The 60,948-nt window shown below is 52.2% G+C and overlaps 4 protein-coding genes and 1 non-coding gene across 11 annotated transcripts; 3 read left to right on the forward strand and 2 right to left on the reverse strand.

Moving 5' to 3' along the window:
* Window positions 1-6,580: 6,580 nt before the first annotated feature.
* Mllt6 (MLLT6, PHD finger containing) lies at window positions 6,581-27,072 on the forward strand. 4 transcript variants are annotated; one of them, XM_077801365.1, is made up of 20 exons: window positions 6,581-7,006; window positions 8,217-8,296; window positions 8,748-8,802; window positions 9,020-9,129; window positions 10,061-10,164; window positions 10,371-10,464; window positions 12,842-13,087; window positions 13,755-13,853; window positions 16,275-16,485; window positions 17,017-17,631; window positions 18,073-18,254; window positions 18,478-18,586; window positions 20,017-20,083; window positions 20,274-20,419; window positions 20,854-21,051; window positions 21,150-21,238; window positions 22,352-22,701; window positions 23,090-23,180; window positions 24,417-24,773; window positions 25,325-27,072. In XM_077801365.1, the coding sequence occupies exons 1-20, from the start codon at window positions 6,898-6,900 to the stop codon at window positions 25,364-25,366; spliced, it is 3,354 nt and encodes a 1,117-aa protein (XP_077657491.1). In that variant the 5' UTR covers window positions 6,581-6,897; the 3' UTR covers window positions 25,367-27,072. The 4 variants fall into 4 exon arrangements, with proteins under 4 accessions (XP_077657491.1, XP_026242913.2, XP_026242915.2 ...); XM_026387128.2 differs by having other exon boundaries at window positions 6,582-7,006; window positions 12,839-13,087; XM_026387130.2 differs by lacking the exon at window positions 22,352-22,701 and having other exon boundaries at window positions 6,582-7,006; window positions 12,839-13,087.
* A 2,560-nt stretch (window positions 27,073-29,632) lies between these two features.
* On the forward strand, window positions 29,633-32,675 carry Cisd3 (CDGSH iron sulfur domain 3). The gene is made up of 4 exons (XM_026387019.2): window positions 29,633-29,721; window positions 30,103-30,126; window positions 30,572-30,691; window positions 32,278-32,675. The coding sequence occupies exons 1-4, from the start codon at window positions 29,692-29,694 to the stop codon at window positions 32,455-32,457; spliced, it is 354 nt and encodes a 117-aa protein (XP_026242804.1). The 5' UTR covers window positions 29,633-29,691; the 3' UTR covers window positions 32,458-32,675.
* Window positions 32,676-32,877: 202 nt separating this feature from the next.
* Pcgf2 (polycomb group ring finger 2) lies at window positions 32,878-44,395 on the reverse strand. 4 transcript variants are annotated; one of them, XM_077800680.1, is made up of 12 exons: window positions 44,314-44,350; window positions 38,138-38,205; window positions 37,894-38,054; window positions 37,057-37,153; window positions 36,719-36,774; window positions 36,584-36,634; window positions 36,281-36,389; window positions 36,110-36,164; window positions 35,929-36,027; window positions 34,975-35,055; window positions 34,383-34,491; window positions 32,878-34,232 (listed from the first exon to the last, which is right to left on the reverse strand). In XM_077800680.1, exons 3-12 carry the CDS (start codon window positions 38,003-38,005, stop codon window positions 34,114-34,116), a joined length of 888 nt encoding a protein of 295 aa, XP_077656806.1. In that variant the 5' UTR covers window positions 38,006-38,054; window positions 38,138-38,205; window positions 44,314-44,350; the 3' UTR covers window positions 32,878-34,113. The 4 variants fall into 4 exon arrangements, with proteins under 4 accessions (XP_077656806.1, XP_077656805.1, XP_077656804.1 ...); XM_077800679.1 differs by having other exon boundaries at window positions 32,878-34,491; window positions 35,929-36,024; XM_077800678.1 differs by having other exon boundaries at window positions 32,878-34,491.
* A 3,643-nt stretch (window positions 44,396-48,038) lies between these two features.
* Trnan-guu (transfer RNA asparagine (anticodon GUU)) lies at window positions 48,039-48,112 on the reverse strand. Its single transcript has one exon. It is a non-coding gene; the product is annotated as a tRNA-Asn (tRNA).
* Window positions 48,113-48,976: 864 nt separating this feature from the next.
* Window positions 48,977-57,712, forward strand: Psmb3 (proteasome 20S subunit beta 3). Its single transcript, XM_026387090.2, has 6 exons — window positions 48,977-49,068; window positions 49,401-49,585; window positions 51,690-51,797; window positions 54,691-54,868; window positions 56,416-56,510; window positions 57,593-57,712. Exons 1-6 carry the CDS (start codon window positions 49,066-49,068, stop codon window positions 57,639-57,641), a joined length of 618 nt encoding a protein of 205 aa, XP_026242875.1. The 5' UTR covers window positions 48,977-49,065; the 3' UTR covers window positions 57,642-57,712.
* Window positions 57,713-60,948: the final 3,236 nt, after the last annotated feature.

A 60,948-nucleotide genomic window follows, 5' to 3' on the forward strand; every position in this document is an offset into this window, starting at 1 on the left:
GGAAGCCTTACCTAATGTTCCAGGCAGAGTCTAGAGTTCCTTCCTCAGGGCTTCCTCTGGACCTGCCATGCCCATAGAACGGAACACACCTCACAGCATGGTGTGCCTTTCAGCAGGCAAGGACTCTGCTGTCCCCCACACCTGCTCTTATCCCTGGTGTTCATCCTTGCCTCTTGGTTCTCCCATTGCCCTAGGGCTGCTTCCCACCTTTTCTTTCTTTCTCACCTAATTTGTCAGGATCCATTTGCCACTGCCAGAAACTTTCCAGGCTGAGGTCACTAGGCTTCCTCCTTTGTAGAACACTTCCCTCCCCTTGACCTCTTAATGGCATGTGACCCTGCTGTTACTTCCTTTTTTTTAAACCAGAGGTACTTAACCACTGAGCCACAATCCCAGCCCCACCCCCTACCTTTTTTTTTTTGACTTTGAGACTGGGTCTTGCTAAATTGCTGAGGGCCTAGCTGAGTTGCTAAGGCTGCTTTGACCATGTGATCCTCCTGCTTCAGCCTACAGAGCACTGGGATTACAGGAGGGCTTCAAGGCACCTGGCTGCCTCCTTCCTAATGCCCCTCTCTTGATTTCCATGACCACATCCCTGCTTCTCAGGACAACCTGCTGGCCATCACTCTTGGTTTGGAGCCCACACTCCACACTCTGTCTGCTGAGCCAGAAAGTCACTGTCTCCAGGGCATTACCACCTCAGCTGCCACATGTGGCCAATGTCGGCATATCCAAAGTGGCTCCATAACTAGCTCCCCCCACAACCCTAGGTTCTACCACTGAGTGCATAGTTGAGAACCAATCATCAAATCCCCTTGACTGCACCCCTGGGAGTCACTCATTCTCTTGGTGTTGCCTTGCCAAGCAGCCCCAGTCCCATTCCTAACATCCCACCATCTTGGGCTGAGGATGTGGCTCAAGGGTTGAGGGAGTGCTTGCCTGGCATTCATGAGGCCCAGCATTGGAAGGGGGGGGGGCAACATCCCTCTTTTTTCCTCTCTCTTGTTTCTGGGATTGAACCCAGGAACCCTTTACCACTGAGCCACATCCTCAGCCTTTTTTATTTTTTATTTTGAGACAGGGTCTCCTTAAATTGCTTAAGGCCTCGCTAAACCTCTAAGGCTAGCCTTGAATTTGCAATTCTCCTGCCTCAGCCTCCAGAGTCTATGGGATTATAGGTATATGCCAAACTTTGTGGTGGGCACATCCCACCTTCTTCTTCTTCTTTTTTTTTGGTGCTGGGGATTGAACCCAGGGTCTTGTGCATGCAAGGCAAGCACTCTACCAACTGAGCTATATCTGCAGCCCCCTACCTTTTTTTTTGGGGGGGGGTACCATGTTTTAAACTCAGGGGCACTTGACCACTGAGCAACATCCCTAGCCCTATTTGCTGAGGCTGGCTTTGAACTCGTGATTCTCCTGCCTCAGCTCCTGAGCTGCTGGGATTACACAGTATGCCATACACCAGCTATATGCCACCTTCTTAATATCCTCACACCCAAACTTCCTTTCACCTGCTGCCACCAGAGTTGAGCCCTCATCTTGCACATAAACCCTAAGAGGCTAACCCCATGCCCTCTTTGGATCAGCCACACAGCCTCATGTGGGGGCTTTTTAAAAATAATGGTTCTCAGACCCCACCCCAGACCTATAGGGTTGGAATCTGCATTTGAACCAGACCGCCAAGGACTTGAAAGGTTTGAGAATTGCTGTCCTATCATCTCCCAACCCTATCCAACCCCTCATTTGACAACCCATGTGTTAGTAGGACCATGCACCCTTTACTTAAAAGTCCCACAGCTCCCCATTTCCCTAAGGATTAAGCCCAAACTCCTTGGCAAGACATCCAAGGCCCCTCACTGTCACCTTCCTGTCATTCACCCATCTTTCTCCTGCCACACAGACTGCCATGTGGTTGCCACAATACAAAACTCCAGCACACTAACTTTATGGTTCCTGCCCCTGTGCCTTTGACTATGCTGTTTTCCTCCACCGGATGTTCTTCTTCCCCACATCTGCCAGTAAACCCTTGTCACCTACTGGGTCCTAGCTCAAGCCTTTCCTGATCCCACAAACACAGTTACTCCACTCCCTGACCGTGTGGGCACTGTTCATAGCCCTTACCATCTTAGTTATTTCTCTATGTCTGATACCCTCACTAGCCTGGGTGTTATCTGTGTATCTTGCATGGTCAGTCCAGTGAAGTAATTACTAAAAGACAGAGTAATATAACTTTTTCAACTTCTGTCCTGATGGTTAATTATAACAAGAGGAAAGAAGATTAGATGTCAGGAAGAACTGGTAGAAAAAGAGGAACACGGCAAGGCAAATGCACACTAGTCATCTGTCCCCCTTCCTGTCCCCCCACCCTGGAAAGTTCCCCAGGAGCACAGTCATCAACCTACAGAATGTTAACTCCAAGAGGGCTTTCAAGATTTTGTCACCCAATCAAATATCAGAGAAGGTAATTGCTTTTCTCAAGATCATATTGCTGGGAGCTTTGAAGTTTAGGTAGACGGCTATCTCCTCTCTTGCCCTTCTTCCTCTCCTGCCCAACCTAACTCCCTAGAAGTCCCTGATGCTTTAACAAGATCAAGGGAACTACTGGGCTTCACTGGAAACTATTAAAGCACCTGCTGGGACCCTGGCAGGAGTTGCCATAGTCCTACAGATTGGAGGAGGGTATCCAATGGCCCCCATTTTACAGTTTGGCAAACCAAGACTGCTAGCTAATGGCAGAGGCAGGATTTGAAACTAAGTATGGTGTTCTTCCTGTTGAGGAATCTGTGAAAAGCCAGGAACCCCACATGTGCAGAGTCACTACAGTAATCATGACTATGGACCTCCTAATGCCTGGGGAATCCCCTCACTCCCACTAGTTCCTCTTTAGATCAGCCTGTATCTACCATGAACTGGGGGGGTTTAACTTAGGAAAAAACCTCTACGTCACCCATGCAAGCAGACCAGGCCTACTAGATGGACTGGACCGTCACCAGTCATAACCTTTAAGGGGAAATCACCTTTCCCTGGGCCCCGCACTTGACAGTCAAGGTGGCCATGTCATCACTGATTGGTACTAATAGCCTCAGATGGGGAAACTGAGGGTCCTTGATAAGGCATTAGGGTAGGTCATAATCAGTAAGTGACAGGGCTAGGACTGGAACCTAGGTCTGTCTGATAATAGAGCGACCTTCCCGGCTAGCGGTTCCTCCAGGTCACGCCAGGCGTTCCAACCACCCAACCACCTGAAGCCTCTCAATGGCTGGATTACCTCGGGAAAGGAACTTAACCTCTCCCAACGCCCCCAAGGTCAGAAGCTTCACTTTGAGGGCAGAAAACGACGTGCAAAGGAAACGCAAACCCGCGGGCGCCGGCGCAGTCTCTTCTTCGAGCCTGGGGCTGTCTAATGGCCCAGAGGAGAGGTCGCACCCCCGGCCCCCGGGACCGGCGAAACCAAACGCCAGGCTGGCTAGAAGAAGCGAAACCGCAACACACTCGGGCCTTCCCCGCTCGGTTCCGGGAACCAGCGAGCCAGACTTCGCGGAAACGCGACCAGCAGCAGGCGCCTCCGCCCCAGGACCGCCCCGACCTCAGCCTGCAGCCCCGGCAGGGAGGTGCGGGGGCCGGCGCGGTCGGGCCCGAGCAGCAGCGCGACGCGCGCTTCCGCCCCGCTCGGCTCCGGCGGCGGCCGCGGCGGCCCCACAATCCCCTTCTGGCTCCGGGGACGGGCGGGGCGGGGCGGGGCGGGCCGAGCGGGCGGAAATAATTTTCTGTTTGGTCGTCTCTGCCCCAGTCCCTTTGCCGCGGGACGCGCGGGGCGGGAAGCGGGAACGCGAACGCGCTGCTCTGGCCAGCTTAGCTCCGCGGGGCGGGGCGGAGATCTTCAGGAACTGAGCACCTACTGTGTGTCCTAGCGCTTTGAGAGGATTTTCGTTCAGTTTTCCCTACAGCCCTTGCCAGAGGTTATCAATACTCCACTTTCAGAGAGACAGGCTGAGACTAGGAGAGATGAAGTCACTCGCCGAAAACCGCACAGCCAGGATCTGCGTGACACCTCAAATCGTGATCGCTCACACCCCAAATAGCACAGTGAACTAGAAACCACTTTTCCTAGTCTTGCTCTTGCCCCATATTCGTGAGTCGGCGCATAGTGGGTACTCAGGAAAATAAATGTTGGCAACTGAAGAATGAGCTTGACAGCTCAGCCTCGAGTACCTGCGGCGAATGTAGCCCGCCGGGGGCGGGGGGGGGGGCGCCGGCCTACCCCCGACCTCGGAGGGAAACCGTGGTGGATGCGCACATAGAGGAGAATTGGGCACCCCTCCCCCGAGCTCTGCACAGGCACAATACGTGGTGCTGGAGCCCCAGCCCTGGCCGAGGACAGAGTGGGTTCGAATCCTGGCTGCTCGGCTGCTTTCAGGCTGTGTGTTGTTGAGCAAGTCATTTTAAAACGTGGAGACCTTAGTTGCTCCGTCCATAAAGTGGAGCCATTAAAGCCCATCCTAAAGGATTAAACGAAACAATATTCCTAAAACACTAAACGTGTAAGTGTCGTCAGCCGTCCATCCCACAAGCTGCAGGGGCACACCGGGCACCGAGCTGATCCAGGACAAAAAGGCCTCCCCGGCCCCTGTCCCCAGGTCGCCCATCCCTGGGCGCAGGGACCAATGAGTCTTCAAATGACTCCAGTTTGGCGAAACCCGAATGTGACTACCATGGCAGTGGTGAATCCCGAAAGCAAATTATTCAAATATTCTGAAACTGGCGCACGGTTAACACTGGCATTTTCGCGTTTTTCTTGCAATTTTATTCTTGCTAGTAAAGATAATTCGTTAGAAACTCCTAAATAAGGTTTCTCCTCTGCGTCTTGTTTGACTTTTCGTATGAGCGAAGTTCACAAAACTGACCAAGAAACTGGAGTGCAAACATCCTGGCTGGGATCCCGGCCCCTCGGACAGGCGTTGGATAATACCCTGGCTCTCGGTTCCTTCCCTCAGGCACCGAAGCCGCCGAAAAGATAGACGGCTCTTCGTCCCGGCAGCCCTCCGGGATTCCCCTTGTCCACGCTGGAGCGAGCAGGGGTTGGGGGCTGCAGCCTGGAACTCAGCTTCCCGGATCTCCCCAAACTCCCGCCTGGCCAGGATTAAGGGAGTAAATCCCTGACGCCACCGACCAGGTCAAGGACAAGTTCTCCCCCGGCAAGCCCTCCCCTCCTGGGCGGGGATTCGCTCCCCCCTTGGCCCGGATGAAAGGTACTAAAGAGATGCGGAGGGGGGAGCGGCGGCCCCGGCCCCTTGATGTTCCGGTTGAACAGGTGCTGGTGAAAAGGAGGCGGACCCGGCGGAAGAGTCTGCCAGGGGGGCAGTGCGCTGAAGGGGGGCGGCCTACTCCATCCCCAATCCCCTGGCCGGCCTTCCCCTCTTCCCTCTCTCGACCCCTCCCCCTCAGGAAGCATTCCCGGCCGCGAAGTCTTTGAAGTGTCGCTGAAGCCCCCAGGGCTGCCTCCTCCCCTCCACCACCCCACCTCCCGCTGTGGGGGTGGGTGACCTTTAGTCCCCACGGGCGCCGACCCCCCTTTAGGAAATGTGTGGAAGTCAGATCTCGTCCCTTTTCCCCACACTAGTCTTGGGGAAGAAATCTTCGGGCTAATGTCCCCTCACTTCTGACCCGAGACCCAGTGTTGGGGACTTGAGCCCTTTGGAGGGAGCTGTGTGCGTGCCATTGTGTTGGTGTGCGTGCTTAGCGGTCAAGGGTAACTTGTTCGTGACCACCTCCGTGGTTGCGGTCTCTAGCGTGCGTGGGTCTCTCCGGCGCGCCAGAGGAACTGGAGCTGGGCTTGGGTCTCCAGGAGGGTCAGGTGGTGTGCCTGGATGAAGTTGCGCTTGCCTCTGTGCGCCTTGGAGGTCTGGGTCCCAGTGTGTGCGCGCGTGTGTCCGTGACAACGAAAAGCTCCTCGAGGGCAGGGATATCTATTTTGTTCGCTACTCTCCTGGCGTCTGGCACATACTAAGCGTTCAATAAATATTTGTTTAATGAATAAGTGTCTGCACGTGAAAGAATGTCTACCCTCCAGAGTGGCCTCGGAGGAAAGGGCCCGTGCGCTACCGTCCAAAGAGACCCCCAAACACTTAGAAGCGAGCAGCCCGCGTCGCTCCAATTCCTTTCCGCGTCCCTGGTCTTCACCTCCAAATTTCCCTGAGGTTGAAGAAGTGACGCAGAGACTGAGACCCGGGCGTAGCGGGTTGGGAATCGGACACCCCCGCACGAGATGGGAGGCAGGCAGAGGGAGGGCTCCGGAGCGACAACCGAGAGCCAAAAAACGAAAAAGAAAGAAGGAAAAGAAGCGCGGAGCGAAGGAGCGAAAAGCTCCCTACCAAGCCAGGCTTTGTTCCCTGAACCTAAGACTTTACCCGGCGGCGGGCGGCGGGCGGGCCGGGAGCGAGCGAGCAAGTGAGCGGAGGCGCGCGGCCATGGCTGCCGCGGCGGGGCAGGGGGGCCGGGGGGGCGGCGCGTGAGCGGGCGGCGCGGGGCGGGCGGGCACCCGCGATGTGCCACTCGGCGCCTCCCCCGCCGGGCCCTGGCTGCGCGGCGGCCGGGCAGCCGTGGTAGCCGGGCGAGCGGCGCGGAGGGGGCGAGCCCGGCGCGCGAGTCTCATTGTTGGGGGGGGGCCGTCGGGGCATGAGGGCGAGAGCACGGCGGGGGGGGCGGCCAGACAGAGCGAGCGAGGAGGAGGAGGAGGACGCCGAGGAGGAGGAAGGAGGAGGCAAAGAAAAGAAGCGGCGGCGGCGGAGGAGGGGGCGAGGAGGCGCGCGGCCCCCCGCTCCCTCCCTCCCCCCCTGACCCCCGACCCCCGCCGGCCGGCCCCCCGCCCCAGCCCCGGAGGGAGCTCATGGGAGTATGAAGGAGATGGTAGGAGGCTGCTGCGTATGTTCGGACGAGAGGGGCTGGGCCGAGAACCCGCTGGTCTACTGCGATGGGCACGCGTGCAGCGTGGCCGTCCACCAAGGTACGGGGGTAGCCCGCGGGGGGGCGGCGGGACCCCGGGGGCGGCGTGCTCAGGGCGCCCCCGGCCGCGCCCTCCGGAGCCCTCCCGGGGCTTGCGCGCCCCTCCCCCACCCCACCTGAAGGGAAGGGAGGCGTGGGGACTCCCCCCCGCCCGGTCCTCCAGGACCGGGTCAGGCATTGTTTTCTTGCCTATTGTTCCAGTCCCGCGCCCCCCACCCCAAGTTGAGGGAGTTTGGGGAGAGTCCAGGGAGCGACGAGTGAACTCCCTGCGCCCCGCGCCGCCCTTGTCGGGGCTGCCGGGGGAATGTTTACCTGCGAGGTGTCCCCTCCAGCCCTGTTATTTTGGTCCGGGGCTCGGAGAGGAAGAGGTCAAGGGGGGGTCATCCCCCCTCGCTTCCGGATACTGGGAGGAGCGGAATTGGGAAGGGACGAGAAGGGTCCCAGGGGAGAAGGGACTCCTAAAATCCTCCGGGGAAGAGCTGAAGATTGGAGAGCGGTTGTGCAGGGGGCCGGAATGGAGAAGGGAGGTTTGGAGTTTCCCCCAGCAGCACATGGTTCGGAGTTAACTCCTTGAGGAATCTTGCCGAGGGCGCAGGCTGGCATCTCCCGCCTGTCTGGCACAGCCAGCTGGGCCCCCACTTCCTGGGACAACCCTTAGTACTGTGGCTGCCGGCAGTTCCCGCCACTCTCTTCTCCTTTACCTGCACTGCACCTGCCCTTAGCCTTGACTTTTGACCTGTACCTGTGATAGTTAGAAGCTGAAGATGAGGTTCCTGGACCCCCAACTTCCCTGCTTGGTCCCTTACTGGCCCTTTAAGAAGTCCCCCCCCCCCCAATAACACCAAAACGTGTTTGACTATCGCGACTGTTGTTTCTCGTTACTGATGCCAGGGGACTAGTCCGGGACTGGAGCTGGGAAATGAGTCCAGAAAGGGCGTGGGGTGGGGAGGATCTTTCAGAAGTTTAAGGTCAAGGACTCAAGACTTCCCGCCCCTGTTTGTAGTGCTTGGTTGTGTGATCAAAGGCTGGCCTGGTGCGGTTGGGCATTCCTTGTGGCTCTGCTGTTTAGAGAGTGACCCCCAGACAGGGGGAGCAGCCCCCCCTGCTGGAACTAGCTCTGGTTCTTCAGAGTCACACTCCCTTCCCCCTGTTACTCTGGGGAAAAGCCGCTGGCTGACAGCTTTCCTCAATGACTCCTCCCCCACCTCTAGCTTGCTATGGCATCGTCCAGGTGCCAACTGGACCCTGGTTCTGCCGAAAATGTGAATCTCAGGAGCGAGCAGCCAGGGTGGTGAGTTCCAGCCTCCTCCTCCTGGCTCCCCTCCCCCTTTGCACACACCTGAGCATCTCCTCTGGTTGAGTTTAGGGACTCTGAGGCTGAGGCTAGGGTGGGACTTAGTTCTGTCATGCAGGACTTCCTGTTTCCTGCATACCTATCACCAACCCCATCTCTCCCTCAGCTCATCCCTCACTGTGCCCCACCTCAAGCATGGAGACTTTGTTTGTTTGAACTTTTTATTATGAAAAGTTTCCAAGGCTACAAAAGTTGGGAGAATTCAATAATAGACCCCAGGTCCCCATCATCACTCAGTCTTCAACAATTATCAGCTAGTGGCCAAACTTCTTTCCTCTACACCACCCCACAGTGGATCTTATCATTTCATCTTGGGGTCCTTTGAATGTGTTCAGGGAGGGCCTGGCTCAGCAGATCCCCCAACTCCCTGTGCCCCTTGCCTTGGCAGAGGTGTGAGCTGTGCCCACACAAAGACGGGGCATTGAAGAGGACTGACAATGGAGGTGAGGGGGGGCCCTGAACCCCTGAGGTCAGCAAGTCCCCCAGAACAGGTCTGGGAAGGCAAGAGTGGATGGGGTGGAGGCTGGGTTTCCTTTCCCTGGCTGGCACTGGAATCAGATGGGAAAGCTGTGAAAAAGGGGACAGTCTGCAGCCTGGGGATGGGAGGGATGGGGTGTTAGGCTCACCATCCCCCTGAGGCTGGCCCCTACACTCTCCCAGGCTGGGCCCACGTGGTATGTGCCCTCTACATCCCCGAGGTGCAGTTTGCCAATGTGCTCACCATGGAGCCCATCGTGCTGCAGTATGTGCCTCATGATCGCTTCAATAAGGTCAGCAGTCCTACTGTACCCCATACTGTCCCTTCCCTGGCCACCCATACTTCTGTCCCTACAATGCTTTCTTATTCTGGTGTAGCTTGATTCTGTCCAATGAACACTTTCAGGGAACTTGAAGGTGGGTAGGTACCTACCACTGTTAGACACACACTCATGCTCTGGAACTCAGTAGCACTGTCAGAGGGGAGTTTTTAGCTAGTAGTTCATTCATTCATTACTGGGACACATTTTATTGACTGCCTACTATGTGATAGACCTGATCTAAGGTACTGGGCATACAGTATTCTGTGTTGATCAAGACAGATGTGCTGTCTGCCAATGGAGTTCATGCTCTTGTGTGGGAAGACTGTAGAAATCAATAAACAGGCAAATAAAGTAAATGTAATTTGTGATAAGTGCTGTGAAGAAAATAAAAAAGGAATTTAAATAAAGAGTACCTAGTGAGGTGCTTACTTTAGATAATGTGGTCAATGAAGAAGACATTTAGGTGGAAACCAAAGCATGAGACAGTCAGCTTTGAGAATGTTGGGGTCTTAGGTTCCATACAGATTGCATATGCAGAGGCTCAGAGGTGGGAATAGGCTCACCAGGGAGCAAGATAGATAGTCAGCAGCCTTTCACAGCTCACCAAGGACAGGCCTTTTCAATATGACCACTAGCTACATGTGGCTTTGCAAAATTGAAATTATATCGGATTTAGGATTCAAGTCTTCAGTCACACTAGCCATACTTTTAGTATTCCATGTGACTGCAGGCTACTCTCTTGGACAGTCTAGATTATAGAAGATCTGCATCACTGCAGGAAGATGTTAGCATTAATATGGGATGGTGAGGAGAGGATGGAATTAAAGGGAGGCCAAAGGATCCCTCAGCTTGCAGGACAGGGGCTCTGTGGAAGACAGGACGAGTGTGCTGTGTCCTACAGACGTGTTACATCTGCGAGGAGCAGGGCCGGGAGAGCAAGGCAGCCTCAGGAGCCTGTATGACCTGTAATCGTCATGGATGTCGACAAGCTTTCCATGTCACCTGGTAAGATCCCTGTTCCCAACCCCTTCTCTGAGGTTTACATGGGTGGCTGCCGAGTGGGCTCATCCTAGCTTCTGTTTCTTGGGTGATGGTGGCAGTGGCTTCCTCGGATAGTCTTGGCTTCACTTAAGTAGGGGTCTAGGAAGGGAAGAGGAGGTGGCTGCTCTGGTCTGTGGCCACTCCCTTCTCACCTGACCTCCCTCGGTTAGTGCCCAAATGGCAGGCCTGCTGTGTGAGGAAGAAGTGCTGGAGGTCGACAATGTCAAATACTGTGGCTACTGCAAATATCACTTCAGCAAGATGGTGAGTCCCATCTGGTCTGCCAGCACACGAGTTGGTCTGTCAGTGGAGGTTTAGAGGGTGTGGGCTCTGGGCCAGGCCCCTGCCTGGTGCTGGGAGGTAGAAAGAACCCAGTCTCTGCCTTTGAGGAGCTCCTCTTTTGATTGGGGAATAATTTACAGTTGAAGGGGTATGAACCAGAGCTGAACCAAGTAGTCCATCCTAGAAGACAGAGCTCAAACCTTGCCTATCCGCCTGGGTGGCTTCAAAGACAAGGGAGCCTTTAAGCTGAGTGGAGCTAGAAATAAAAATAAGAGCCACCAATTGTGTGGGAGTGAATATCTACTGTGCCTGAGCCTCTGTACCAAGTTCTCCACATGGGATATTTTTTGTGGTCCTCCCAACATCTCTAAGTACTAGGCATGCTGTATTGTCTCTATTTCACAGATGCATAAACCAAGCCTCCCCAAAGTCATGTAACTTACCTCATAGCTGGTGGATAGATTTCAGAACAGGTAGTCTGATCTAAAAGCTCCTCGAGAACCTGTCAAACAAACACAGGAAGAAATGAGGCCCAGGCAGAGGGCCTGGTGTGGACAGAGGTCTGAGATGAGACAGAGCATGCATGAGCAGCAGAACAGAGTGCTGGATGGGACCAGAGCAGGAGATGAGAGCTGAGTCTGCTTCTGCCCAGGCTGGAAGGGTACTATTGCATGTCTGTGGAGAGATTTGCATGTTCCAGAAGCTGTGAGGTGTCTGCAGAGCCAGGCTGCTGCTTGGGCCACTCCTCCCCCCAGGCCACAGGCTTGGAAAGCTTGTAAGTGGAGAGTAACATGATCAGATTTGTTTTTTAGGAAGATTACCCTGGCAGCTACCATGAAGCTGGATTGGAAGGGCCAAAGCTGGAGGCAGGGAGACAGCTGCGAGGAGGGGGGATGGAGGGATGAACCTGGAAGCTAGAGCCATTCTAGGTAGACTCCCCTAAATATGGGGGTGGCTGAGAAGCAGGAAATAAGGTTGAAACAGGATCCAGGCTCTAGACATTCAGTAGCTAGAGGCACCTGGGGGTACCTTGAAGATGGGATTCATCTGGCCTTTGTAGGGTGAGTGTGTGTCCTGGTTTGCTCCAGCCAGTTTTGGTTTATGCCTGTGTTCTAGTATAATGATTAATAGCTACCCTTGTTCATTTCTAGAAATGTCCTTATTTGGGACATAAATTATATGGTCACCTTGTTTTCAGAGTTTAATGATGACGTAGGACAAGGTAGGTTGGTTTGGTTTGCAGAGGTGTTAAGTGGAGACATTCAGGTTTGCTGGCTGTCAGACCCCCAGCAAGATAGTAGAGACAGCCTGGGTTTATAAGGCTGGGGCTAGAATTTCCAAGTTATCCATGGGAAGAGTAGACCAAGGTGTGAAGGGAGCCACAGGGGAGGGTACAGAGTTTGGCAGGATAGGATCCATGCCTAGTGCTGGGGAGCATCGAGCAGGACTGGTGAGGCCTGAAGTTAGCCCTAGGATTTGGCCATTGGGAGGTAATTTGTGACTTTAGAGGGAGCAGCTGCAAGCCTGGGACCAGGCAAATGAGAGTGCATTAGTAGGGAAGGGAGTGAAAGGCACTCCTGGCTGTAAGGAGAGGCAACATGAATGTTGTTTGGGTTTTGTTATTTTGGGGGAATGCATACCTGGGATTGAACTCAGGGACACTCAACCACTGAGCCACATCCCCAGCCCTATTTTGTATTTTATTTAGAGACAGGGTCTCATTGAGTTGCTTAATGCCTTGCCTTTACTGAGACTGGCTTTGAACTCATGATCCTCCTGCGCCACCACTCCAGCTAGTTTGGGTTTTGCTGTTGATATTTTAAAGATTAAAGCAGCATATCCCTTGCACAGGAGCAAACCCTGTGTTTGGTGGAGGGGAAGGGCTAGGAGCAAGGGAGGAGAGGCGATGGCTGGAATGAAGTACGAGAAGGGGAGGATGGGATGTGGAGTGCAGGGGAGCAGAGGTTTCCCACAAGGGTCCCTGCACAGCTTCTACTGGGGGGGGGGGATAGAAGTGGCCTGGGGCTCAGTTTGTCCAAGACAGGATGAGAGGGTGCCAGGAAGGAGCTGGGTAGAAAGCATGAGGTCCTATGTTCTGGGCCCCAGGCCACCTCCACCAGGCCCAGCCAGGGAATCCCTGCCTTTTTGGAATCTCAATTGTTGAATCTATATGTTGGATGAGCCAGCCGGGAAAGTTCTAGGATTTCTAGACTGAACAGAGCAGCACGGAGGACACCAGGTCCTCTTATTGATGACAGAGCAGATGGGACTGGCCCTGGATCATGTGACCTCCAAGAACCTTTTCCTAAGCTAGTAAAAGGAGAGTTTGACAGTTATTCTCAATTTTCTCCCCCAGAAGACATCCAGGCACATCAGTGGTGGAGGAGGAGGAGCAGGAGCAGGAACAGGAGCAGGAGCAGGAGGAGGAGGAGGAGGAGGAGCAGGAGCAGGAGGAGGAGGAGGAGGTGGCAGCGGTGGTGGTGGCAGTGGAGGTGGCACAGGGGGAGGCAGCAGTGGCTTCATCTCTGGCAGGAGAAGCCGGTCAGCCTCACCATCCACCCAGCAGGAGAAGCACCCTGCTCACCACGAGAGGGGCCAGAAGAAGGTGAAGTCTTCCCCTCCACTGTTTCACCACACACATTCACAAACACATGCCTCTTTCCAGAAGCTACCACAGGTGTCCCCAGTTCTTGGATCCTGCTCCCTTCCTTCCTCTGAGGCCACTGAGGGGGCTGAGGAAGTAAAACGTGAGGGCCAGAGAGACCGAGATGGGACCTGGCTTCCTTGTGCTTTTTGTGTTTGTATGATTCTTCCTTGTCCTTCCCATGACATGACTGTGACCCCAAAGCCCCAGGCATGTGGCCCTGCACATTTGCACATTTCCACAGTCTAGCCATGTGCTAGCCCAGTTAGTAAGTACCCATGCCATATATTACAGAGCACCCGTCCCTCTGCACAGCTCTGTGTCCCTGGTAGACACCCTTGCATGAGCATGCTTTTATATGTACATGGTGCTCTGTGTCACTGGCGTGATAATGGGACAAGCTATTTTTAGCAGGCAGGGAGCTTGAGGGGGAGGGGCTCCAAGCACTTAGAGGACCTTGCTCAAGTCACTCCTGTCCATCCAGAATGCCCTATTCCTCCAAAGGGGGAGTTGACTCCCAATAAGTCCCATCCTTGAGAGGAGATCTGTTCCCCACATACACAAGTCATGTTTATCCTCCCCCAGGTGATTCCCCAGCATCAATATCTGGTTACTTTTCCCTCCCCAGAGTCGAAAGGACAAAGAACGCCTTAAACAGAAGCACAAGAAGCGGCCTGAGTCCCCTCCCAGCATCCTTGCCCCGCCTGTGGTCCCCACTGCTGACAAGGTACTGCTGCCCACATTCAGCAGGGATGGCGTGCTGCTCTTGGATGGCAGTGAGTGGGAGGGCAAGTGTGAGGACTCAGGGTGAGCCAGGGACCTGCCTGGGTACCTTCTCCTAATTTCTGGTTAACATCATTCCCCTCCCTAAAATCCCATCCCTCCACTCCCACTTCTAGACTAGAAGGGACCTGAACTCCTGCTCCCCAAGTACTGACCAACCATGAGGGTGAGGTTGGATTCCTGTCTGCTTCAGTCCAGAAAGAGGGCCTCAGCACTGGGCTCTTATATACAGAGAATCAGGGTACAACACTCAGGTCCATTCTACAAATTCTGGGACCCACCCCTCCAGGGATAGGCAGAGGGCCCCTCTACCATTGGAAGGGCAGGGATGGCATTGAAGCAAAACCTTTTGCTTCACCCAGATCCCACTCCATGCAGGTTAGAAGGGCTGAAAGCACCGACTGTGGGGACAAGGAGGGCAGGCCCCAGGAGAGCACCCTGAGATCCTCATTCATCCCACCCTTCCCAGCAGGGGTGTGGTATTCAGGCCTGTCTCCAGAAATGGACAACATCTGGATAAGCAACAGGCAGATCCTACTCTAAGCCAGGGAGTTGCTAATCCAAGCCAGAACAGCCCTCCTGGCTCTCCCTCCAACCTGCCCTTCCCAGGAAAAGAGAACCCTGGGGGTCTGGAGAAACTGCTTCCTCCTGTCCCATTATTGCCAGTCATCTCCACCCTACCTCAGATGGTTGGCAGAGCTCTGGGCATCTTAGCAGGAGGCTTAGGTATCAGGTTTCCAGGGTGATGTTGCTGTAGTAACTGCCCCAGTAACCCTCTCCCCTCCTGCTTCCCAGTGCTCACCTGGAAAAGTTTGTCATTCATACCCTCTGACCTTTCCAGGGGCCCGCAGGCAGGTGGAAAGATCTGGGGAGTTCCTCCAGTAACTGGGTGTCCCTTGGACATGCCAGAGATTTTTGCCCATCCCCCTCTACCCTCCCCAACATTTCATTTCCCCTTCCCCCCAGCCCCTCTCTTCCCTTACTCTCAGAACCACATCTGGCTCCCTTCAGAACTCCAGCTGCTGAAAAGAACAAAGAAGACAGAGACCAGGGCTCCACCCAGGGAGGGGCAGTGCAGGGCGGCTCTCATTTTCCCATCAATTCTCCTTCTAACATTTGTTCATTTAGCACTGTTTACTAAGTGTACCTGGTCTCTGTCTGGGAGGAAAAGTGCCTTCCCCAGCAATAATACAGAACATGAACTCAGACATGCCAGGTACTCTTCTAGAACTGGGAGATGGAAGGGATACATGGAAGTGCTTCATTTAATTTAATCCTCAAATAGTCCAAAGATGTAGGTAACTTGCCTAAAAACACAAAGTGAGTAAGTGTCAGAGTCAGGTTTTGAACCCAGGAAGTCTGGTGTGGAGGCCCATGCTCTTACCCACCACATAGCACTGTCTGTGCTGGATATTAATAGCAGCTGCCAGGGTCATTTATTGACCCCCATCATGTCTCTGGCATGGAGTCCCTCATAACTCTCCAAGTATGCATAATTTACCCTGTGAGGGCACTAGAGCTCAGCGAGGTTGAGAGACCGAATGACATAACGTGGCAGTAAAGGGCAGAGCCTGCCAGGCTCACCCCTCCCCTACTCCGGGGCCCATGCTCCTCCGGTTGCCATCCTGCTGCCCTCTGAGGTTACTGGAGCCTCAGACATTGGATAGCCATCTCAGTGCAAAATGGCAACTGTTGACATGTGAATGTGGGCACACAGTGCCCTGGAAATAAAGGAAGCAGAGTGACTTGTTCCACCTGTGTGTTAGGGAGATTTTATAGAAGTAGGAGCTTCTGAGCTGGAGTTTGAAGGAAGAGCAGTTTCCTGTGAAGAGTGAGGATAGGCTCTCAGGGAGAGGGTTCTGTCTGCAAGCTCAAGTTGTCTTGTAAGAATATGAAATTGTCCAGAGAATGGGGCAAAAACCAGGTGACTGACTTGAGGGGGACAGGGAGGGAATAATAGCAACTGGAGCACCTAAGGCTGGGTCCAGAGAGGTCTAATCTCCTTGACCTCTTCCCTGCCTATGCCACTTCCAAGCCTGGGCAAGTCCTCTCAGGCCCCAAAGTATTTGCATGAGTGAACCTCCAGTTCAGCTGGCCAGTGTAACCACAAATCGGTTCTCTCCTTTGCCCAGTCTTCCTGCCTGAAGTGAAGGACAGAAACCTTCTTGAGGTCACAGTGCTCTCCTCTATCTCCTGGGAATTCCACAGCTGCCTCCCCTCTCCCTGGTTCAGGGGTACCTTGAAGTCCTTCCTGAGGTTGACTCTGGGATCTCTCAGATCCTGTCCCTCCTGCCTCACTCCCAAGTCAGGGTGAGCCCAACTGGGCGGCTGGCATTGAGTCTTCCTCTCTCCTCCCCTCCCTCAGGTTTCTTCCTCAGCTTCCTCTTCCCACCATGAGGCCAACACGCAGGAGACCTCCGAGAGCAGCAGGGACTCAAAGGGGAAAAAGTCTTCCAGCCATAGTCTGAGTCATAAGGGGAAGAAGCTGAGCAGTGGGAAGGGTGTGAGCAGTTTTACCTCCACCTCCTCTTCCTCCTCCTCCTCTTCCTCCTCTGGGGGGCCCTTCCAGCCTGCAGGTGAGTGTGATGTCCTGGAGCAGGCTAGGAGTGGGGACAGCTTCTTGCCCCACACTTTTCTAGCGAAGGCCTTTGTACTGGTATAGTTTTAGAAACTGGTGGTAGTGGACCCCTACCCAGTGACTCCTCACCCAGCCATCCACCCCTCTCACCTTCCCTATAGAAATGGAGCTCTCCTTCCCTTCCTCAGGGGAAGGCTGCCCTCCAACCCCACAATACTCACTATCCCCCACACTTGTGCTGCAAGGGGCCGTTTTTTAAAGCACCAATATTCGTGTTATTTCCTGAAAACTGCGGGTATCCAGTGAGGTCATTGGGGTGGGAGTTCCTCCCCTCCCATTGTGCTGTCAAGGGGAAGGCTGGAGGGTGGGGACGCTCATCTCAGAACACAGAGATGGGCCTAGCTCTGCCAAGTAGCCAGGCTTTCCCCATTCTCCATTTAGAGCTCTCCTCACAGTGTGAGGTGCATGTGGAGGGGGAGGGAGAGGGGAGCTGCAATCCAGCCATAACTCCCTTTCCCTCTGCTCACAGGTTCATCCCTGCAGAGCTCCCCTGACTTCTCCACATTCCCCAAACTGGAGCAGTCAGAGGATGACAAGTACTCCAAACCCACAGCCCCTACCCCGTCAGCCCCTCCCTCACCTTCAGCTCCTGAACCCCCCAAGGCTGACCTCTTTGAGCAGAAAGTGGTCTTCTCTGGCTTTGGGCCCATCATGCGCTTCTCCACCACCACCTCCAGCTCAGGCCGAGCCCGGGCCCCCTCCCCTGGGGACTATAAATCTCCCCACATTTCGGGGTCCGGCACCTCAGCAGGCACCCACAAGCGGATGCCCACATTGAACGCTACCCCTGCACCTGCTGAGGAAACCCCTGAGACAGGCCTGAAGGAGAAGAAGCACAAAGCCAGCAAGAGGAGCCGACACGGGCCAGGCCGTCCCAAGGGCAGCCGGAACAAGGAGGGTGCTGGGGTCCTGGCTACCCCCTCCTTACCTGGTGCCCAGCTGGCTGGCTTTACCGCCACTGCTGCCTCACCCTTCTCCGGAGGCTCCCTGGTCAGCTCTGGCCTGGGGGGTCTGGCCTCCCGCACCTTTGGGCCTTCCGGGAGTTTGCCCAGCCTGAGCCTCGAATCCCCACTGCTGGGGGCAGGTTAGTGTGACCCCTGGCGACAGAGAGTATCTCAGGACTGAGCCAGTCTTGTGAGGGGACAGAGGCATAAAGATGTAATTAGAAGAAATATGATAAAAACTGCTCCAAAGAACAGAGATAAAAGATAGAGATGATAGTCACCTCTAAGACACTCCCCTATACCACTATACCAGTCTTCTCTATGGTTATAGTGGGAGAGATTGGGGTAGATTGCCCCAGTAGGGCTCACATTTTGGGAGGGAATTAGAAGGCTTAGCATTGCCCAGACCTGGGCAGGACAGCCTGGTAAGGTGTCATAGCAAGCACCACACAGGAGGGTTAGACTGGAGTGTGTGGCCAAATCCTGGGAATGTACTGTCTAGAGAGACCTCTTCCAGCCACTTGACTGAAGAGCAATCTGGGGTGGAAGGTAACTGTGGCCTTTCCTTTGTGTCTCTTTAGGCATCTACACCAGTAATAAGGACCCCATCTCCCATGGTGGTGGGATGCTGCGGGCTGTCTGCAGTACACCCCTCTCCTCCAGCTTGCTGGGGCCCCCAGGGACCTCAGCCCTGCCCCGCCTCAGCCGCTCCCCATTCACCAGCACCCTCACCTCCTCCTCTGCTTCCATCTCCACCACTCAGGTGAGGCCTTACTCCTGGCTCCTTCCCTGGGTAGGTTGGGGACAGACTGCCAGGACCCAGCCCTATGTGGGAATTCAAGAAGTTGGGCTTGATTGCCACCAGAACTTCCCCTCTCTCTGATCTTCTTTCCTCCCAGTATGCCTCATCCCCCTCCACCCCAGCACACAATTGTGCCCTAGATCCAAAAATAACCACCCTGCTGGATTTTCCCTCCTTCCCTCAGGTGTTTTCTCTGGCTGGCTCTACCTTCAGCCTCCCTTCTGCCCACATCTTTGGAACCTCTATGGGCGCTGTTAACCCCCTTCTCACCCCAGCTGAGAGCAGCCATACAGGTAAATGAGTCTCAAACTGTTCCTTTTTCTTCCCAAAGGCCTGAGGGAATGTGAACCCAAAAAGGATGTGAAGGCTTGCTGGCTGCCCCCTCCCTCTGCCACTGCTCACTCTGCAGAAAACAAAACAAAAAACTTCACACAAACAAACCGAGGGACACTTTTCCAGTGAAGGGGCAAGGCAAGGCAGAATTACCATTCCATCTCACAAAAGAAAAAGGCAGAGAAATGATGCTCAAGGTGGGGAGGATAGGGAATGACAGAGCCAGAGTGCAAAGACAGAGCTCCTGACTCCAAGCTCAGTGCTCTTACACTGAGGCCTTGTTCTTCCCTGCTTCTTAGTGCTGCTTGGGATTGGCGGTTAGGAGGCCCCAAGAGCTGTGCTCCCTGCTCTCCCAGCTTTGAGGAGTTAAGGGGCCCAGTTGCAAGCTCCCAGGGCTCCCTGGAGAGTCAGCCCAGCCCCAGAAAGATGATTGGTGCAGAGACACCACCTGTCAGCCTAGGGGATGGGGCTTATCTCTAGGTGGCCTGTTAAGTTAATCCTTAAAGGGGCCAAAGTTGATACATTTTTTTAGACCCAACAGAGTAGAGTGATTATTATTTCCAAGATCCAAAGCAGGATTCTGTGATGCAACAAAGTTTTGTTTTTTAACTTCAGAGTTCATAGTAAGTCATCCAAGCCAGGCATGGTGGTGGATGCTTGTACTCCCTGCAACTCTATAGACTGAGGCAGAAGGATTACAAGGCCAGCCTAGGCAACTTGGCAGACATCCTGTCTCAAAAAAATAAAAAGGACAGGATGTAACTTAATGGTAGAGCACCTCTGGGTTCAATTCTCAGTACCAAAAAAAAAAAAAAAAAAAAAAAAAAAACCCAAGGGCTAGGGATTGTGTTCAGTGATAGAACACTTACCTAATGTGCACATGGCCCTGGGTCTGATGATTCCTGTCATGGAGTGGGGTCTATGTGTTTGGGGATATCATACAAGGCTAATTATAATAATGCCAGCTAAACCACTCCAGCCAAACACTTCTTATTTTTTTCACATTTCTTATTTTAATCCTAATTAACAATCACTTCAAAGAGGTTAGTTTGGAGCCCAAGGCCACCCAAAAAGTAGTGTTGGGTTCAAATTCAACCTAGGTTGCAAATGTCTGTAACTCCAAAGCTCACTGGAAAGAAATTGGGAGGTGGATCTGGAAGTAGGCAGCAGGAGCCCTAGAGAAAGGGGAAGAGAACCTCCTACAAGACAGGGTTTCCAAGCCAGGACTCTCAGCGTCTTAGCAACTTGAACTGCCAGTCTGGGATTGGGGATCCTGGGGAAAGGGGTCTTAAATGACGTTCCAAATCCTGCACCCACTTTCCTGGGCGGGGACCCAGAGGCTGACGGCTCCCCTTCTTCACTGATTCCTCCCCTCCCTTCTCCTTCCAAGAGCCAGACCTGGAGGACTGCAGCTTCCGGTGTCGGGGGACCTCCCCGCAGGAGAGTCTGTCTTCCATGTGAGGGAGGGGGCGGCGGCTTGGGAGGAGGCGGATGGGAGCGGGAAGGAGGGGCGCTGGAGGGAGGGCGGAGGGACTGACAGGGGAGAGGGCGGGAACCGAAGGGCCAAGTGGAAGTCCTGAGGGGGGAGGGGGAGCTTGAAGTAAGGGCACGAGGTAAGCCTGAACCCAGTTTCTCTTACGACCCCAGGTCCCCCATCAGCAGCCTCCCTGCACTCTTCGATCAAACAGCGTCCGCACCTTGCGGGGGCGTCCAGCTAGACCCTGCAGCCCCGGGAACGACTAATATGGAGCAGCTGCTGGAGAAGCAGGGCGACGGGGAGGCCGGCGTCAACAGTGAGGAGGGGCGGCGCGGGGCTGAGAGACCTGCCCGAGGGCTCCCGCCTCACCTTTCTCTCCGAGGGCCCCAACTTCTTTAGGGTTCCACCTCTAGGCCCCGCCCCGCCCCGCCAACCCCAGGCCTCACCTGTAACCCTGGTCAGTCCCGGCCCCGCCTCCTTTGCGTGCGGCCTTTGACCCTCGCGGCCTCTTGGCCGAGACCTTCCCAAACTCCAACTTCCTCTAGCTCCTCGTCCTGTCTTGTGGGTATCAGGTCCCGCCCTGGCGCTCACAGCTCTGGTCCCCAGTCTCTCCTCCGAGCTCACCTGTGTTGCTCGCTAGGCTGGCGCAGCCTCCTGGAGGTCTCCGGCCCCGCCCCAGCCCCGCCCCAGGCTCCGCCTCGCCCCCGCCCACCCAGCGCCCGGCCTCAGGCTCCCTCGCCCTCTCCGCAGTCGTGGAGATGCTGAAGGCGCTGCACGCGCTGCAGAAGGAAAACCAGCGGCTGCAGGAGCAGATCCTGAGCCTGACGGCCAAGAAGGAGCGGCTGCAGATTCTCAACGTGCAGCTCTCTGTGCCCTTCCCCGCCCTGCCTGCAGCCTTGCCTGCCGCCAACGGCCCTGTCCCTGGACCCTATGGCCTGCCTCCCCAAGGTAAGGGCGTCCAGCCCAACCCGGGAATGGAGGTCCTTGCCTGGTGGTTCCAAGTGGGGCGACCCCACTTCAGTCCCTGACTGCCCTTCCTCCTTCAGCTGGCAGCAGCGACTCCTTGAGCACCAGCAAGAGCCCTCCAGGGAAGAACAGTCTTGGCTTGGACAACTCCCTGTCCACATCCTCCGAGGTGGGTACCATGAGGAGGGGTCAGGGAGGAGTGGGGCTGGTGGAGATTCAATGTCCACCCGGTCACATCTCTACCCTGCCGCTATTGGAGGCTGGGGAGTGAAGTGATTTGCTGAGCAGTTAATCGATTGGTTCATTCATTCCTTTAACAAGTAATATTTATGAGGCTCCTACTTAGTGCCAGGCACTTGCTTAGCAATCAATGAGCAAAACCTACACAATCATCCTGAAGATAGGACAAATCCAAGAAAACAATAAATAATTACAAACCAGGAGAAGTGCTAAGATGGAAGTAAATTGAGGGCTGTAAGAAAGAATAGGGGAGGGATTCTTGGATATAAAGTGGTTAGGGAAGGCCTTTGAAAAGTGTTTGAAGAGTTTATTATAGTGCCTCACACAAAATAATCCCTACTTAATTGGTGGTGGTTGGAATAGCAGTTGCTATTGTTATATTGTGGTTATTATTGGAATCAACAAACTGGGTTCTTATTCTCTGCCACTTACTGACTGTGTGACTTGGGCAGTTATAATCATAAAAATAACCAACATTAATTGTATACTTGCCCTCTGTCATGCTTTGAAAATTTTAAAGCATTGGTTTATTTAGTCTTCATAATAGTCCTATGGAGTCAGTGCTACTGTTATCTGCTGGTAATAAGTAAGTAAACTAAAGTTGAACCCAAGGCCACCCAAGCCATTGCATTTCAGATATAGATTTGAACTTGAGCCTCTTTGTTCAGCTGTAGCACTCTCCTGCAGAATTACTTAACCTAACAGTCAGTGGCTTCATTCATATAATGGGAATAGCAAGGTAGCAAAGATCAAGCACTAGCCTTTAGATATGGTTCGCTGGAAGGTCACCATCATTACTATTGTTCATTATTCAGCAAGCATGATAAGGGGTGCCAGGCCCCCAGGAAATGGTCAGTAAACATGAATTATGAAGACTGGATTCATAGCTTTCATCCTTGGGCCTTGTATCTTGGGCCAGAGTTCTTGGGGTGAGGTGGGGTGGCTGTACTCTGTGAGAATGCTGGTGGGTGCTGGGCTGGGGGCCAGAAGGTTCATGCTGGCCCTCTGCCCTCTGACCACTGCCTTCCCCCTCCCTCCCCAGGACCCACACTCAGGCTGCCCAAGCCGCAGCAGCTCGTCGCTGTCCTTCCACAGCACGCCCCCACCGCTGCCCCTGCTCCAGCAGAGCCCTGCTACTCTGCCCTTGGCCCTGCCTGGGGCCCCTGCCCCACTCCCGCCACAGCCACAGAATGGGTTGGGCCGGGCATCTGGGGCAGCAGGGCTGGGGGCCATGCCCATGGCTGAAGGACTGTTGGGGGGGCTCGCAGGCAGTGGGGGCCTGCCTCTCAATGGGCTCCTGGGGGGGTTGAATGGGGCTGCTGCTCCCAACCCTACAGGCTTGAGCCAGGCTGGTGGGGCCCCCACGCTGCAGCTGCCAGGTTGTCTCAACAGGTGAGGGAGAGTTCAGCCCTGGGGAAGGGAGTGGGGAGGCTGGCTCTGGGAGGGATTCCCCCATAACACCCAAATCCCCCAAAGGGTATATAGTCTTTGTCATATCTTGGTCTCTAGGGACTCCTTAGACTGTCATCTCTGAGTGCCTCTGGGTGTAAGTGGCCCAGGACCAAGAATCTTTCTCACCCATCAGCCACTCTAGGTCTCCCCTCTGGGGCAGTCCTTCAGTCTTACAGTGTCCCTCTCCCCTCACCCTCTGAACTTAGTTCTCTAAACCTGCACCTCCCTGCCTCTCCTCACCTGGGTCTGAGGGAGTCTGGGAGCTTGTAGGGGTGGGGAGGAATGCTTCCTTGCACCTTCCTCATGGTCCCTGTGTCCCCTGCTTCAGCCTGTCCGAGCAGCAAAGACACCTCCTTCAGCAGCAAGAGCAGCAGCTCCAGCAGCTCCAGCAGCTCCTCGCCTCCCCACAGCTCACCCCGGTAATGTTCCTCCCTTCCCTGGCTCCTCAGCAGCCCCGTGCTTCCCCTTTTCCTAGATCTCAGAGGACCTGGATCAACCCAGGGAGGGCAGCAGTGGGGGGGGGGGCTTCAGGCTGAGTGGATATTGAGCCTGTGGGACTGGTGAGGGGCAAGGGGACAAGAGTATTCTCAAGGTCACCAGGGATGCTGCCATGGCCCCAGATCATGTCCCAGTAAAGGGCGGCAGGTTGAGTAATAATAGCATTCTGATCCCAGCCCCAAGGATCTTTAGGGGGAGGGAACTACAGGATCTTAGTGGAAAGGTGACTGAGCAGGGGACACTGTCAGCCAGAGCAGGTTCTTTTGGTTGTATCTCATGTTGGGTTCTGCTAGGTTTGGTTTGGAGGCAGGAGTTTCACTTTTAAAAATGAGGAAGTTGGGCTGGGGGTGTGGCCCAGTGGTAGAGCACATGCTTAGCATCGAGGCCTTGGGCTCCCTCCCAGCATCAAAGTACCTAAATAAATCACAGTAAGAATGCTGGAGTTGAGAAAATGGGAAAAGTAAATATTTTCATATAAAGAAACGTTGGAAAGATAGAGGGAATAGGATAAGATTTTTTAAAATTCTTTAAAGCAACGTTTCTTTTTATTTATTTTACTTGCGTTTTTGGTGTTGTAGATAGACAGCATGCCTTTGTTTTTTTTTTTTTTTTGTTTGTTTGTTTTTAATGTGGTGTTAAAGATCAAACCCGGTGCCTCATGTGCTAAGCAAACACTCTGCCACTGATCTACAACCCCCTCCCAGAAGCAGCATTTCTTAATGTAAATTTTTATATAATTATTTTAGTTTTGGAACACTAAGAATGCTTTGCCTATTCAAAACAAAAACAATCAATTTTTTAAAACAAAAAAGAGGAGTTGAAAACTGTTGACCTCATTTATTGTTTCTTGCCTTGGGGTGATACCACTCCTGGGAGCATTTGTGGTTGTCATGGTAACTGAGGAACTGATTGAGAGGGCTGGTTCTGCACTTGGTCCACAGTGCCCGGCTTATGGACACTGAGGCTGTGCAACCATTTTCTTATCCAAATGGGAAGAGTTAGGCCCAGAGTAGGAAGTTAGAGACAGAACCTTGACCATCTCCCCTGTCTCCTGCCTCATGGTTCTGGTGATACGGATAGAGCCCAGGACCCAGGCAGGCAGCAAGGAGAGACAGCGGGGAGGGACCTTGGCCATAAGCAGCCTGACCTCCTTGCAGGAGCACCAGACGGTTGTCTACCAGATGATCCAACAGATCCAGCAGAAGCGGGAGCTGCAGAGGCTGCAGATGGCTGGGGGCTCCCAACTTCCCATGGCCAGCCTGTTGGCAGGAAGCTCCACCCCACTGCTGTCAGCGGGCACCCCTGGCCTGCTGCCTGCGGCATCTGCCCCACCTCTGCTGCCTGCTGGAGCCCTTGTGGCCCCCTCACTCAGCAACAACACCAGTCTCATGGCAGCAGCGGCTGCAGCTGCAGCAGTCGCAGCTGCAGGCGGACCTCCAGTCCTCACTGCCCAGACCAACCCTTTCCTCAGCTTGTCGGGGACGGACAACAGTGGCAGTTGCCCCAAAGGAGGGGTGAGTAAGGGGTCCAAACCTTCCTGTCTCCCTTCTGAGGGATGGGCAGAGATGGACCATCAGAATATACATCACCATATGCATCAGCAGGGGAATGTCAGCAACCCCCAGGTTAGACAGGTGCCCTGCTCCAGTTCCAGGGCCTCTGCTCCACATGGGTGCCCTCCTGCAGAGCCAAGAAGGGTCCACTCTGAGCAAGGGCTAATAGTAAAAGGATCAGTTAGAAAGCAGCCTTCCTCTGGAAGACCAATTAGGAAATGCCATTTCCTTTCTGAATGACCAGTTAGAGGAAGGTGCCCCTCTAGGAGGGCCATTGAAAAAGAGGCTCTTCTCCTTCTGAGGGGACACAACCCGAGCCCAGGAAGCCAGTCTTGCTGGCATATGTGCTCACAACTCCCCCACCCCTGCACCTGCCAGAGCCCAGGCGGGACCCTTCTGACGGCCTCCCTTTCAGCACTTGGGGCAGCTTTCTTGTCCCAGGAAGCTGGTTGTAGGTAGGCTTTAAGGCCAGACAACTCCAAAATCCCCAGCCTCCCTTCCTCTCTTTCCAGACCGCTGACAAAGGAGCCTCAGCCAACCAGGAAAAAGGCTAAATCTACCTGTACCCCTCCTGACCCCTAAATGGAGGGGACAGATCCTGGCTTAAGGGGTCCTATCCTGGAGCAGGCATCTGGGCCCAGACACTGGAAGAACCCCGACCCAGAGCCTGTGCTGAGGCCCAGGGAGTGTTGGGGGCTCCTGGTGCAAGGACTGAGATTGGGAGGGGAGCCCCTTCCATCTGCATCCCCACCCCGTGTCTGCACTGTCTGCTTTGTGAGAAGCCCAGAGGGAGGACAGGCTCTAAGCCTGCCTAGGAGCCCCCACCCTCAGCAAATGTTTTGAGGTCCCCCAGAGAGCAAAGTGGGCCATGACATAAGTGGGGGGTTGGTTGGACCCACCACATAAAACAGATCAGCACTTGAAAGGGGAGCAGTGGAGGGTAGACCTAGGCTTATCCCTGCATGGAAGTCTTCATGGAAGAAGGGCTGGCCCCACTTGACCTGCAGTTTCTTCCCAATCTGGGTAAATGGCAGAAGGGATCCCTTTAACTGTTTCTCACTGTCCCTCTCCCTTACTAAGGGTCACAAGCTGAGCTTGTAAAAGCCCACAGATGTAGGGGGAGTAAGGAAGGGCAAGACAGCATCAAACCCAGGCCAGGCCTCTTGCACCTCTTGTGACCCCACTAGTGGGGCATAGGGAGGCCCTTACCGTCCTTGGTGCCCTGCCCCTTGTTTGCACTATTGGCTTGAGGAGTGCGGAGGGTGGGGAGACGGAGCTGGCTGACTCAATAGTGTGAGTGTGTCTGTGTGTGCATGTGTATGTGTGTGTGTGTGTTTCTGTCTGTTTGTCTGTCTTCCCCTGGACCTGGGGCCGCAAGGGCAGAAACAGGCGCAGTGGTTAGCACCAGAGGGGGGAGCTCCCAGCTCTTGTTTGTACCCTCCCCCCTCACCAACTCTGGCCCCTTTCAGGGGCATGAATGGTTAACAAAAAACCAGAAAAGTACTCCAGTTTTGGAGAGTAACTGGGGGCTAGGGGTTTTGAATCAGGGTAATATCCTGCCTTCCCTCCTCCAGATCCCACTTGGTCTCAGGGCCCCCTGGGCCCCCTTCCCCTACTGGTAGTTTGGTCCATTTTCCCTAACACAAGGGGGACCCCAGGGATTGGGAGAGGGAACAAGGGAGGTGAAGTGCCGCTTCTTTCAGTAAGTCTCCCTCCCAGAATTAGCCAGCCTGCCCTCGCGCACTCCACCCCACCCCCACCAACTAGGGGAGCCACTGAAGCTGACCTAACAGCTGTCTCCTCACCCACCAGCTATTTCCCTGGGGTGTTGTGGGCAGTTCTCACCGTAAAGCAGTCCCCATCTGCCCAGGGCCTTTGGCAGCAAAGGCTGAGTGGGCCACTGGAAGACTGGAGACCCGTGTCCCTGTCTCACTTGCACTGGGGTGGAGCTGTTGGTCCTTTGGCATTTCCAGCTTTCCCTGAAGCTCAAGTCCTGTTGGTCTCTTTGCATGTGTGCATTTTTGTGTGTGTGTTTCTGTTTGGGTTTTTGTTGTTGTTGGGATTTTTTTGTTGGTTTTTTTAAATAAAGAAAAGAAGATGTGTATATTTTTGGCAATGACAGAAACGTAGTGCAGATATATTTTTGCCTGTGCTGCTCAACTGTTTTTTTTTTTCTGATATGGAAAATAATATTAATATTCCTGTTGATAAGACTTTGTAAGATGTTAGGGAGCTAATGATGGGGTGGGTGGGAATTCTTCAGAGGCAATTTCTTAGGCACTTGCAAGGGCTTGGGGGTGGGGGGGATGGGGGCAGTTGTGATGACCTCAGAAATACTCACTTTTTATTAATGCTAAATATCAGTTAGAAAGACATGATAGAATTCAGCATTTTATTCATCTTAATCTATTAAGCTCTTTAACTCCCTGCCCCAAGCCACTAAAAAACAAAGTAACCTTAAGAGATTCTTAGGAGAGTCACTCATTCACATCCATGCCCTGGCTGAAGGCTGGCTCTCAGAGCTGAAGTCTATTTCTATTCTGATGGAAGGGAAGGACATCCACACCAAGATCACTGTGTGGAAGTGAGGTCCAAATGACTTAGTGCACTGGAACCTAGACACTTCCTGAACACCACTCTGCCCTCCCCAGCCCCACTTCTTCACCTCCACAAATCTGTTCTCCAGTTTTCCCAAGTTCATATTCCCCAGGCTGGAATGTTGCAATAGGTAGTTGGGTTAGATTTGAAGAAGGGCTTCCCTGGTCATGGACTGGTGCTGCTGTCCACCTCCACACCCCCCCCTCAGGGGGCATGAGACTGGTGGCAGCACTTCCTTCTGACCAGGCATGATAGGAAGCTCTGAAGAGCCTCATGGGGAGCAGCGTACCAGTGCAAAAGGATGGCCACGGTGACCTCACCCTCTTCCAGCCTCAGTCTATTCTTTGAGAATGGATGGACGTGGGAGGAGACGCAGATTTGTGGAGCCTTCAGTCTAGGGGTTAGGAAGGATGTGGTTTGTAGAGCAGAAGTGGAGTTTGAAAATGCATGAGTGGAGCTTTGTGTGTTGCCACCCTCAGCAAAGAGACATGAGTGGGTGTGCATGCTGAGCCAGTGCCAGCCAAAGGGTCACAGCTGGTGGATGTTGGAGCTGGAAGGGACCTGTCTTTGAGGGTCATTGGAGTTGACTCCTGGCTTCACAGGTGATAGTTCCAAGTCTAGGAGGGGCAGGTGTTCAGTGTAGAGCCAGGACTAGCTTCAGGACCTGGCCTCCTTGTCCTCAGCTTCCCTGCCCCACTGCATGGCCTCTCTGGCTCAGTGTCCCTATATGGTGTGCAGGGCTGTGCCCAGGGTGGGAAGGTATCTGTGTAGCACTGACAGTCCTAGTTCAGAGCTGACGGATCCTTTCCATAGACAATGACACTTTAAGGGTTGCCTTTAAAAAAAAAAATTTTTTTTTTTTTTTCCTGTTTGTGAGGTTTTTCCCTCAGGCTCCTGGGTCCACTGCTTCCTCCAAGTGCCCTGACCTTGAGGCTCATCAAGGAGCCTTGCCCTTTCTTATGCTGAGACCTGGAGAAGTTCTAACTCCAGGACTAATGGGAAGGGCCTAGACAAATGAGGAGAGCCTCGGGTGGGACCGCTTCCAAGGAGTAACCTTCACACTTTCCTTTCCCAAACTGGAAATGCTGACAGGTTTTCAAACACAGGCTCCTGCCAGCTTCCAGCACTTCCTTGGTGTGGAGTGGGCCAGAGTGAGGGGTAGGTAGCTTGTTCCCAGTTCTCCTTTATCCCAATTTATTTTCCTGGGGAGAGGTGCCTAGAGGGATGGAGGTAACTTCAACTGGGAATTTGGAGGAAGATGGGGCTGAATTGCCCTGGCTCCCTCCCAGCTACATCTACTCAGATTAAAAGCATGTCCAGCTCCCTCAGACCAGTTGGTCTTGATCTACTAAAAGGGGCTAAAGGGTGCCCTCACTCTCCTTTGTTCACTTTCTCCAGCCCAACTTGGGACTTGGGTAGTGGGACTGGAGATCCAAACCCTGGCTCCCCCACCCCTTCCATCCCAGCCTGTTTCCATGTAGCTGACCCTTCCTAGGGGAGCAGGGAGGGGAAGCCACAAATTGCAAACCCAGGGGCTCCTTTTTCATTCTTTCTAAAACCTCCTTTGTATCCTCAGCCCAAAGGCAATGCTCCCCGTGCCACCTCCAAGCCTGGAATTGTGCATAACCCGGATCTTGTATCTTTGTATAACGGATGTTATTTGTACGAAGGGCAGTTCGTAAACAGCACTTGTTCTTTTAATAAAAGAATGTTTTACAAAAAAAAAAAAATTCTTCAAAGAGACCCCGATTCTGGCTTTATAGAAGGGAAAGGGGAGTGGGGTGCCAATTGTGGGGGCCTGCAAGGAGGAGGGCGGGAGTATGGTCAGTGACACTTTCAGAATTTGGATGCCCGGTGTATACACAAATGCAGATAACAGCCCATGTAACCTATAGGGCCCGGCAGCGGGACTGTGTTTAACAAGCTGGCTGGGTGATGTGGTGTCCCCACATCATGCTTTTGGAAACTGCCTTAGAGTCTTCGGCCCCGCGAAGAAGTCCGGCTTGTCTGGGGCGCTCTCTGCGCACCGCATCCGCAGATGCGCCCTACCCCAGGAGTGCGGGGAGGTCGGGGCACACCCCTGGGCAGCCGCGGGGGCGCTGCGGGAGGGCACCTGCCGAACTTCGGGCCGCGGGGCCCAGCTCCACCCGCACGCAGCGGGGTGGTGTCTTCCGGGCTGCGGCGTTGCCGGGCAGGCCGGGGGCGGAGCGGAGAAGGAAGGTGACCCGGACGGGGCGGAGTCAGCGCGGCCTGAGCGGCAGCCTTACGCGACGTGGGAGGAATGATACGGCCGGTGGCGCTCCGCACCTGGGTGAGCAGCCCTCGCTCCGCGCTCGTTTCCGCCTAGACCTCGGGCCGCCAGGCCCTGCCTCTCCGGGCCCAGTGTCCCCGGAGCCCAGGCCAGGCCCTGCCCTTTCCCAAGCCCCGCTTCTCAGCGAAGGGTCCCGAGTCCCCAGGCCGCCTTGTACTTTGCAGCCCTTCACTGAGCGCCTTCCTCCGAAGTCCACCCAAAAGAGTGCCAAAGTGCGGGACCTGCCCCTCAAGGCTCCTTCTCCTGTGACCCCATTTTCTTTCCCTCTTGTTTCTCCCATGCCCCTTTGGCCTATCCGGTCTTCACTCCCACAGGGCTTCCCTCAACCTCCCCTCTCCACTGATTTTTATTTTTGTTTCCACATCTTTTCTGCCTGTACAGAGGCGGGACATCTCCTCCTGGCTGGTGAGTATCCCTAGCGTCCTCCACCTCCCTAGTTCCAGAGACCTTCAGGGCAGAGACCAGGGAATGGAACCAGGAAGGGACGGCCTGCTCCCATCTTCCAGCACTTTTTTCCTGTTGCCCACTGGCTCTAGAAGAGGTGGGGTGGATCGGATAGCACAGGGTGGGAACCAAGCGCCCCAAGATCCTGGCCCTGGGGCCAGCACTTAAGTGGGAGCCAGGATTTGAGGTAAAGCTGGAATGCATGCATGGCATTGAAATCCCTTCTCTCTGGAAGTTATGGACCTTAGGACATCCTGGGGGGGAATGCTCTTGCCAGGTGGTAGCTGATACATCAGCCTCCCAGAAGCCTGCCATACACCAGGGCAAGCAGGAAATTGGACACTGTGCTTCCAGGGCTTGAGCTGATCCCCCCCACTCCCGCCCCAATCTTCTCCCCTGAACACAGGACCGATGGTTCCCTAAAACCCCAGCCAAGTCTGTGGTGGCCCTAAAGACACCTATCAAGGTGAATCTGGTGGCTGGAAAAACCTACAGGTGGTGTGTTTGTGGCCGCAGCAAGAAGCAGGTGAGACTCCTGCCACCCTTCCCACCCACTTGCCACCTCTGGCAGGGGATAATACAGTGTCTTCTGAAAGCTCTCACCTGCTCCACCTCTTCCTGCATATACCTGAAGAACAGGGGGGTTGAGGGGCAACAGTAGCTCCCAGTGCAGTAGCCAGTGGCCTGGAGCTGGCTGGTCTGCATGCTCCCCTTGAAATGAAGCTTAGCACACAGCCAGAGCGCTGGAGTCCAAGTGTCCCAATCCTGTGTCCTTCCTCTGGGCACATATCTGGACTCCAGCTCTACTTCCCCCCTCTCCTTCCTGGGCAGTTTCCCAAGCTTTGGATCCCCACATGGGAAGATTCTGCCCTGACTTTTCTGCCTTAAACCCAGCCTTCCCCTGTGACTCCTGCTCCTCTTTTTCAGAACACCCTCCCCTTTTGCTGCAGCTGTGACTTTCCTAGTTGCTTGCCACAGCCTGCCTTCTTCTTAGCCTGTGGCCTGTTCGCATCCTCTCTTTTCCTGCCCAGGAGTCTTTCATTCCTGGAGGAATCTGACCCATATTCTTGACCTCAGTCCCTTTCCTTCCTCTGGTGCAGAACTTATAACTGTTCCTCAAAGCCATGTTGGTAATGTCAGCAACCCAGGGTCCTGAGAACCACTTTACCACTGATATGCTGTGGCCTTTAAGCAGGTATTTGTGAGGTGGAACAATGCCAAGGGCATGCCAGCCAGAGGAATGTGGCCTGTGTGGGTGGATTGGCACATGTGCCTCTGCCCATGCCCTTTGAGACAGGTTGCTGATTTTTATTCGCTCACTCCTTTCTTTGCTCTTATCCTACCCTAGTCCCAAGGTCAAGAGGCCTTGGCTCCAGTTCTGGACTAACAAAGTGAGTCCCCTCTTTGGGCCTCAGTTTCCATTACTCAGTCTGCTCAGAGGGGTTCTGGGATATTCCTATTTCTGCACCAGGCAGGCAGGTACCCTGGGGCATCCCTTCCTCCTCTCTAACATGCCTGATTGTTTACTGGAGCCAAAACGAACTGCTCCTGCTGTATTAAAGCACTGTAAAACGCTTCTCCAATATAGAGAAGTTTTTACCCTGGGAACATGGGAAAGGAAATGAATTTCATGAAGAAACAGGATCAGTGTAGACGCAGACCCTAACAAAACCTTAGTATAACATTGTAAATACCTGAGGTTTCCTTTGATCTTAACTCTTGTGTCCTGGCCCTCTGGGTTCCCCACTTCCCTGCAGACTAACAGTTGTAAATACTTATTTTTTTCCAATATGGGGGATTGAAAACCAGGACACTGTACCGTGGGTTACATCCCCAGCATTCCCCTACCCCGTTTTTTTTTTTTTTTTTTTTTTAATTTCGAGATAGGTTCTCACTAAGTTGCTGAGGCTGGCCACCACACCCAGCATGCTGTAAATACTGAATTTACTATGGGCAAAGGACATAATGACCATTTGTTTTTATTTCCTCATGACAGACCTACTCTTATCAGTGAAGCTGTTCTGGAGCCTGAACCCTAACTACTGGGCTAGCTCTGCCTGGCCTCCGCAGGGGGGCTCAGGTCTTATGACTCTTTTTTTTTCCCTCCACCAGCCTTTCTGTGATGGCTCCCACTTCTTTCAACGAACCGGCTTATCCCCACTCAAGTTCAAGGCCCAGGAGACCCGAACGGTGGCCCTCTGTACCTGCAAGGCCACCCAGAAGCCCCCATACTGTGATGGCACCCACAGGAGTGAGCAGGTGCAGAAGGCAGAAGTAGGCTCCCCACTCTGAGGGGGTGGCTACTTGATTCCAGGACACTGACAGGCACCCCCTTTGTGGGGAAAGAAACTGAGTGCCAAGCCCAAGAAGGAACCATCCGGGGGCCCCAGTACCCACAGCTGGCTTGTTCCCCACAACCCAAGGTCTTCAATCACAGCAATTGGGAGGGGGTCCCTGGTTCAGAGTCTGCTGGTGGAGAAGGTGGCATTAAACAAGCATGACTCCCTGGAGTGGTGTTCTGTGGTCACTGAGGTGAGGACAGGCACTGTCCTGTATCACATTTTAACTTGTGTGGGAGCTGAGGCTGCCTGGCAGGCTACAGGGGGGCACCTCAGATTAATTCCACGTAAGCATGGTAAGGCCAGGAGAGCCACCCATCCTATCCCATGTCCCCTTCCCCAAAGAACTACAGGCTCCAGGGAGGATGCAGCATTTATTACAAAGCCAAGAAATACAAATGTCCCAGTGCAAGAGGAGGGTACAGTCACAGGACCTCAAACAGGACAAGGTACAGACAAAGCCATGGGGGCTCCCAACCCCACACACCTCCTTGTGACAGTCTGGCCTCCTCCCAGATCTATGTACATTGGAGGAAAACCAGGTGGGCAGGGTCTGCTGGGGCCTGCCCCTGAGGGGGCGCTCTTTTGACCTCTCAGAGTTGTGCTTCTAGATGCCTCTGTCACTGTCCTGACTTGGCCTCAGCTGGGGGTGAGGAGGGGGGCTGGAGGACTATTTGCCTTTGGCAGAACCTGGGGTCTGTGCTTGTCTGAGGTTAACCTCATCCCTGCCCCTTTGTTCTGGGTGTCCAAGTGAGGCTTCACCACCAGTCTTGAAAGTAAGGGTCCTGGGCCAGGGTAGGGGCAGGAAGGGGCGAAGCAGTTCATGTTGCTAAAGCCACACATGGACTTTCCAGGGCTGGGATCCCCCATGCCTGAATCTTCTCTTCCACAAGATAAATGATGCAAAGGCCACACACACAGGGAAAAAGGGCCAAACTATCTAGTCTTTGCACAAGATTTCCACTGCATGAGGAGGTGAGGGAGATGCCTTCTTGCTGCCCACTTGCTCCTCAGATCTAGGGGACAAACTGCACTTGTAAAAGGCACTGTCTTCAAAAATCTCTGGACATTCAGCAATGGGGGGCTGGGCAGGGGCAGGACAGCAGCCAAGATGGGTAGAGAAAAATGGTGGACCCCATGCCAGGCCAGATAGAGCTGTGTCTAAAGCTTTGGGGGCTGGTGGGGTCCCTCAACACCCCATCTGCCTTGGGAAACAGGGAGAAGTGGAGTAGGGCTTTACCCAACTTCCAGTGGCCCCTTGAGTTCACCTCCAGGCAACCCCCAAAGAGCAGAGCAAACTACACAAGACCCCCTAAAAATGAAACACACACACACACACACACACACACACACACACACACACACACACACACACACACAGTTCTCCCTACTGCCCCGTGGCATTTAAATTAATCTGGTTGGTCCATAGAAAATAAGTATGTATATTTGGTCTTTCCTATGTACATATATATATATAGATTTATTTATAAAACCCACCTCCCACTTCTACGGTGGGAGGAGCTGGGTAAAGTAGAAGAGGTGGAAAAAAGGCCCAGAAAAAGTGAAAGGAGGGAGAGGTGGCTGCAAAGGAGGGAAAGGACCCCTTTCCTCAAGTTAAAGGGGGCACAGGAGCTCCGTTGACAGTCATCTTCCGCCCCCTGCTGGTGGAGGATGGTGTCTGCAGGCAGTTCGAGGCACCCCCGTTGGCAGCTGTGGTGGCCCCACTGGCTGTCGAAGGGGGAGTGGGGGAGGTAGGGTGGGTGGCTGGGGGGCCATGGGAGCTGGGAGAGCCATGGGAGGGAGTGGCAGGGCTGGGTAGGGAGGAGGAAGTGGCCGGCAGGGTGGCAGGGCTAGGAGCCTTGTCGCTGACTGACTCACACTCGGATGCCCCGCTGGTGTTGGTGCCCTCTGAAGGAGTGGGCACTGTGGGCAAGGTGAGTCGCTTGCAGGCTGGCTGAACACGATACTTTAGAGGGAGAGGGCCATTCTGTGGTGAGAGGGAGATGGAGAAAGGCAGGGACAGAGGGTATCAGGAGAAAGGCTAACTAGGGAGCCACCAGCCCCACCCCAAAGTGCCCACACAAGAACAAAGAGAAGGTATGGGCCTTTCAGAGGGGAGACCAGCAGAGCAGAGGAGACAGAGGGACACACAAAGACCCAGAGAGACGGGGGCTTGGAAAGAAAAAGAGGAGACAGGAAATAGAATACAGAAAGCAATATTTGCTCCTGGCAGCCACCTATTTCTGACCCCAAATTAGCACAGAATGGGCCAGAAGAGCCCTTTCTCCTGAGTGTGGGAGTTTAATCAGCAAGAGAGGGCCAGAACTGACCTGGTATGACAGACAACCCCAGACACACCCAGCTCCCAAGAAAAGGGATGGACACAAGGGAGGATTGAAGAGGATAGCCCGAGTGGTCACTGTGGACACAAACTAATGCCTGCCTCCACCCTGCACCCTGCCCAGCTCACCCGTCGCCAGGGGTAGATGTAGGCTATATCCATGAGGGTGTAGTATTCCTTTAGGGGCTCGTCCTCATAAAGAACCTCCACCTGGGGAGGGAAGGGGTGGATACTGTGAGCCTGGCCAGGTGCAGGAGCTGGGAGGTGGGGCAACGTGGAGGGTGGATTGCAGGTGGCCTTCGCTACTGAGGGCTGTCATGTGGATTTGACTTCCCCATCAGAGCTGTCCCCATGTAACACCTGACCACAGGTGGGATGGGATCCAGAAAAGTTGCTGCTCAGCCCCAGCCATCCTCATAGCTGTCAGTCCCCTCCTCTCCGGCAGGCGTCCCTGAAGACCTAACAAGGCTGGAAGGAACTCCTGGCCACTGGCTGTCACCCTTGGATGCACAATGGACTGGCCAGGGGAACTTAAAAAAACCATCAAAGCCTGTATCCCAGCCCTGGAGACGCTGACCTAACAGGTGAATCCGGAGGCGGCTCACTATAGACACAGGACTAGGTACAGCAGAGTTTAGGATTCACCGTCTGAGCTTTGCTACTCAAAGCGCAGTCCTGGTGGTCCGTTTACCTTCCACATTGGCAGCACTTAGAAGCCCACTAGAAATGTAGAACTGAATGCACCAGAACCTGCCTTTCAACAAGATCTCCTGGCCATCATGTACACATTCAAGTCTGGGAGGCCCTGTCCTAGAGCTGGCCCTCCCACAGCCAGCTGGCCCTATATTTTTACCTGTACACCTCCTTCCACATACACCCTCACCCCAGGCACCTCTGTACAATGACTTCAACAGACACAGACTATGCCACCCTAATCTTGGGTTCAACCACCCTTCTCCATAGGCTGTTACACAGTCACACCAGCCCCCAATGACGCCTAGCCAGCCCTGAGTAATAGTTGGGGTGCAGACTGTCAGACCCTCTCACAAAGATGCTCCTGTTTTGAGAAGGCCCAGGACTCACCTTGTACTTGCTGGGTACATCCATCTTGTTGCGAAGGAACTTGGCAAGGTGCATGACGGTCATGGCTGCTGGGCATCGCAGGAAGCGCACCCCTGTCTGCTGGGGAGAGATGCCTGTGAGGGGCCCCCCAGGTACTGCCTCACAGCCCACAGCCCACTCCTGGGCAGGCCCCAGCATTCACCTTCTCCTTGTCCCCATCCCCATTCTCCAGGGGGCCCTTCTTCTCCTCCCGGTCCCTGGAGAAGGAGAAAGAAGAAAGCTAGAGCGACCCTGGAGCAGACAGGATCCCTCACCGCACACACATTGAGGGCTCCCAGCAGATGGGGCCAGCCCAGGCCTGGACTGGACTTGCCTGACACCTTCGTAGAACTCGATGGAGAGGCTGACAATCTCGTCATCACTCAGCGCCCCCTTCTCCTGCTCCAAGACCTCACCGCGGTCCTCATTGGAGCCATTAGGGACTGCAGAAAGAGCTTGGGGGGTGAGTGGGAGGTAGGGGGGAGGAGGCTCACCAGGGACAGAGGGTCACAAAGCTCAGTCAGGTGAGCCTGGCCACCCTCTCAGCAGGGGAGTGGGGTGTCCTGTGGGAGGATGCATGGGGGTAGGCAACCCTACCTCCTGGCACAGGCCCAGGAATAGGCATGCGCACACTCACCCTCTGTCAGGGGGTACGCTGCGTAGAAATCTCGACGCCGTTTCATCTCATCTGGAAGGAGGAAGAAGCAGGGTAAGAGTGCAGGAGACTAGGAGATGACAGGAGAGGGGGGAGGGGAGAAGGGGACACAAATACCTTTGAAAAGCCCAGGGACCAATTTGTAGACTATGTCTTGGAGGGTTTTGTCAGATCTGGGGAAAAAAGTTCAGGGACTATCAATAGTCACATCATCCTACTATCCCCAGCCTGGGACCCTCTTCCAACCCTTCCCTACACCCGGTGCCCAGGCCTCGGACTTCCTAGAATTTCTTAGCCTATAAGCTAGGAGTAACCAAGAGGGAGGGAAGGGACAGAGTCCAGGCCCTACTTCTCCTGACCAGCTGCCCTGGCTGCAGGAGGCAAAGAGGATGAGGGGACAGAGGTAGGCTGACCTAGCAGCTGGGTAGTGGCAGGGGGAGCAATGCCAGGCCCACCTGATACTCAGCAGCGGTCGGGTTTTATGGACCTGCACATCACACATGGGGCAGTATTTGTTGGTCTCCAGGTAACGCACGATGCAAGTTTTGCAGACTTGGGGGGTATGGACAGAGAGAGGACAGTCAGCGCCCCTTTCCTACCCCAGGACCAATCCCCATTCCCTCTGCTCAGATTCAGGCATCTTCTCTTCTCCACCTTGTCCCAGCAGTTCAGGGCTGTTCAGAGGCCGGGCATGGTAATACATGTTCTGTACTTTCCCTTGTCCATCCTTAGGAAAGGATAGGTCTTGTGTGTTTGTGTATGAGACAGGTTGGTGTCCTACACAACATATAAAGTGAGCTTCAATGGGGGCTGGGGTAGTGGCTCAGCGGTAGAGCGCTCACCTCAAATGTGTGAGGCTCAGCACCACAAAATCATAAATAAAGATGTTGTGTTCAACTACAACTAACTAAATAAATATTTAAAAATGAGCTTCAAGTTCCAGGCCCCCTGATGGATTACAAAACAAGAGTCAGCCTGTTAAGAGCCCTCCTAAGCATTTGACCTCTTGCAACCAAGACCACGTGCAAACGAGGGACACCTGCACCTTGAGAGTATGAAATTTCAGCCACACAGATTCAAGAGACCTGAGATTCCAGATGCCAGTTCCTGAAATGAACTTCTGGGACGAGACAACCCCTACCCCAAGTTATCCCTCCCAGGCTTGTCCATGACCTAGGGCTTCCCAGTAGGCACATGGGCATCAGCTCTCCAGGGCAGGAGCTTATTATCCATCTTCCCTACAGCGCCCCCCAACCTGGGCCCAGAGGCTGCCCACCCTGCACCCAACTCACAGGAATGCAAGCACTCCACAATAGTGGTTGCATCAATGAAGTATCCCCCACAGAGGGCACACATGAGGTGAGGGTTCAGCTCCGTGATTTTGATCCGTGTGGTCCGATGCATGATGCCAGGTCTGGGGCTGGGGGGACTGGGGGGGCTTGGGAGCTTCACTCTGGAAAATGGAAAATGAATCAGAAACCCGAGATCCAACACCCCCTCTCTAACAGCTCTCCCGGAGCCCAAGCCCCTCTTTGCCTTCAAGGTAGGACTGGGTGTGTTCATGTGGCTGGTTCTCTCTTGTCCTCTGAGTGTTCACTGGGTACCTAGGGGCTCAGGAGATTCATGTGACCTTGAGCAACAAGGTCATGCTCCATCTTAGAAGCAGCAGGAAAGATTAAAGTTAAATCATAAGAAGTACTACTCAACTCCTCAGAGGATGTGTGGAGTCAGGAAAATGGAAGACAGCAGGGTTTTTACTTTTATTCTTCATTTGTAATTTTGCAGTGCTAGGGATTGAAGTTAGGGCATTGCACATACTAGTTAACAGCTCTACCACTGACCTATACCCCATCCTGAGCAGGGGTTTTAAAAATCTCTCCAATCCTGCCAGGTGCAGTGGCACACACCTGTAATCCCAATGGCTGAGGCAGGAGGATCAGAAGTCTGAGGTCAGCCTGGGCAATTTAGAGATGCTGTCTTTAAAAAAAAGGGGGAAGGGGACCTGGGGGATGTGGCTCAGTGGTAAAGCACCCGTGGGTTTAATCCCAGCACTGCAAAAAAATAATTTAAAAAAAATCTTCCTGATTCTGATCCATATCCACTCAAGTGGTCAAACATACAGAGTACTAGGAGCTATGAGGAAACTCAGGTAAATAAGCCATTTTCCTGAACTTCAATGAATGTAAGAAGGGAAGAATAAATTATCCCCATCTCTCTATCCCTCCACCCACTGCAAGGCCTCTCTGCTCCTCTCCAGGAAGCCTGCCCTGGAAACACCACAGCACAGGCTGCCCTATTTGGTGGTGGCACCTATCACTGGTCCTGGCTGTGTGGCTAAATTAGGCTCCAGAGCACCCCCTGCCCAAAGTCACCTGATATAGGCAGCTCCCTGGAAATTCCCTCTACGCTGACCGTTTGGCTTCCAGGCCTGGTACTCAGACCGGGAACTCTGAGGATAGTCCCTCCATGCCCCAAGTTGGGAAAGGGGTCCAGCCTAACCCCAGGTCCAACCCTGGACTCTACAGGTGACAGCAGTTAAAGAGCCTGGGCAAGATTGCTACTGTCCCCAGCACAGGAATCCCTCCCACTGGACCCAACCAATAAGCCACTGTACACATGGATACATTCGTATTCTCGATCCACCCTTTCATGCATACGCAGGAATTTCCCCGTGTGGCCACTGCCACTCCACCATCTCCCACCCTGGAGACATCTCTGCTGCCTGTCCACAGGTTCTCCTAGATGCCTGTCAAAGCTGGGCAGAAAGTTATCTGCCCTTAGCTCCCTGGCAGGGCCTGGAGGTCAGTCCAGGGCTGGCTCTGGACTGGCTGCCATACTTTCTCAGTACATAAACCAAACCTGCTCCTAGAAGGGCTGGGCCCCTTCCCGTCCTCCTCTTTCCCAGAGTGCAAGCCCGAGGGTGGGGCGTGGGAGGGTGGCCAAGCCCCAGCAGCTCCTTTACAATAGGCTCACACCCATTTCTCTTTTCCAGAAAGATTTCTTTTAAAGCCACCACACTGACAAGACATTCACAGCCAGGATCAGCAGTTTCTATAGAGACCCTAGGATGAGTCTGGCTAGGACCCAAACAGCCACCAGAGGCCCAGGGCACCTGGCCAGAGACCAAAAGAGATGGAAGGACACAAAGGCCACATGTCAGGGGAGAGACACCAAGGTACAGAGCAGACAAAAAGGAACAAGCTGGCCTCAGAGCTGGCCCAAAGGACCCTGGGGCCTACAGACCCAGCCTGAGGAAGGAAAGGGGTTTCCACTCCACATAGGGTGGCCTCAGCCAGCCCTCCCTACATGGGTCCCCTTCATAATTACGCAGAAGGCTGCTGGCTACTCCACTGTTTAGCTGTTTCCATAGTAACCCGTACCTGGCAAGATGCCCAAATATTATTACAACCATCCAGAGGAGAGAACAAACTCCAAGTGGCTGTCTCTCTGAGCATGTGTAACATCTATCCTATGTGTACGTGCCATCTGGGCCTCCAAAGGTACTTGGTGGACTGCTTGTCCTGTGTATGTCGGTGTCCAGATGTATCAACATATGTGTGCATGCACAGCCAGAAACTAAACACAGTAGGACTCAATCATGCTGGGGGTCCAAACTGCCAGAGGTAATCCTGCTCCCATCTTTCTCTCTCTCACCCACACCTGCATACACCTACAAACAGGTAGGCTCTACACACTGCTTTAGCCCCTCATTCACACACTTGCTGTGTTTCTGAAACAGACACTTGCTCTTAAGAACTCTAGGAGTAGCCAGGCACAGTGGTACATGCCTGTAGTCCCAGCAGTTCAAGAGGCTGATGCAGGAGGACTGCAAGTTCAAGGCCAGCCTCAGCAACTTAGCCAGGCCCTACGCAATTAAGTGAGATCCTGTCTCAAAAAGAAACAAGACAAAAATCTGCAAGAAAAAAACAAAAGCCATACGCTACAAACAGCCACACCCCTCACCATCTCCATCCAGTGGTTAGTAAGAATTCAGACCAAGACTGTCCTCCAGGCCCCTTTCTGGACCAAGAGAAAAGTGAGAGAAAGAACTGAGGTGCTTACAGAGTGAAATGCTCCTCTTGCCACCCCCATCCCCAGGGCCTCAGAATGCCACCTCTGGGGCTGGGGGTGGGGAGAAGCACTGATTGGCTCCTCACCTGATTGCCATGGTTACCTGCAGGGCCCTGCCAGCAGGTGCCAAGAGCAACTGTAAACAGGAGCTCTGTTTCCACAGAGAATCCCCTCCCCATCACCCCAGCCCCAGGACTGGGCCCCACGTTCCTGACACCCAGTTCCTCCCCAGATACAAATGGTGGTGTTCTATGGGCAGCAGAGTGAGGGAAGAGGGTGACGTCCAGCTGTCATCACTGTAGGGGAAGAGCCTGAAGATGAAAGTGGGAGACAGAAGAAGGGGGACAGAGATATTAGGAAATGGAGCTGTGGGGGGGCTTTAACAGCCAATCCCAACTATGTTCTCCCAGTGGACCTGCCCACTGACACCCCAACACACCCTTCCCCTAGCCAGGTCCTTTGTTAACTTCTGTCCTCAACCCCATTGTCTTTGCAAGGGCGTGCTCCTTAAGAGGCCCCAGTTCCTTGTCCTGGAGGTGACTGATGGGCACACAGCACCCAATCCGAACCCATGCCATTCAAGCCTGGCAGTGTCTTTCCTCAAAGCCTCCTAACAGTCCCTACACCTCTCCATTTTCACAGTCCACTGTGGAAGCCGGCCCACAATCAGTCCTCTCCCTGCCAGTTTCTTCATGTCCCTTCTGCAGAAGAAGCTGGCTTCTGATAACCCAGAGGTCCCTGCTGCTCCTGGGACGGCAGCTGTAGTACTCTTTGCCCTTCCTCTCCTCTAAATGAGATCAGCCTGACTACTTCACTATTGTCTCCTGGTCTTGGGAAAAGTCATTCAAGGTCACATCCAGATGTGACTAGCAAAGATGGAAGGTATCTTAGAAAGCATCTTGTCTAATCCTCTCATTTTACAGATGAAGAAACTCAGAGTGAAGTGACTTGTCTAAGGTCACACAGCAAACCAGTAGCAGTCCTGGACAAGAAATCTGCCTGCCTCCTGCGCCAGTACTCTGTACACACTGGCACTCAGTGGGGGCTCCCTGCTCATCTAAAGAAGCCTGCTTAACCCCATCCAGGCTAAAGGAAGGGCAGGAGAACCACCTAACAGCCCTTCTGGGAGGAAGTCAAAGCCGGCTCACGGCAAGACCATCAGCACCATTCTAGTCTTTAAGGAGGAAGAGGGAGCAGAGCCTATCCCCTTCCACAGTACAGATAGGGAAACCAAGCTCCATGAAAGCACAGCAAGCCAATAAGACATACACCCTCAATCTTCAGACTCCATTCCTCTCTCAGCCTCATGGGCCCAACTGTGTAAATCCCGTGTATTTGTTTGGGGCCCTGCGGTTCTGCCCTGGGACACTGAATTTCTCAACTTTCCCTGACCCTTGGCAATAGCACAGAGCTCTGCTCCTTTATCTCCCTGCTGCACCCCACTACCTTGGAAAAAGACCTCCAGCCTCCAGCTTCCTGAAGCTGGGCTTATTCTATCTACCCTCCCTCTCTCCCTTCCTTTACCACCTTTGAGTTCCCTAAGATCAAACAAAGACAAAAACCCAAAATACACGCACAAAGCAACACATTGTCAGATATATACATAGAGAGCCAGACACACCCCCTCCATCTCTTACACTTACAACACACAAGGTTAGATAGGCTGGAAACCACACACACACACACACACACACACACACACACACACACACACACTCTAGACAGACACTTGGCCAGACCCACCAGGCCAGACACACCCCACCACACATACAGCCAGACTCAACCTGGCCTATACTTGCCAGACATACAAGTCATCCCCATCAATCCCATCCCATCCAGAAGCCCACTACCCTGACGTCCCTGCCTGAAACCAAAGCTGCAAACACACACTAACCTTTTGTGCATCCCTTATCCTGCCACTGTAAATTATAAGTGTTCTAGCAACAAAGGCAATTCAGCTCCCAACCCAGCTCCAGGGCCAGAGGCTGGAGAGCTGCTGCGGGCATCTGACCTGCACAAAGATGTAACCTCTTCCTGTTCAGGCTCTCTCCATTCCCATGGCAACTGTTCCATCAACCAAGATCTCTCAGGGGAGGCCAGGGGCAGCAAAGTCCCTTTCCTGCACATCTCCTAAGACTTCAACTTAAGCTCTACACAATTACACAAGGTCTGGATCCTGAAGTCTGTTTCCTGCCTAATTCCAAATACAGTTCTAAGGCTTTAAGCCCCAACATCAAACCAGGAAACCCCTGGGAAAACCTCCCCACTGAAAGGCTACAACAGAGCTGGCTTTATACTCCTTCTCCAAGTAATAACACCTTGGAGCAGAGTGAAGGGGATGGGAGGAGAAAAATCAGAGTTTCAGGAACAGCACAAACTGCTAGAGGCCCACAGCAGGAGGCAACAGACAGTGGGAGTAACCAGGAGCGCCCCTCCCCCAGCGACGTGAGTGCTGGAGAGACTGAGGCAGTATGGGGGAGATGGGGCTCTGAGGGACAAAACACCCCCCAGAAAGTAAGGGGGAATACTTCTACAATATTTAGAGGCAAATTCGCTCCCAACTCCATGCCTCCTTCCCCCTCAAGCCAATCGGAACAATTCTGGGCAGATGGACGGAGTGCAGGAGAGAGAGGAAGGGATGGTATGCCGAGGCACTCCGTGGAGGCAAGAGGCACCGGCACCGGGTGTCTACAAGCTCAGGGTCCCAGTCCCTCCGAGTCAGCAGTAGGAGGAGGGTCTGGGGAGGAAAGGACCGTGGCTTCTCCAGTGCAAGAGGGGCCAATTTTCCAAATCCTCCAAGGTCCAGTTGGCAAAGGGAAATAAGCGTGATAAATGTCCCCCCATTTTCATTCTAGTCGCTCTGCGCGGGCTTCCCCAGGAGCTGGGGGTCAAAGGATCAGGGACCCCAGGGACTGAGCGACCTCTTCCTCCTTCCCTAGGGTCAAACTTTAGGCGGGAGCCCAGAAGAGGTGTTAGTGGAAAGCTCTGCTGAGGTGGTTCAGAGAGGGGGCGGGGCGCCCTGCACTGGGACCCGGGAAGGGACCCGAGAGGACCAGGACCCCGGCAGAGAAGGGCGCCCTCCCCCGGCCTCACAGCGATCCGATCAGAAAACCGTGTCCCCTTCCTCTCGGCCTGAAATCCTCACGCGTCCATGATGCCCCACTGCCCTCCGGAGAGGCGACCCCTGCCCAGACCCAAACGAGTAGACTGGCTAAAACCAGGAAAGGCTCTGGTTCCGGGGGAGACCAGGAGGACCAAGATCCATCCCAGCGCGTACCCCCTAAAGCCCTCCTAGCTGTCCGGGACCCTCCCCCTCGCTACCTCGGGAGCAGGTCTACCAGGGGGCTGCTGCACAAAGAGGTGGTGGTCGAGGGAGATGCCAGATCGTTAGAGGGGGAATCCACTTCGGCCATCTTGGAAAGGAGGAAAGGGAAAAGGGGACAGAAAAAAGGGAGAAAGAAAGGCGGACGGAGCGAGCTTGGACAGGGGCTGGTGGGGTGGAAGGGGGGACACCAGCAGGCCGGGTTCATGGCTCCCTCTCCCGTGGGGCTTGCGGGGAAGGATGGACCGGCCCCTATTCCCATCCCCAGACGGTTATAGGGCAGGAGAAGGGAAGGAAGCCGGAGTCCGCGTCCGCTTACCTGGGTTCGGGGTCCGGTGGGTCTCGGGGAGGGGGGGATGGGAGGGAAGGGAAGGGAGGGAGGGGAGGGGGCAGCAGCCGTGTCGCTCGCTCGGGCGGCGGGAGGGGAGAAACCTACGCTAAGAAAGGAGTTTGTGAGAGCAGCTTGGGGTGGGAGGGAGAGAGGGGAGGGGAGGGGACAGAGGGGGAGGGGAGGGACCGGAGTTGGGGGGGAGACAAAATGGCTTTTTTCCTCCAGACAAGAGTAAGTCCCGCCCACCACTCACCCACGTGACCTCATTCCTTCAGGGTGTTTGCCGAGCTGGGAAGAGGAGCGGGAGAGGCTTGCGCGGCTGCTCCTCGGGCGGTGCCCGGCCCCCCAAACCCGGGCGGGACCCCTCTTTCCCAAACAACCCCCTGAACCTAGAGGATAAACCCTGTTTGTTACTCTGTAGTTAATCCCTTCGTCCCCCAAATTCGTGCTCCCCCCACTGACCCTGCGATCCCCACCTAGCTGGGGCGCCGGGAAAATGGTGAAATGAGGACCCGGCGGAAATGTGGCTCGCAGCGCCTCCAGCCATACGTCCTAGTGGTTTCCATTCACTCCAGCTGACACTCCCTTAAAATTACTAACTGCATCTCTGTGAGCAAGTGTGTCTTCCCCACTCCCGACGCCCCTCTGGGCGACAGATCACCCGGCCCCAGCCGGTGTGCTTCACAGGGATCCCCGTACTGGGTCCTGGGCTCAGGGGCAACCTGCAGGCAGGTCTCACTGCGGGGGCTCGGTTGCTGTGGCCCAGGAGGGCGCAGCGTCACGAAGAATAAAACAACCGAGGGAGGACACCAGCTCAGAGTGGAACTCAGGCGTCCGGCCTGGGACACAATAATCGGCCGAATTCGAGAGTCAGAACGGACTAGAAAACCAGGCGCCAGGGCTGGAAAGTGGGCCCGCGCTTTTTCCCTGCCTTGCGCTGATTCCCGCATTTTTCTCCTTGCGCTCTGCGCTTGGCGTGGCTGTGCGCCTCCCCTGTCGCCTCGGCAGAAGCGACCAGCGCGTAGGAGTTCGGTGCCAGCCCACTCCGACCGTAGCTCTCGGCTGCGGCCAGCGCTCGCTATCGGGTCCCCAGAGGCTCCGGCTCAGGGAAGGAGGCTTGGAAAAGCAGGGAGAACGGGGACCTGGCGCCAAGGAAGCGAATCGATTCTGCGTTATGGCGACGACCGTGGGCCTCATTAGAGAACAGTCTATTGGCTTATTCGTTATTCACGATTTATTAGAGATGGCCACCATGACTGTCCGTCCAAAGAGCTCGATTATCCAGCCAAAAACGTCATTAAGCGTCCTGACAGGGGGTTGGCTGGAGTTAGGAGACGTATCTTGGCTGAGCTTCGGAGCTCTTGCCTCCAGCTCCTTCCTTCCGCACTTGCAGCCAAAGCAATCCCGAAGCTGAGCACCCCCGACCCCAACCTGAACGCTTTCATCCAGATTGGCAACCAGGAACCCTGTGGACCTTGGCCGCCAAATGAACCGAGCCTCCGTCTTCAGCCCACATTGGACAAATGGGAGTGAGGAGGAAGGGCGGGAGGAATTTCCGCCTAGAGTCCGTGGTCCTAGAAGCCGCGGGAGAGACCCCTGGAGGATCCGGTACCTGCTGCTCCCAGATCCTGCACCAGAAGACCCGTGGGTTCACAGGCTGTCCGGGGGTCAAGTATGGCGTCTGCCTCCTGAACTCTCCAGCGATGGCATCCACTCGCTCTGTACGGAGAGGTGCGCAGCAGGGACTCCCAGTTCTCCATTCTTTGCTAGAAGCAAGAGAAACACAGGGGCTTCGCAGAGATCTTGGTCCCACCCGCGATCCACACCAGCACCCAGGAGCTGCTCCTCGAGGGAGTAGCAGCTAAATTGGAAAGGCGACTGATGTTCCTCCACGTCCCCAATGCTGCCCATTAATTCCACAGGGCTGCCCCCAAGGAGTGTGTGTGTGTGTGTGTGTGTGTGTGTGTGTGTGTGTTTTGGGGGGGGGTTCATTCACTCATTCCTCAGTTTTTAAGTGCAAGTCAGAGTAAACTGCTGGAGAGGAACATTGTTAAAGTCTCCACTAAACACCAATTCAATTGTTTCCATGCACACCCTGGCCTTTTCCGACTTATCAGGCGAACTTCTGGCCCAACCCGTGGGCCACATCTTTAAGTTCTCTGATTTTCCACTCTTTGTTCTATTAACTGACAAGGAAGCACCTGTCGTGTGTCAAGGTCAAGTACTGCACTTAGGCATTGGCAGATGAGATGGGCTTTGGCATGCCATGCACTTACAGGGCAGGTGAGGGCAAACTAGGAGGGACACAGCCTGTCCCATTAGCTCCTTCAGCACCAGGTGTCTATCCAGGCTTGTCCCTGTGAATGTGTGAACATCTAAGGGTTGATAAACAATGGAGAGGGAGAAGATGTCCAAAAGAAGTTTCCTGTGAGCCAGAAGTCTCAAGAGAACTGATTGAAAAGATTCCCTTGCTATTTTCCATGGAGACCAAAACTCCGACCTGCTCTCTGGAATGCACTTCGGCAGACATAAAAAGCCTTATGCATCCCCTCAATTTTGTTTGTATCTCATGTGGTCCTCTAGTTGATAATTCAGAACAAGAGTCACTGTGTCACTCATAGACTAGCAGCTCCCAAAGGGCAGGAACCCAAGAAATTTAGGTGATTATTTCCAGCATATGCTAAGAGCTAGTTCCAGAATAAGATCCCTTTTAAAATGCTGATGATAGGTTGGGTGCAGTGGGCAGACTGGTAATCCCAGCAGTTTGGGAAACTGAGACAGCAGGATTGCAAGTTCAAAGCCAGCCTCAACTATGGAAAGGCACTAAGCAACTCAGTGAGATCCTGTCTCTAATAAAATACAAGATTGGGCTGCGGATGTTGCTCAGTGGTTGAATGTCCCTGAGTTCAATCCCTGGTACCCCCCCCCCAAAAAAAAAAATAAATGCCAAAGATAGGATAGAGCAGTTCCTCTAGATCTTTCATGAGTATATGTGTCCTTCACACCTTTTCTTTCCCAAGAAATAATGTTCTTTGCCAGTCTCTACTTCTATTTCCCCATTTTCCTCCCCACTTCTGTATCTCTAGCATCTTATTTTTTCTTTCTTTTCCTCTTCTTCTTCTGTGCTTCTCATAATGTCATATTAAACGATTGTCTTTTCCCTCTCTCCATTTTCTTGGGGGCTTCCCCACTCATCCTATGTCTCTGTCATGTCCCTTCTTTCTGTCTCTCTGTTAACCCTAATTATGTTCCCCTTCTGGCGTCTTTCTCCTCATCCCTCAGCTTGTCTCTGCCCTTCCTTCTCTATCTTCACAGTCCTCCCTTCCAGACATAGTATTTAGGGTTCATACCATCCACTGATGGAGACAATGGAAAACTGTCTTCATTGCAAATTCATTGTTAATCCGATCGAAAAAATGCATCATAAAACAAATCGCCTTTTTGTTTTCGTGATACAAAAGCCTCGGTCTGCTTTCCTGCAATCCAGTTTGAGCATAGCGGTGGGAAGGCAATGATGGAGAAGAGCGAGAGAAATTATTCCGTCCTTTACAACAAATTTTTCAGTCCTCTGATTAGTCGCAGAAACAAACGTTGCCTCTTCATTTCTTTTTTTTTTTTTTTTTTTTTGCCTCTTCATTTCAATACAAAATTTGGCTTTTAGGAGGGTGTGATTGTTAAAAAATGAAAAAGAATCCCATCAGAGAAAAAGATTACGTCCCTGGGTGGGCTCGAACCACCAACCTTTCGGTTAACAGCCGAACGCGCTAACCGATTGCGCCACAGAGACTGCGATAACTGTTGGGGTAGCAGAGAGCCGAGTCAATGGGAAGACGCCTGCAATGGCGCAGGAACCGTAACAAGAGCTCTGAAATCCAGCGAAGGAAAGCAGATCCTGGGAGAAAATAAAAGGTCCTGTCCGTGAGGAAGGGCGATAGGGCTTGGTAGGGGAAGGCGCAGAACGTGGTCGCTTCTCCTCGATTGCTAGAGGTCTGTCTGCTAGTGATCGGCACTGACCAATCTTGAGTTGTACTTACATGTGGAGAGGTCCGAACTGTCCCTTTTTAGGGTGACCTGAGACTTAGGGCTACACTGACGACCCGTCGAAGAGGTCCCAAAAAGTAGACCCACCTCTGCTCTCCAAAACTCCCTTTGAAGCTGAACCCCTGTAGCCGCAGAATACCCACGATGTGCTCCCCTCCCTCTCGCATTTTTATAACTAGGACTTAATGGGAGTCTTCTATACACCACGCACTGTTCAAAGACAGAGAATATAGAAAGCTCGCAAAGTGCCCAGGTACAAGTAGCTTTTCTGGGATTTCTGGGACAGAGAAATAAAGTGAGGACAAGTAACTTATACAGCGTGCTCCACGAAAGCCCGGCAGCTCGGGGTGCAGCTCTCCAGCACAGCTTTCCCAGCCCACGTGCGTGCCGGCCCCGCCCCTTCTCTAGTCCCTAAGGCTGAATTGGGGTCCGCCGATATCCCAGCATGCACCCGACGCAGGTCGCTTCCGTACTCACAGTGACTTTTCACTTTCCTCTTTCCCCGCCCCGGTTTTGGCCTCTCAACCAAACCTGTGAAGATGATTGACGGATGGGACAGCCAATAGAAATCCCAAGTTGCCAGAAGGACTTGGTCTATCAACCAATGGAAAGGAAACAGCAAGAGTGTTGGCGTACAGAAAGCCAGGACCGGTTTACTGGAATTGCAGCGGCGATCGGGGGTCCTAGTATACCGCAATCATGGTGAGAAAGCGGGGTGAGGAAAAAGGACATGGGGTAGGAATTGAGAAGCCGGGAGGGGTAAGATCAGACTTAGGAGCGGAGAGAGTATCTCCGGGTTGATGGAAGGAAGCAGCTTCAATTCGAAGGAAGCGGACCCCACGGGGAGGACCTAGGGGTTGAGTGGGGCTTTTAGCTGTCGCACAGGGCCCATCTAAAGAGCTGGAGTTCTGGGCGTCCAGGAGCCTCCAGTCTGGAGGACAGGGAGCACAGGAGCATTCAGATCGGGGGCTGGGCTGGGGGCTATGGCAGCCTTTGGCTCCTCGCGTTGAGGCCCTCCACTTTGTCTTTCCCAGTCTATTATGTCCTATAATGGAGGGGCCGTCATGGCCATGAAGGGGAAGAACTGTGTGGCCATCGCTGCAGACAGGCGCTTCGGGATCCAAGCGCAGATGGTGACCACGGACTTCCAGAAGATCTTTCCTATGGGTGACAGGCTATACATTGGCCTGGCGGGGCTCGCCACAGATGTCCAGACGGTGTAAGTGTCAGGGGTCTCTGCCCACACCCAGAACTTTCTTGGACCAACCTGGATGTTGGTCGTCTGCCAAACACCATCAGTGAGTCTGAGGCTTTTCCGATACCCCAGCGGTACAGATGTCCTGAACAACCTAGACCAGCATTTAATCTGTGGGGCTCTGGAAGGCACCTTACTGTGCACGGACTCATTTAATCTCAGATATTACCAGGTTGCTGTCCCACTTTGCAGATGTACAATCCGAGAATCTCAGAGTGTCTTGTCCAATATGCAAGTTAATGGGTATTAGCCAGGATCCCGGTGCAGATCTCTTTGTGTGGGGGGTGGGGTGGGGGGCAATAGGGGGTTGAAGCTAGGAGCTTTACTACTGAGCTACATTCCCAGCCCTTTTTATTTATTTATGTTTGAGACAGGGTCTGTCTTAGTTATTGGGGCTGGCCTGGTACTTGCAATCCCCCTGCCTCAGCCTACTGAGTCTGGGATTATAGGTGTGCACCACCTCCCAGCCCAGTGCAGGTCTCTTTAAAGTCAGAGTGGTGTCTGCCCAGTTCCTAAAGAACTTCATGTCTAGTTGGCAAACAAAGCAGGTATACAGAGATAGTCAACCCATGATGGGTTGGTGCATATTTCCTCACCTGTAAGTTAGCTAGTTGATAGTGGTTTTTTGTATGAAAAGGGAGAGTTTGGAAGAGAAGCCAAGTCAATTTTGTGATGGTCCAAGTGTGAAGATTATGGTTCTAAGAAGGTGGTGTAAAAAAACAATGGAAGGATCTGGGGCTTTGCCTTTTCTGTTACTGGGAATGGAACCCAGAGTTGCTTTACCACTGAGCCATATCCCCAGTCCTATTTATTTTTTATTTTGAGACATGGTCTCAATAAGTTGCTGAAGCTGGTCTTGACCTTTCAATCCTTCTGCTTCAGCCTCCTGAGTTGCTGAGATCACAGGTGAGTGCCATGACACCTGTTACACCACCATATTTTGGTATGGGGGGAGGACGTTTCCTGGAACCAGTCCCTAATGGATATCAAGGGACAACTGTACTAAAATCTAGATTAGTATCCGGCACGTAAGCAACACAGTTAAGATCCAAAAATGATTTTTATTTTGAGCATGTTAACTAAAATATAGGAGTTGGGAAGACTAATTTTGGGGAAAAGATGATGACTTTGAGTTTGACACCAATTTTAAGGACAAGGCAAGCCATTCAGAAATATCTTGCAAGCAATTAGGGTTTTAAAGTTACCAGCTGAGTGCAGGAGAGGCCCTGGTGATGTGTTAAATCCATGGGAGAAGATTCTGGAGAGACAAAGCATGTGGAGGGGAAAAAGAATAAGCTGCAATTTGAGAACTGAATCTTATTTTAGCAGTGGCGGAGGAAGAGATGTCAGAGAAGAAAAGAGGAAAAGCACTGGGAAAATATTCCATGCGGGAATATGAGGTCACAGGTGGCAGGGGCTGCAGGAAACTGGTGGCCTAAGGAGCAGCAGCTCTGGACTTCAGTCCTAAAAGGCTGAAAGACTCGTTCATGGATAGGGTGGACACTTGTCAGATAATATTCTCTCTCATTTCCCTTAAAGCCCCCTATGTCTCAAGAACACAGAATTTCCTGAGCTCTAACCCAGCTCACCCTTTTCTCCTGTTGGAATCAGAGAACCACAGCTCAGGTTCCTGTCAGTGTGCAGGCTCCCAGCAGCCTTGCACTCTCCTCACGCTGCTTCCTTTTCTTTGGGAGATTTTCTCACTGACTTTGCTTGTTTGTGGGCAACAGTTACTTCACTAGACCTCAGTTTCCTCACCTGTAAGATGGAACTAAAGTTGTCTCTAAGACTTTGTTGGAAGCATTGCTGTGCCTCCAACTCATTACAGAAACCAGGCATGGCATTGGTGGACTCTGAGATGGCCCTAGGAGAAGTGTGGCCTTCTCTCTTGGATACCTTCCTGTCCATCAGCACAAAGCTGTTGCTTCTGAGTACATTTAAGACTTTGCAGCATCCCTTGGTCAGGAAAGAGGTTGTATGTCTCCTTGAGTTCCTCCTGACTACCACAGGATAGACTCAAGGGGACACCCAGCAATGACTCACTTACTTTTTTCTCCTCCCACTGTAGTGCTCAACGCCTCAAGTTCCGGCTGAACCTGTATGAGTTGAAGGAAGGTCGGCAGATTAAGCCTTATACCCTCATGAGCATGGTGGCTAACCTCTTATATGAGAAACGGTGAGTGGAAGTACAGCCCTTGATTGGCCAAGTAGGCATGTTGAATGGAGGGACAGGCAGTCCTCCTTGTCCTCCCATTTCTCATTATTAGTATTAGTTTTTGTGAGGAAAACTCATTACAGAAACCAGGTGTGGTGATCACACCTATAATTCTAGTGACTCAGGAGGCTGAAGCAGGAGGATTCCCATATTTGAGGTCAGTCTCAACAACTTAGCAAGGCCCTGAACAAATTAGTGAGATCCTGTCTCCAAAATAAAAAATTTTTATAAAAAAGACTGGGGATGTGGCTCAGTGGGATCCAAAATACCAAAACAAAAACAAACAAACAATAAAAACAAAAATAAAACCCTAAGTTGTTTTTGTTTCTGTTGTTTTTGTTTATTTTATTTCAGTGCTAGGGATTGAACGCTGGGCCTCATGCATGCTAGGCAAGTGCTCTACCACTGAGCTATATATATCTCCAGTCTTTCTTTTTTATTTTGAGACAAGATCTTGCTAAATAGCTGAGGCTGGCCTTGAACTTCCAGTCCTCTTGCCTCAGCCTCCCATGTAGCTGGAATTACAGACATGTACCACCACATCCAGCAACAGAAAAATTTTTAGATTGACTTATATTGGGAAGGGGGCAAGTCTTATAAAATTATAAAAATTCACTTACATCTAGCTGTATATTTAATGGCTTGTGCTTCTTAAAAAGAATAAAAATACAGTGAGACTCACATGAAAAATTCTGAATTCTTAGTTGCTATAGCTCAGAGCTTCATTCCCCAGCCCAAGTGAAATTTTTTTTTTTTTTTTTTTTTTTTAAATCGGAATAGGTAGAGACAGTGATCTGCATGCTGTGGCATGTACTGGGCCTCCTAAAGAAAAACACTTTTCATGAGCCCAGGCCCCTCTGTGAAAAGACTGCAGTAAAAGTTAAAACTGACTTACAGCTGATGCTTTGGCAAAGCATGATCTTGACCCCAAACATAAGCCCTGAGCTCCATGACTGTCCTTGGTTTTAAGTTCATTATCCAGATAGTCAAGGTTTTTTTTTTTTTTCCGTTTATTGAGAGGAAAATATAAAAATTTCAACTTTTTACAGAAATTGTTACCCAGGGGGTCTTTTTGAGAAACTGGATTAAAGCATGTTATACACACACACCCCTTTGTTTTCTCTGGTTTACCAATTTTAATTATTATTTTTCTGTGCTGGGGATTGAATCCAGGGCCTCCCACATGCTAGGTAAGTGCTTTACCACTGAGCTCTACCCCTAGCCCTAAAGTATTTTTCATAGAGCTATTACTGAAGGTCATGCTCTTAGAAATTACTACAAGTCAATGAGACACAAGGATAATACTTTTATACCTACTGTTTCTATTGAGAATATTGTCCATTAGTTAAAAAGTATTTTATATGTAAAGATCCCTAAGATTAAGGCTCTGGGTTCCATCCAGCACTGCAAAGGGAAAAATAAAAGTTAGACACCATGATAGTTAACAGCAGTGTAGTGTACATTTCCAAAGAACTAAAAGAGAGGATTCTGAATGTTCTCACCAAAAGAAATGACAAATCTTTGAAGTGATAGAGATGTTAAACACAATGAATTTATTATTACACAATGTATATATGTATCTAAACCATCACACTGTACCCCATAAATATATATACGATTATTATGTATCAATTAAATGTAGAGTAAAATTTAGAAAAATGTAAGTCCTGGAAAAAAAAAACTAGACACCGTGTGTGTTAGCATACACCTGTAATCCCAGTGACTAAGGAAGCTGAGGCAGGAGGACCCCAAGTTTGAGGTCAGCCTCAGCAATTAGTGAGACACTGTTTCAAACCATGGAAAGGGCTGGGGATGAGGTGCTGTGGTAGAGGGCCCCTGAGTTTAAAAATATATATATTCCTAAGATTTCCTGGGCCTGTTGGTACACACCTGTAATCCCAGGTACTTGGGAGGCTGAGGCCAGAGGCTCACTAGTTTGAGGCAATTTAATAAGGCCCCCCATTCATCCACCCACCCCCCCAAAAAAAAGTAAGACTGATTTTTTTCTCAATTTTTTTTTGTTGTTGTTTGTTTTGTACTGGGGATAATTAAACCTAGGGATGCTTTACCATTGTTCCATATCCCTAGCCCTTTTTATTTTTTAATATGAGACAGGGTCTTGCTAAGTTGCTGAGGGTCTCGCTAGGTTGCTGAGGCTATATACTTGGGTCCTTCTACTTCAGCCTCCAGAGTTGCAAGGATTATAGTCATGTACAACTATGCCCAACAAATTGATTATGCTCAGAGTTTGAGATCTAGAAAAAATTTCCAATAAGCTGCCATTTCCTTTTGCAGGCAGTGAGAAATAACCCAGCTCACTGAGTCTCCCTCTTTGCCTTGCCTTGCCAGGTGGCTCAGAGCAATACTATGTTCAGTCTGAATAACTTGTACTTGATTTGTTTTATTTTTTTTCAATAAACAGCCTCAAATTCTTTTTCTAAAGGCATAGAGGTATTAATGTTTAGAGAATTGAATAATGATAGAACTTTGGGTTAGGATAGGGAAGAAGGCTGAATTCCCAAAGAAGGGAAGAGGAAGTGAGGGCCAGGGTAAGATGGATGTGAAGGGAAGTGTCAGAGAAAAGAAGATGAAGCCAGGCACTGTAGCCATCCCAGCAACTCGGGAGGCTGGAATAGGAGGATCACGAGTTGATGGTGGTAATGATGAGGTCTTCAAGCATTGCCAGCTACTAGGAGAGGCTTAGGCAGAGCTGACCACGGGGAGAAGATCTTCCCAAGCAGGTCCTGAGTTTTCCTCCCAGGGCTGGACCAGAGCCTTGTCTGTCTGAATAGGCCTGCACATGAAAGTGAGTACTCTTGAGCCCTGGTTTCTCTCTCTGGTCCTGGTCCTACAGGTTTGGCCCCTACTACACAGAGCCAGTTATCGCTGGGTTGGACCCGAAGACCTTTAAGCCCTTCATTTGCTCTCTAGACCTCATTGGCTGCCCCATGGTGACTGACGACTTTGTAGTTAGTGGCACCTGCGCTGAACAAATGTACGGGATGTGCGAGTCCCTCTGGGAGCCCAATATGGTGAGTTGGTGGCAGAGAGGGGAGCTGGGCTCTGGGGTAGCTACCCGTGGCCATCAGGAACAAAATGTGGTTGTGTGGCAAGTCGTGGGGAGAATGGAGTGCCCGAGGGTAGACTACAGCTATTGCTCCTTGGGAGGGTTTCCAGGAGCATCATTCCCCGGGGCCAGCAGACTCTGGAGGAGAGCACCCCTGTTAGCAGGCCCAGGTCAGCTGTTTACCACAGCCTTGAGTTGGATTCACTGGGTTCTCATTTCCATTATCAAACGAATGTTTAACACAGTGCAGCATTAATGGCAGCTGATAGAATGGGTTTGGACCCAGGCTGTCTGGGTTGGAAACCTGGGTCCATCTACCACTTAGCTATTGTTTTATTTTGTTTTTAATGTATTTTTAGTTGTTGATGGACCTTTATTTTTATTTACTGTTTATGTGCCGTGCTAAGAATTGAACCCGGTGCCTCACACATGCTAGACAAGTGTGCGACCCTGAGCTACACTCCCGGCCCCTGGTTATTGTTCTTGATTCTGTTATTTTATCTCCGTCCCCTCAGCTGGGAAAGAGGGTACTGACAGAGACTGACTTAGGTGTGGTTTTAGGAAAGCTCATGAAGAGAGCTCAGGATACTGCCTCTTGGAAGGGGTAGCTATTGTCATTGCATGCCAGCCCTCTAGGCTTGGACCTGGATACAGTGTGACTTGAAGGGCTTACTGTCACCTACCAAAGCTTGACAGACACCCAGATACCTGTTAAAATGCAGTGTGCTGGGAAGAGGAGGAAGGAAAGGACCTGGTGGCAGGAGGACGGGCCTGGGCAAGGTACAGGCAGAGCTCCGAGTGTTCTGTGACTAGAGCTCAGGGTGGCCATGGGGGCGGAATGCGGGTTGAGATGGGGTGGGAGATTAGAATGAGACTTCTAAGGGCCTCAAACCACCCAAACGAATTTAAAACACTTTCCCCCCACTGTGAGGAACTGGATGTGACAGGTTATTGTCATCTACAGGAGGCACTGAAGTCCTGAGCAAAGACGGTGGCAGTGGGGACAGAAGGGCAGCCAGTCCGGGGGACTTCTTCTGGGAAGGAAGCAGGGGAGGAGGCAGTCGCTGAAGAGGCTGAGTCTCCCCCTAGCTTAGCCAGGCTGAGTGTGGGAGGAGGAGCCGTTTTGGGGTGGAGAGGGTGGACATGGTTGGACAGGTTGAATTCTGAGGTGCCTATGGGACATCCAGGGGGAGAGTTCATCCAGCAGCTGAGAAAGCACATCAGAGCCAAGTGGAGATTGTTTTCCGCATTTTATAGAAGAGGAGTTAAGGTTCAGTGAAGGGACACGTTACTTGCTCAGGTCACGCTGCTGGCTCCTGGAGGAAATTCAGAGTGTGACATCTTTACATAGTGCTGCTCCCTGCCAAGGAAGGAGTTGAGGCTTCCCACATCCAGGGAATAGCCTCACTTCAAGCATGGCTGAAGCCAGAACTGGGACCTTGAGGCTAGAAAAAAAGAAAGTAAAGGAGCCAAACTAAGTCAGGAGTCTGAAAGGGCTCTGCTCTGCCGCAGGATCCAGAACACCTGTTTGAAACCATCTCCCAAGCCATGCTGAATGCTGTGGACCGGGACGCAGTGTCAGGCATGGGAGTCATTGTCCACATCATGTGAGTACATGTTGGGAGAAGTCTGGACACTTTGCAGATACCTGTCTGTCTGCTGCCCCACGAACACTCCATCTTCCCAGCCAGCTGGGCAGGCATGAAGAGAAAAAAGCCTGGGCTTGTGGCAGGCACGGAGCAGAAGTCAGTGCTTCCATGCCACCTCCCCTGGCCTCTGCCAGGTGGGGCTCCATGACCCTGATCTGCCTCCTCTGCTCATATTCTTCCCTAATGGTAACCCTAAGATCTCAGAGAGCTATGTAGGCAGGAGCCACCACAAAGCTACTGCAAATTGAACATCTGGGCAGCTCCCCATTCTTTCTCCTGACCCCCACAAGTCCAGAGCCCAGAACCATGGCATGTGCTGAGCTCTGGGGAACCATTTTCCAGCTCTCTAACTGCCACACACACACACACCCCTCTTTGGGACTGTGACCAGAACCTAATTGTCTAAAGTAGAAAGTGTGCTTCCAGCTGCTTTCTGCAGTCCAGTCAGCGTTCAGACCCTTTTCCTCTTGGGGTAGCCTGCTAGCTTCCTGCCAGTACAGAATTTACTACCCTAAGGTTCTCTTGCGTTCACTGGGATTAGATCAAGGGGATCTCTAGGCCTGAGGAACCTCCCCCCCCCCCTTCTATAGTGTGGAGTAAATCCAGGACCTTGCACAGGCAGGCTAGACAAGTGCCCTACCCCAGCTCCTTTTTAAAAATTTATTTTGAGATAGGGCCTCTCTAAGTTGCTGAGGGTGGCCCCAAACCTGAGATCCTCCTGCTTCAGCCTCCCAGGTAGCTGGGATTATAGTGTGTGCCCCGCTCAGGAGTGCCTTTTGTTCTTTGGAGGCCATCTCAGTCCACCATTTTCTGGGAGAAGCTCCCCTAGGTGATTCTCCTGTGGAGTCTTCCCAGTTCCCCTCTCATCCTCCTGCTTCTCACCACAGGCTGACACCAGCTGAGGCTTGCTGGACAGTTCCTGGGGGCAGTAAGTGGCCCTCAGCTCTCCTTGCCCAGAGCCTGCTGTTAAGGCTGGGGCAGGAGGTGTAGCTACCAGTTAGGTGGGTATACATGTCTTCTGTCATTTTCTCCCTCTACAGTGAGAAGGACAAGATCACCACCAGGACACTGAAGGCCCGAATGGACTGACCCTGTTCACAGAATCCAGTTTTTCTCTTTCTTTCCTTTTTTAAAAAAAAAATAAAATAGCCTTTCTTTCATTACTGCTTGTCTTTGGTGCTTCCCCAGACTCTGTCCTCAACTAGGCAGGTACAAAGAGCTACTAAGGTTTAGCTTGGTCCTCAGATTTTTCTTTCTTTTTCTTAGGGATGGGTGTGGTGGGGTGGAACCCAGTTCCTTGCACATGCTAATAAGCAGGTGCTCCCTACTGAGCTCAGACTGGGCTCAGGTTTTCCTTTTGATATGTGTGCTGCTCCACTGAATGATCAGGGAGAATAATCTACAAGTCACTGTGGAATGCTTGCTCTGGGCTTGGCCTTGAATAAATTGCTTTCACCTTCTAGAATTTAATCATCATAATGAGCCAGAGCAGTTGTGATTAGTTATTTAGAGATAAAGGGCAGATAGAGAACTTGTCCAAGGCTACTTTATTTATTTTTATTTTTTAAGGTACTGAGGATGGAACCCAGGGTGCCCTACACATGGTCTCATTAAGTTGCTGAGGCCAGCCTCCAACTGTGATCCTCAATCTTTTATAAAAAATGTTTAAGATAGAAATTCGGCCAAATACCCACAAGAGGTTTTTTTTTTTTTTTTTTTTTTTCTTTTACTTTGGAAGACACAACATCTTTGTTGGTATGTGGTGCTGAGGATCGAACCCGGGCCGCACACATGCCAGGCGAGCGCGCTACCGCTTGAGCCACATCCCCAGCCCTTTTTTTTTTTTTTTTAATATTTATTTTTTAGTTGTAGTTGGACATAACACCTTTATTTCACTTGTTTATTTTTGTATGTGGTGCTGAGGATAAAACCCAGGGTCTCGCATGTGCAAGGCAAGCACCCTATACCACTGAGCCACAACTCCAGGTTTTCTACGTCAGTTTTAGAACAACCTGGGGAGTTCACAAAACACACTGGATCTCATCCCTTGAGGTGCTGACTTAATTGACTTTTTAGGGTCAATTATCTGTCTTCTAAGATACCTTGAGCCCAGCTTGCAAGCTGTAGTAGATGCCTTAGAAAACAAAGGGACATTTGTTTAGCACAGTGGATCCCAAACAGCCACCCCAGAATGCCTCCCACGGGCACTGCGACACACATCACTGGCAGCAAAATCCCTGCTAGAGATTTTGGACACAGCTGGACAAGAAGAGTGGAGCAATGGGAAAACAGTACACAAGGGCTCTTGAGGGCTTCCTGCAGGTCTTTTCAGTCATAGATAGAGGCAGGGGGGTTTTGTCTTGTTTTTGTACTAGGGGCACTCGACCACTGAGCCACATCCTTTGGGGTTGAACCCAGGGCCTTGTGCATGCAAGGCAAGCACTCTACCAACTGAGCTATATCACCAGTACCCCACCCCAACAGCCCTATTTTGTATTTTATTTAGAGACAGGGTCTGAGTTGCTTAGTGCCTCACTTTTGCTAAGGCTGGTTTTGAACTCACGATCCTCCTCCCTCCTAAGCCCCTGGGACTATAGGCATGTGCCATTGCACCCAGGCAGAGACAGTTGTGAAGAAATCTCAGTAAAGGATCATGAGGTGTTTCCAATGATTTTTTTTTTCTTTTGGTACTGGATATTGAACCCTGGGTGCTTTACCACTGAGTCCTTTTTATTTTTTCTTTTGAGACATGTTTCACCAAGTTGCATAGGGCCTCACAAAATTGATGAGGCTGGCCTTGAATCTGCAATCCTCTTGCCTCAGCCTCCCGAGTGGCTGGAATTACAGGCCAGCACCACCACGCAGGGATCCAATGATTTTTAAGTGGTAATAAAGCTGACCTAGATCATCAAAGACAAGTAACACTGAAGGACAGCAAGTAGCATGGCCCCACTAAAGTAACAAAAATGGAACATCAGCAAAGATTAGGATGAATGTATATCAAGATTTCCATGAACTTGTCCAGGGTATAAAGAAATTTCAAGAGCAAGAATGTCTTCCCTGCTGGATGCAGTGGTACATGCTGTAATCCCAGTGGCTAGGGAGGCCGAGACAGGAGAATCAGATTCAAAGCCAGCCTCAGCAACCATGAGGCGCTAAGCAACTCTGTGAGACCCTATCTCTTAAGATTTAAAAAAAAAAAAAAAAAATAGGGCCAAGAGGGGCTTGGGTTGTGGCTCAGTGGTAGAGCGCTTGCGTAGCATGTGTGAGGCAGTGGGTTTGATTCCCCCCCCCCCCCGCACCACATAAAAATAAAAAATACAATAAAGGTGTTATGTCCATCTACAACTAAATGTATATATATTGATCAATAGATAAAGGGCTGGGGATGTGGCTCAGGGTTAGCCAATTCAATCCCCAATACCAAAAAAGAAAGAAAATAATGCCTTCCCTCACTAGAATTAACTCAGAAGAAACAAGAACTGCTGCCATCATGTCATTTTTCTAAGAATCCCTTGAGTTTTAGCTCCCAACTGCCAAGGGAAGCCCTCATCTCCTCCTCCTTTCCTTACGGGTTTACATAATGTTGGTACCTTTTTTTTTTTTTAAAGAGAATTTTTTAATATTTATTTTTTAGTTTTCGGCGGACACAACATCTTTGTATGTGGTGCTGAGGATCGAACCCAGTGCTGCACACATGCCAGGCGAGCACGCTACAGCTTGAGCCACATCCCCAGCCCACCTTTCTATCCTTAAACAGATGATCACCGTGTTAACCTTAGACCAAGAAGCCAGTCAATCCTTTCTATGAAGCTAATATAATGGTTCTTTCTAGACCAATTTAAAGGAAACACAAGGATGCTTCAAAGATTGTCTGATTCTTTTAAAATACATGTCTACTTATTCAGGGATACATTCTTTCTTTCTTTTTTTTTTTTTTTAAGAGCTTACATTTTAATAGGGATGAATCAGTTTGGAATCTGTTTGCCAAGCTGAAGTCATAGGTTGTGAAATAATTTTTAACTCTTGGAATCATATTACCTACTCTAAATAGAAGCATAGGGAGGATTTGTTTGTTTTAATGTGAATTTTTGCCTGTCTTTAAAAATGTTGATGTCAACTCTAATTAACCTTAAAATACACTAAATGGAATCTCAAAAGTGAGCTATCTCAGAACTTTCTTGGTGCTACAGCTTTTGTTTTCCAGTGGCTAAAATACCAAAATGCCTTTTGTATTAAAAACTGCTTATCAAACCTGTTATTACTTTTTTTTTTTTTTTTTTGTACTGGGGATTGAACTCGGGGGCACTTGACCACTGGGCCACACATCCCCAGCCCCATTTTGTATTTTATTTAGAGACAGGGTCTCACTGAGTTGTTTAGCACCTTGCTTTTG

Source organism: Urocitellus parryii, chromosome 7 (assembly GCF_045843805.1).
Source record: "Urocitellus parryii isolate mUroPar1 chromosome 7, mUroPar1.hap1, whole genome shotgun sequence".
Classification (NCBI taxonomy): Eukaryota; Metazoa; Chordata; class Mammalia; order Rodentia; family Sciuridae; genus Urocitellus; species Urocitellus parryii.

Coding starts and splice junctions, on each gene's coding strand:
- Mllt6 (XM_026387128.2), top strand. CDS start 6,898: ATGAAGGAGATGGTAGGAGGCTGCTGCGTATGTTCGGACGAGAGGGGC. Junction 17,632..18,072: donor ATCCCCACTGCTGGGGGCAG/GTTAGTGTGACC, acceptor GTGTCTCTTTAG/GCATCTACACCAGTAATAAG. Junction 23,181..24,416: donor CCTCCCCACAGCTCACCCCG/GTAATGTTCCTC, acceptor ACCTCCTTGCAG/GAGCACCAGACGGTTGTCTA.
- Cisd3 (XM_026387019.2), top strand. CDS start 29,692: ATGATACGGCCGGTGGCGCTCCGCACCTGG. Junction 29,722..30,102: donor CGGTGGCGCTCCGCACCTGG/GTGAGCAGCCCT, acceptor CTGCCTGTACAG/AGGCGGGACATCTCCTCCTG. Junction 30,692..32,277: donor GTGGCCGCAGCAAGAAGCAG/GTGAGACTCCTG, acceptor TCCCTCCACCAG/CCTTTCTGTGATGGCTCCCA.
- Pcgf2 (XM_026386934.2), bottom strand. CDS start 38,005: ATGCATCGGACCACACGGATCAAAATCACGGAGCTGAACCCTCACCTC. Junction 36,775..37,056: donor CGACCGCTGCTGAGTATCAG/GTGGGCCTGGCA, acceptor TTTTTTCCCCAG/ATCTGACAAAACCCTCCAAG. Junction 36,165..36,280: donor GAGTTCTACGAAGGTGTCAG/GCAAGTCCAGTC, acceptor CTCCTTCTCCAG/GGACCGGGAGGAGAAGAAGG.
- Psmb3 (XM_026387090.2), top strand. Junction 54,869..56,415: donor CCCTCTGGGAGCCCAATATG/GTGAGTTGGTGG, acceptor GCTCTGCCGCAG/GATCCAGAACACCTGTTTGA. Junction 56,511..57,592: donor GGAGTCATTGTCCACATCAT/GTGAGTACATGT, acceptor CTCCCTCTACAG/TGAGAAGGACAAGATCACCA.